The sequence below is a fragment of the Phocoena sinus genome, chromosome 15, assembly GCF_008692025.1.
Source record: "Phocoena sinus isolate mPhoSin1 chromosome 15, mPhoSin1.pri, whole genome shotgun sequence".
NCBI lineage: Eukaryota > Metazoa > Chordata > Mammalia > Artiodactyla > Phocoenidae > Phocoena > Phocoena sinus.
The window spans coordinates 48,951,254-49,007,206 of NC_045777.1; the positions used below are offsets into that span (position 1 = coordinate 48,951,254).

The window sequence follows — 55,953 nt, forward strand, 5'->3', positions numbered from 1 at the left end:
GAATTTTAAAAGTTGCAGAAAAGAAAATAATTGTCTTGTTGGAGATTTATAGGAACATTGTGACCAGACCTATCTGGACAGCTGCAAGAACAAATGATTCCGGCACCAGGAAGTGGGCAACAACCAGCCACATCCCCTCCCCTTTTAGTATAAAAGAAGGCTGAACTCTAACTGGGGTAGGTGGTTCTTTGGGACACGAGTCCACCATCTCCTCTGGCTGCTGGCTTTCTGAATAAAGTCACTATTCCTTGCCCTAACAGCTCATCTGTAAATTTATTGGCTGTTGTGTGGCAAGCAGGATGTGCTTGGACTCAGTAACACTATATGCCTTCCAAACAATGGCAATCTTCTGCAAACCAGCTATTATTAGAACTTTCATTAGAAAACTTTATGTGGAATTTATGTCTGAGAGTTGAAAGTTAGGGCTTAAAATGTACAGTCTTAGTATCCCTGAGTGCAGAATCTGAAAATAGATGATAAAATAGTTTGGGATATCATCTGTCCCAATTTCAGGTCAAAGCTGAGAAGTTGGTAAACTTCAGAAGATAGAACATCTTCTCTTGTGACATAGTTCAATTAGTTCCTCTTGATAGCAATAAGGAAGTAGATAAGGACCCGTAAAAACAGTGGGTATACCAGATGTAGGTTTAAATCTGTGACTGTGTAGTTCTATTAGAAATGCCTTCATGGATGTTTGTGCCTAATTCCTTGCGATCCATTTCCTACTGGTACAAATTGGGGTCTGGAACATCTTCCTTTTAGGGCAAAATGAGCATGCCAGTTGGCCCACTGTGGCTCGATGATACATCAAACCACTTGGCAATCTATTTCCAAAACAAAAGTGGGTGGTTGAGATGTAGGCTGACCCAACTTGAGCATGGCAGTAGGTCTGTTTAATGATGTCTTAAAGAGAAGCACAGAGCAGAAATATGAATAGCATGGCTAGAGTGAAAGCCACAAGAAATTATAACTGTGAAAGAGACTTCTCCAAACTTGGTCCTGAGGATGGCGCCTGCTGGGATCATGACTCATTGCTGCATCCCTGAGGTCACAGGCATGGCCACTTTTAATGCATAACCAGAGTGAGGATGAATGAGTAGGTGTGACCGTGTCTCAACGACATTCCAAGGCTGTGCCCCGTCGTCTGGTGCTCAGGGGAGGTGAGTCCAGATACATCTCAACACCCCTTCATCACTAGTGTGTTAAACTCCTGCCTTGCTCATCAGTGAAATCCTGGTTGCCGAGACCATGATACCATCTGGTGAGTCAAAGGAGCATTTTTGCATTTTCTTGCTATCATTAAGAAGCATCTACTCTCGGCAAAAATTTTCCAGAGGTGTTTGGGATTTTGGAGGGTAGCTTTTTCTTTTGTTATAATTTCAAACTTACAGAAAAGTTTCAGGAATAGTATAGGGTACTCCCATTATACCCTTTACCTACATCCACCAATTATTTGCAATTTTCTCTACTTGCTTTATTATTGCATGTTTTATTTATTATTCACATTGATTTATGTGTGTGTCTATTCCATATGCATATATGTTATTTATTTTCTGAACCACTGCAAGTAAGTTGGATATCGTGCTTAATCATCCCTTAAACCGTCATGTATTTCCTGAGAACAAGGTCATCTTCTCATATGCCATTGAACAGTTATCAAAATCAGGCATTTTAACACATAATATTGCTATCTATTCAAATTTCATCAGTCATCACAATAATGTTCCAGGATAGCTATTTTTGTTTGTTTTTTCTGGTCTAGAATCCTATTCAGGATCATGCAGTGCATTTAGTTGTTATGCCTTTTGTTGGTCCCATCAGTCAAAACCCACAAGGAATACGTCTGTCATCAAATTTGATAGTTGCTTCAGTTACTGTATTGGGCCCTGAGAAAAGCAGGTGGGTACTCAGTGCCCTCTGGCTTTGATAGTGAGTGAATCTATGGCTTCACTTTCCAGAAGGTCTTTAGCATCCACAACGTACGTGCAGTTGGAGAGAGAGCCTTGCTTTTGAGTGTGTTTCTTCCTTTGTGTCCACGCATCACTTACAGAGCAGCCAAGCCTGCTTTACAGCTGATGGGGAGGCCAGTCTAAGGGAGCCGGCATTGGGGGTGGTCAGAGGTTTGCCCTTTCACTCCGGGGTTGCTGGCCACCTTATTCAACACGAGCCTTTCCAGAGTGACTCACCTTTTGAGTTGATCCAGTTTGGTGGCAAGGCTTCGAGCTGTGCATCTGTGCACCCAGCTGCCCCCTCTGCTGTCTGCAGTGGCCCTGGGGGCCAGGAGGCACTCTTAGGGCAGCGTGGCCCTCTTGTGGCAGACATGTGTATGTCCTGGGAAAGGATGGACCATAATAGGAGACCGTCAGGATCAGAATGCTTGGGAAGTCTACTGGATTGCTAGGGCTGCCACAACGAAGTTCCACAGACTGGGTGGCTCAAGTGATAGAAGTCTATTTTCTCACAATTCTGGAGGCTGGAAGTCCGAGATCAAGGTGTCGTCAGGGTGGTTTCTTCTGAGGCCTCTCTCCTTGGCTTGTAGATGGCTGTCTTTTCCTTGTGTCTTCGCGTGGTTTTCCCTTCTGCTCCTATCTGTGTCCTAATCTCCTCTTCTTATAAGGACACCAGTCACATTTCATTAGGACCAAACCACATGACTTCATTTTATCTTAGTTACCTCTTCAAAGGCCCTGTCTCCAAAATACAGTCACATTCTGAGGAATTGGGGGTGAGGACTGCAACATATGAATTTTAGAGGACACAATTCAGCCCATAACAAGCAGCAAGATGGTAGAGATTCCTTAGCTCAATTCCATCTTTTCAGAAAATGGGTTAACTGAATTGTTCAAGGCCTCACAGCTAGTAGAAAGCAGGGACCCTTCCACTACCCTTTATGTCTATAAAAAGCCCAGAGCGAACTCAGAATGTATCTGAACTGAAAGGGAAGGCTTAAACCTCTAGAGTATGAAATTGACTAAAAGGTAAACCATCTATGCCTATTTTTTCAGTGGACAAAAGTGTTAATTAAAAAATTTTAAAATGTCATGTATTGAAACAACTTGAAATGGAAATAAAAAGATGTGATGAACATAAAACCTGGCATATTACACTAATTTCTAATTATATGTATGTTTTTATATGACTATAATCACTATGCATCTGGTTTTTTGTTTTATCTGCTCCCCTTCATGTTTGTTATAAACTTTTTCACTTATGTCATCACATATTCCACATGGTTAAAATTGGTCAATGGTTATAGACCATTTTCTCCTATTGTTTTTGCACAGTTGACTAAACCATTTCCCCTCTGTCCCTCTCCCTCTCTTTGTTTTTATGTAGCTAGTCGGCTATAAAGTAAAGCAAGGAATAGTTCTTAGATGTCTACACCGCAAAGTGCTTAATGTATAAGGTGATCACACTTTTCACAAATGTTTTTGAAAATAATCTCAAACTATGTAAGGATGGTACAAACAACACCTGCATACCTTTTACCCAGATTCACCTATTGTTATTATTATGCCCCATTTTCCTTCTCTTTCTCTTTCCATACATTTTAATGTTTATGTATATATTTATACATGTAATTTTACAAAATCATTTGAGGGTAAGTTACATACATCATGCATTTTACCCCTAAATAGTTCAGAGGATATTTTCTTTTCTTTATCTTTTTTAATATTTATTTATTTATTTGGCTGCATCAGGTCTTAGTTGCGGCACGCAGGATCTTTTGTTGCGGCATGCGGGCTTCTCTCTAGTTGTGGCACATGGGCTCCAGAGCGCACAGGCTCAGTAGTTGTGGCGCGCGGGGCTTAGCTGCCCTGTGGCACGTGGGATCTTAGTTTCCCAACCAGGGATCGAACCTGAGTCCCCTGCATTGGAAGGTAGATTCTTAACCACTGAACCACCAGGGAAGTCCCCAGAGGCTATTTTCTAAGAATAAAGATATTATTTTACTTAACAGTGGCGTAGTCATAAACTTCAGTAAATTTAACATTGATACAGGTGTAATCTATTGTCCATCTTCCGATTTTGCCGAAGGATCTAGTGATGATCCTACAGCATCTTGTCTCCTCCAGCACAGGATCCAGTCTAGGATCAGTACTGCATTTGGATGTCACATCTTTAATCTGGAATCTTTCTACATCTCTCTTTGTCTTTTATGATATTAACATTTTAAAGAACATTGTTCCCATCTATTTTTATTAATAATGTTCCTTATTTTGGGTTTGTCTGGATGTTTCCTTATATGGTTAGATTCAGGCTATGCATCCAGGGCCAGGATGAGATGTTTGTTGTATCCTTCTCAGACAAACCACGATACTCTTGAGAGTGGGTGCCACCTACACTTACACTGAGATAAAGGATGTAAACGTGGACGGTCTCAGGTAAACTGGGAGGTATGGTGACCCTCGTTCTGTAAGTGATTATCCCCCTTCTACCAGTGCCCATACTGGGACCAGATGGACTTGCTGGCCCACCTCCCACTGCCTGCAGCTGCCTCTCTTTCCCACCGGCTTCAACTGGCCATCATTCTACCCTTGGCTGTGCCTGGCAACTTGGTCTTGTTCAGTTTCGCTGGAGAATAACTTCCAGTCTCCTGTCATGATGGGGGTTGGGTGGTTGCCTGACTGTGCAGGGTGGGGTAGGAGATCTGAAATTCTAACTGGTCCTATGCAGACTCTCAGGCAACCCTCTTGTGTTTCAGCTCTACTGTAACAGAGAACAAACCTGACTCCATATTGAATCTATTCCTTTAGCTCTAACCTTTGTGCTCTGTTGCCGGGGCTTAGTCATGCAGGCTCTGCATCTTTTGTAAAAGAATGTTGCCTATAGCCTGAAATACACAGGAGAATCTATTCTCAAGGCTCTGACCTTTAAAGGCATAACACTTTTCCATTCATATAGAGATAAAAAGTTGCAGGTGGAGAATAATACTTCTTGAAGGTTTATAGGAGCATTGTGACCAGACCTACCTGGACAGCTGCAAGAACAAAGGATTCCTGCACCAACAGGATTGCAACAACCAGCCACCCTCCCTCCCCTCTTAGTATAAAAGAAGCCTGAATTCTACCTCGGGAAGATGGTTCTTTGGGACACGAGTCCACCATCTTCTCGGGCTGCTGGCTTTCTGAATAAAGTCGCTATGCATTCCCCCAACAACTCTCCTCTCCATTTATTGGCCTGTCGTGTGGCGAGCAGTACAAGCTTGGACTCGGTAGCGCTACCCTTCACCTCCATCTTCTGCCATATCTGGTACATCCAATTCCTAAGATTTCTGAGGTTCTCTTGCATGAACCAGCTGTTTTCCTCTCCCATCCCCCTGAGACACTTAGGTTTCTAGGTTTCTTAGCTTTCTCCACTGTGCTTAGTCAGTCTCCTGAAAATTTGTTCACATATCTTGTCCACTGTATTCTTTTCTTCCTTATTTTTGTGGAGTTTTAATCTAAAAACATTCTTTGCTGCCATTTTTGGTGGGGCTTGGGGGAGGGAGTAGAGATCATGCCCATGTTCAATCCACTACCGCTAATGGGAGGCCTTCGAACTTACCCTTGTGGGACCGTTCTTGCCATGCCTGCCTCGATTTGGCCTCACCACGTTCGGGGAGCACAGGGCTCACACCTCGTTCATGCTGTTCTGTTTGGAATTCCAACTTCCCTACCTGCCCACGCACCGCTCACTGCTGCTGCCTTGATACAACCACAGCGTTTTATTACCATCTCTATTTTAGAACTTATCCCAGATTTCCTTGTGTCTTCATTCGTTGAGTAGGAATTTGTCTCCTGCCCCGTAAAGGTAGGGACTTGACCTTGTTCAATATTTAACTCTTCCAGATGATGCTTTGTGAATAGATGTTTTCTAAGCGTTTGTTCCACTGGATTAAAAGGAAATAATATTTTTTCTTTTGTTATGTTCCTGGAAGTTTATATTTTTCTCAAACGGGATTTCTATGAGTGGTAGACTGGGTTGCTGGTCCCTCCCAATGCTTCACTCCATTGTGACAGAGTTCCACACCCACACCCTCGCCATGGCCTTCTGTGAACCATGCCTCTTGACTGAGGCTGTGGCTGTGGGCTTTGCTTTGACTAATGGGATGTTAGTGGTCGCGATGCCAACAAGGGCTTAGAACGATCTTGTGTGCCTGGGCTTGCTCTCATCCTTCTGTCACTGCTAGCTCTAGGAGGATGGCAGACATTTGGAGCAGAGATGCACCAGCTGATCAGAAGACCTGCAGCTTGCAGGAGAGCTATCCAGCTGAGCTGCAGACCTGGGACAGAGTGATAAAGACTTCTTGTCTGCTACTTAGTTTGGGGGTCATTTTGTTCTGTAGCAATAGCTGACTGATACATGATGTCAAAGGGAATGAATGATTTTTTAAATAAATTATTCTTGTCCTACGTTGGTTTTGCTCTCTAGGAAGCCTGAAACCAATTTACCATGCAATCAGCATCGTATATGTGTGCCATACCATAGAAAATACTCATTGGTGCTCCTTGATTTGATCATAAAATCTATTTTTAAATGGCTTAAGAGAGCAAAATAGAATAATAACCACACTGCCAGCACAACTTTGGCCCTTACATAGATTCATTCCAGACTGAATCTATTATCATAGTCCTTTTGGAGAAAAAATAAATTCTGAGAAACCAACAAAGATCTGTGTAATTTTCTTGACCTTTGATAACTATGACTTTACTTTGTAGTATACTATGTGCAATCCATAGAGTTAATTATATGGCACTGCTAATCCTTATTTTTATGAAAACAGGCTTTTGATAATGATTTTTCAAACTGGAGATAGGACAAAATATTTATATTTAGGAACATTCTGATCAGATGCTATTCATTTCTTTCAACACCCACAATTTACTTTTAAGTTTGTCAAAGCCTAGCTTTGTTATTTCCATAATACAAATTAAAATGAAACATAGTGGCAAAAAAAAAAATTCCTTCATATTATGTAATTGAGAATTGGCCAATTTATCAAATCTTTAAGAATTTTTTCTTTGGTTCAAATAATCTATTATGCCAACGTCCTGATGGAGCTCTGCTTGTATCTCCTACTCTGGAAAGGTTTTCAGAATCCATGAGAGTCAGGATAATATTATAATAAGGACAACTTTTCTGAGTTTTTGTACAAAGAAGAGATTGGTTACAAACATGCACAAGTATCAGTAAGAACTTACTTGAATACACCTCACAATTTACCCAGAGGTGCCATTTGATTTTGCATCCACCGTTAAGAACCCCTAATATAAGGAGGGGTCCTGAATGTCATGTTGCAATTACAAAAAAGAATTGCTTAAGTAATCAGAAAAGAAAATGGTATTGTTAAAAAGTTCTGGCATTGAGAGCTTGACTGAAAGAGAGAGAAGAGACAAAGCCAGGGGTCCTTGGGCTCTCCGACTAGTCCAAGTTTAACAAGCTCCCTTGGGCTTCCTTCACAATTCCCAGTGGAAGCAGTCAAAAGAAAGGCATGCCTCTCCTGTCCTCCTGACCCTCCATTTACTCACAAAACAACGGGCTTTAACAATCACAGAACAAAAACCACATTGCCCAATGTAACCTTCCAACCCCCAGAGCTGTATGGGCCGCTAATCCAGCGCACAAAAGCAGGCCGACCGCTCTTTTGTTCTGCCGGAGGCTGGGCGCGGCGCTGAGCAACAGCAGATCGGCTCTGGAACGTCCCAGCGGCGTGCCAGGGGCCTCTGATGTTTATTTAGCGCGCTGCTGTCTCGACGAGGGGCCTCTGGGAGCCGGCTGCACGCTCGCCCGCAGAGGAGTCATGTACCGGCGCAGCTACGTCTTCCAGGCCCGCAAGGAGCAGTACGAGCGCGCCGAGGAGGCGCCGCACCCCGCCGAGCCGGACAGCCTGGTGGAGAGCCGGGCGGCTGCGCCGAGCCTGGCGCATCTGCAGGGGCTCGGCGAGCGCGTGGCCGCCCACGTCCAGCGGGCCCGGGCGCTAGAGCAGCGCCACGCCGTCCTGCGGAGGCAGCTGGACGCCTTCCAGCGCCTGGACGAGCTGGCCGGCTCCGAGGATGCCCTCGCCCGCCACGTCGAGGGCAACCGCCAGCGCGCCCGGGATTTGGCCGCCGAGCGCACCCGGTTGGAGCGCCAGGGAGCAGAGGCGCAGCGCGCCCTCTGCGAGTTCCGAAGCAAGTAAGCGCAGCCGTGGGAGTAACGAGGCAGCGCGGGCCGGGAGAGCGCTGCCCCCGGAGGTGGGAGGGCCGTCTCCGGGCCCAGGCGACCGGTGACTTCATCCCAGCAGAGGCACGCACGTGCTGCATCTCCCTAAGATAGGGCTAGATTCCATTTTGGTGGCACGTCACGGTTTGCATGAAATCGTGTAATTTGCTGTTAATGTCTTTTAGAGTCTAGATCTAAGTTACATGCAATGAAATGCACAGATTTTAAGTGTGTAGCTCAGTGAGTTTGACGAATGTATTAATAGATACCCATGTAACTACTAAAACAAGCAAGATATTCCTCTACCCCAGAAAGTTACCTTCTGCCCTTTCCCAGCCTTTGGTTCCCTCTCCCCAGTCCCCCCAAGCAGAGGCACCCAGCGTTCTGATTTCTGTCACCATAGCTTACTATTGCCTGTTCTGGAATCTTCTAGACATATTCTTATGTGTCTGGCTCCTTCTGCTCAGCACAGTGTTTTTGAGATGTGTCGATGTTATTTAATCCTCACAGCCTCTCCTGTTATAGACGGTACTGCACCCAGTTTACAGATGAGGAGACTGAGGTTCAGACAATGTAGAGATTGGGGGCAAGGTCACTCAGCTGGTGGATCGCTGCACTGGGACCGGGATTCAAGTCTTGAGCATGCTAAGTCTAACGGCCTTCACTGCATCACAGCGGACACCTGGACATTGCTTCAGCGTGTGCCTGCTAGTGTCTGGCCCCTCAAAGTGTGATCCATGGACCAGCATTGCCATCAGCCAGGATCTTGTTAAAAATGGAGACTCTTGGGCCCACCCCAGAGCTCCTGAATCAGACTCTGAAAAAGACCCCCAGGTGATTCATCGTTTAAGTTAACGACCTTGAAGTTTCAGAGGTCCTGCTCCTGGGCAATGTCCCCCCTTTTGACAGACTGAATAATGTGTTAAAATCACCCAAAAAGCTATTCAAAGAAAAAAGATGCCAGCAATTTGTCAGCATCTTTCCAGGTGATAAATGGGTGTGCGCTTTGATTCAGCTGGGCACTTCAGGGAATTTACCCTCTGATACTCACTCCAGGAGGTGTCAAAGGGCACGTCCACCAGGATATTCACTGCAGCGTGATCTGCAATAGCAAAGGCCTGGGACCAACCTGAAGGCCTGTTAATAGGAGTCAGGTTATAAAATTGTGCTTCATTCATGCAATGGAATACTGTGCAATTGTGAAAAAAAGTAGTGTGTTATCATCTATTTTAAGAAGACAGGGGTCAGAGTAGAGATTTTTTGCTTGCGTAAGAAAAAAGACGACACAAGCACACACACAAAAACCTAATAACACTGGTTACCTATGGGAATAAGGAAGTAGGAGCAGAGGTGAGAGGGAGACTTTTACCTTTTTCTGTCATTTAAAAAAGTCTCTAACCATGTAAGAGATTTATCTGTTTAAAAATTATATAAATTAATTAAAAAATACAGATGTGCAGGCCCCATCCTGGACCTCAAGTGGGGCCCAGGTTTTTTATATTTAATGAGCTCCACTGGTGATTGCAGTGAACAGCCAGGTTTGAGGACCTCTGGTCTAGGGTAGCCAGAGGGTTTTCTTCAAAAGTGCGTTGTGTTTGAGTTCCACATTCTCAACCCCAGCCGTGGGCAGGGTATTCAGCATTGGGTACTGAGCACATTTATCAGATCATAAGCATCGATTCCATTCCCATCAGTCCTTCTGTTTCTGGTTTTCTTTTCTTTTTTTTTTTTTTTGGCCAAATTGCACATGTGGGATCTTATTTCCCCGACCAGGGATCGAACCCATGCCCCCTGCAGTGGAAGCATGGAGTCCTAACCACTGGACCGCCAGGGAAATCCCTGTTTCTGGTTTTGATCCACAGAAATAGGTTTGCAGCTGGAAGAATGCACCTGAAAATCCCTGTAGCCCTTCAAGGGAAAACTGAGGCTTGCAGAGGGCCTGTGGGTGGCAGGACTTGAACTTGGGTTTTTCACCCTAGGCCCAGACCCTTTCCAGAACACTGTGTCTTAGAGAGAAGCTGTTCTTGGACTCCTGTGGAGTGAGGCCCAAACGTAGGACTTCATTCATACTAAGCTATGTTCCCTAAAGAGAATGGAAGTGAATGCTGGTTGACACCAAGGGCAGTTCCATGGGTCATCAGAGTACCTCCGATCCCCAAATGGCCTTTACCTGGTCCTTGGGCCACAGTCAGCTGTGATCTGGCTGGGCCAGCATGACTCCCAGGAGCCTTCGTTGGAGGAGTGGCCATGATGAGTCCTCCTGACTTCACTTGGCTCTGAGTTGTATGTCCATCATGGAGCCGACCCTTCAGGCGCTGTGGTTTATTTGATAATTCTCTTTAATTGATTCCCTCCCATTGCCCCCTTGGAGAAGTTTTGATGTTTTAACTTGAGTAGTGGGACTTGAAAATCATTATAAAAATCATACCCGTCTACGTGCATGGGTACACACACCGAGTTTGGTTTAATTCCAGAGGTGAGGTGATGATTAGCCAGAACCAGGTGAAATTACTGCAGAAATAGGAAGGGGTATGCAGCCTTGTTAGGTATGTTCTTTACCTGGGTAGTTGAATGATTTCAAAATCAGGTCTTCAGGGTTTCCCTGGTGGCGCAGTGGTTGAGAATCTGCCTGCCAATGCACGGGACACGGGTTCGAGCCCTGGTCTGGGAAGATCCCACATGCCGCGGAGCAACTAGGCCCGTGAGCTACAACTACTGAGCCTGTGCATCTGGAGCCTGTGCTCCGCAACAAGAGAGGCCGCGATAGTGAGAGGCCCGCGCACCGCGATGAAGAGTGGCCCCCGCTTGCCACAACTAGAGAAAGCCCTCGCACAGAAACAAAGACCCAACACAGCCAAAAATAAATAAATAAATAAATAAATATTTAAAAAAAAAAAAAAAAAAATCAGGTCTTCAGCACATCAAACAAAGGCTAAATAAAATAAAAACTAAATAAAATAAAAACAAAACTACCAAAATGCAATGATGAATAGAGTCAATTATCCAAATTGCTGAAAACCAAAACTAATCCTGTAAAACAATCAGGTAATTGAAGCCAAAGTGGTTTTTTCCACTTTATGAATTCACTTTTATATTCACTTCTATGAATATATCATGAATTCTTACAATGAATTCTTTATAATGAAATCACTTGTCTGTAATAAAATATCTAGGCTTGTCTAAGCATGAAAATCACATTAATATGTTGTTTATTAAATATGTTTTTAAGCTACAGAAATTCTTGGATGTTTCTAGCAGGAAGAAGCAATGAGAAAATTAGATTTTGTTAACAGTTTTATTCTTAAATCTAATTAAACATTAAAAAACATCATTTCGGGCTCCATTAGAGGCACACAGAAAAGAAACTGTTAAATGTGACATCCTGGTGTGAAAGGTAAAACTGATGCAAATATATTTTGCTTACTGGTTATAGCTGAGCTGCTTAGGTGGCTCTAGAACTGGAAGCACTTAGAACAGTGTTCCTATACCTCATGTTCTTCCCTGAAGTCAAGACTTTTCATTCTGAGGCACGATTTCCCAGCACCTGTCACAGTATAAAGTCCTTGACTTGACCCATGGCATGGGTGTACAGGGACACAGAAAGCGATGCTTTGTGGGTTGGGCTGAGTGCTAATTAGGATGAGTTACAACTACAAGTAAACTCCAAATTGACATTGGCTTATCCAAACAGAAGTGTGTTTCTTTCTTGTGTAAGGTCTGGACTAACAGTTTAGTATGGCACCCTACAGTATTCAAAGCCCAGAAGGCTCTGTGTGGTCTTCAAGAAGGCGGCATCCCTGTTTCAGGTGCAGGAGGAAGGGATGCAGAAGAACACACCTACACCATCTCGTACCGCAGATACCTGGAAGGGGCCACAGACATGCTTACACCCCATTGGTCAGGACCACGCTGAGCTGCAAGGAAGGCTGGGAAATGCAGTCTCCCTTCTAGGCAGCCCTGTGGCCACCGAACATGATGGGCTGTAAGTCCTATTAGAATGGATATTGGGGGCAGCTTGCAGGGAACGAGGTCAGGGGTCATTTGGGAAGGGGCTTTCTCTTTTTCTTCAGGGGGTGAAATTCCCCCTAGAAGGAAACTCGTTCTGACCAGAATGATTTCTGGGGTCTCTCTGCTTCCTTGATCTTTACCATTTTTTTAGAAGTCCAGGGAAGAAGTCGACTAGGAGGAAAAAAATACACCTGCTCCTAGTATCTGCTGCTTTACTCATCTTGTGTATGTTTAACTTTGAGGCGTCCCTACTCTACCCAGGCAGCATGGTATGGCTGTCAGGACACAGTTTTGTTGTCAGACTCACATCTGAGTCCTGCACCCCTCTCTTAGTTTGGAGTCCTTGAAGCCGAGCCTGAGAAAGTCGCTTATTTGGGAGGTGGCATCAGGGAGCACCAGTTGCGGAGTGAGGAGGTTATAGGCAGGAAGGGAAAGGAGCCAACACTGAGTGCGTCACCCGGCAAGTTACCTGCATGGCCACTGGAGGCCACCTGTGGGGTGGAGAGCACACCTCAGTGATCCCAGCTGAGGGCCAGGGAGCCAGGGTGTGTACGTACCCACTCGCCCTGTCAGAGCTTGCAGGCTGCTCCCAGGGGCACTGACTCTCTGACCCGTCCAGCCTGCCCTGCCTGCCAGCCCACAGGAGGCCCCTGGTGTGCAGGGCAAGTCCGCACAGATGCGGGTGAAGTGCCAGGAGCACCTGCGGAGGCCTCGGGCCAGTTTCTCAACCTCGGTTTCCTCATCTTTCCCGAGGGGGTAACAGGAACTGCTGTATTCCAGGATTTTGTGAGGATTAAATGGCGTAATCCAGAAAAGCTGACACACGATGATAAATACAATAGTATAGGGTATCCGGACCAGGTCAGGTTAGTGCTGTTCGATGTAATAGATCGTTAGTACAGCCTCCCAGTCTCTGTGCTGCCGCCGCACTTGGGGTACAGGTGTGCTGGGATCTGATTCCTGCATCTTCGGGTGGCTGGGAGGCGGCACTGGGGGGTTGGGGCTGGGACTCCGGGCCGGGAGACTCCTGTGCATCTATGGTGCCACTGGCGGCGCTTCCTGCATGTGCAGGGATGTGCAGGAGGTTGGGAAGGAGTGGGCTCCAAAATGCAGCCTCAGCTCCTGCTTCCCTTAATGAGAGGGGGTGGGACTCGGGTTAATTGCATGCTGATCGTGTGTGACCACACGTACCGGATCACGGAAGCTGCCCAGCTCTCCCTTCTGTGTCCCACCTGCAGGTATGAAAATGAGTGTGAGTGTCAGCTGCTGCTGAGAGACATGCTCAAACGGCTAAACAAGGTGAGCTGAGCCCGTCCTTGCGTTTGAGTAGATCCACGACAAGATGGAGCTAAACGGCTGAATGGTTGTTTCGTGCGCTGCCTCTTTGTGTTCTTCCAGGATTCCCCTATTTCTTTTGCTGTCATTCTCCTTCTTTCTTAAAAAATTTATTTTAATGAGGTATAGTTGACTTACAATGTTGTGTTAATTTCTGCTGTACGGCAAAGTGATTCAGTTATGCACATATAGACATTCTTTTTCATATTCTTTTCCATTATGGTTTATCACAGGATACTGAATATAGTTCCCTGTGCTCTACAGTAGGACCTTGTTGTTTATCCATCCTATATACACTAGTTTGCATCTGCTGACCCCAAACTCCCAGTCCATCCCTCCCCCACCACCCCTCTCCCCCTTGGCAACCACAAGCGTGTTCTCTATGTCTGTGTGTCACTCTCCTTCTTGACTTTGTAATTTCAACTAAATCTTTGTGAGTGAATGCACACACCCACACACTCCTCTACCACAAGCTAAATGAGCTCGTGAGAGATCCCTAGACGGTTAAGCTCGTTGGTTTGCTGGCTATCAAAATGGGCCGGCGTTACAGGACTGGCTGTTGTTTGCACCTAACTTAGGAGGGAATCTTGCTCCGGGTGGTGGTTATCCGGATGCAATGCTACCTTATCCTGTTGGCTAAGAGTCTTGAGATTACTCCTCCCCAGGGAAAGTCTCAAGAGAATAGAAAACGAAATTTCCTTTTACCCCCAAGCTCCTCACCCTTGAAGCATGAACAGTCGCCATGTGCGAGGCACCAGGATTCTTAGCTTCTTGCTGGAGACCCTCCTGCAGAGGTTGGGTGGAGTTGTTCTTTGCAGGGGCAGTTTCCTTCTTTGGATCCTCCATCACCATCCTAACTGATTGGATTTTCTGCTGTAGCCAGGAGAACTTGACTACCAGATAGCAGAATAACTGTGGACCACAGAGGTTGGACGAAACCAGGGATGGCAAAGAGCTGTAAGCATTATCCTTTTCTGATTATTTCAGAGCTCAGATGTCAGAGGGGAAGGACCTATGGGAACTGGTTACTTGAAGGGTTGCTTGTTCAGGGTACCTGGCTGCCTTCCCCCTTCCCCGTTCCCCACCCCTAACCTCATTGCTGATAAAATCGATCACCCTTCCCTGCTGTGCCCAGATGTGGCCTTAAGATTCTTCTCCACCTGGTTGCCGTATGATCCAGCAATCCCACTCCTGGGCATACATCCGGACAAAACTCTAATTCAAAAAGATACATGCACCCCAGTGTTCATAGAAGCACTATTTACAATAACCAAGACATGGAAACAACCTAAGTGTCCATCAACAGATGAATGGATAAAGAAGATGTGGTGTTTATATACAACAGAATACTACTCAGCTATAAAAAGAATGAAATAATACCATTTGCAGCAACACGGATGGACCTAGAGATTATCATACTCAGTGAAGTAAGTCAGAAAGAGAAAGACAAATATCGTATGATATTGCTTCTATGTGGAATCTAAAGTATGACACAAATGAACCTATCTATGAAACAGAAACAGACTCACAGACATAGAGAACTGACTTGTGGTTGCCAAGGGGGAGGGGGGTGGTGGTGGAGGGATGGATTGGGAGTTTGGGATTAGCAGATGCAAACTAGTATATATAGGTTGGATAAACAACAAGGTCCTACTGTAGAGCACAGGGAACTGTATTCAATATCCTGGGATAAACCATGAAAGAATGTGAAAAAGAATGTATATATGTGTATAACCGAACCACTTTGCTGTACAGCAGAAATTAATGCAACATTGTAAATGAACTATATTTCAATAAGGTAAATGAAAAAAAAATAAGATTCTTCTCCACAGGAACCCCAGGCAACTTCAGACAGTCAGGGTTAGCTCAGGGTTAGCTCGGAGTGTTTGCCACTAATTTCCTGGCTTCGTCCAACGTCTGTTGTCTAGGATTATTCCGCTAGTCGGTGGGAAAGTCAGAACTACACTCTAGGGACACTGAATTTTGCTTTGTGTATGTTACTGACTGTATGATATTTCTGTGACCATCTCTGTGTGAGCATCTAATGTATTGTCCAACTCGGGACACTGTGTGAAGGAGATGCTGTCAGTAATTACGCAGGTCGACTTAGAAGCTGGACTGTCTCAGGCCAATGGAACAGATGGGCACACAGAAGTGAGCACAGAGATGGCGGGAAGGGTGTCCTGTAGCGGAGCCCTAAGCACACAGCTCATGACTGGCCGTGTGCTGAGCTGGGTTGCAAGGACCCAAGGCCTGCTGGAAGTCTGCGTGGATTGGGGCCTTATTAGCATTTGCCCTCACTCAGCTTTCAGCTGACACTTGTGGCTCACCCCCATTTGTGTTTTTGGTGGCGATTCCAGGCTGGCAGGTGGGGCTGCCATCTTGTCCATCGGCTGAGGCCTTCAGGAACAGGGGGACCTGACACCCTTCACCTTTAGGTGCCAGTTCAGCCCCTCCGCAGCACCACCTCGTTTTGCTTTGTGACTGTTTGTCCTCCCTGCAAGCAGGGCTCTCTCTGGACTGGGCCCTAAGGTTGTTGCTCACATGGTGCCATCCTGGGCATTCCTTGAAGAAGAGAGAGAAAGAACTTAGTCCTTCTTTTTACCTTTGGCGGCAAGTGACACTGGATTTAAAAACAAGCTCAAATATTGTTTTTTTTTCTCTCTCTCTTATTACAAAAGCAATGCCTATTCCCAGTAGAAAAATAAGACAGTAGAAAGAAAATGAAAAATAAGGGAAAGGCATTCCACCATTTCCCTCCGTCACACTGTGGTGTAGCGTGTGGACAATTGGGGTATGAGTCCTGTGAGAATGTTACGAAGGGTCTGGGGAAAGATGGGACCAAGCACGCGGGCGGGCGGGGGCAGCACATCGGCGTGGCTGTTCCCGGGTCCATGGAAAGATACTTCTCCCCACAAGAACTGTGCCATCCACAACAGGAGGGTAGCCTGCTAGCAAGACCCTTCACGCTGTCGCTCAGTAACCCTCTCTGAGGCTCAGCTTCTTCGTCTGGAAAATGGGAGCAATGCTAGTTCCCACCACCATAGGAGCAGGTGTCCGTCTGCATGCCTGGTGAGAGTTAAATAACATAATAATGCACGTGACCTGCCTGTTACAGTTGTTATTACAGGTCATGTGATGTGATGGACGCCAGCTTAGTTTTCTCGGGAAGTGGCTGCATACCCCTGGTGGAGTGGGAGTGCGTGGAGGAACAGCTTTTTTTTTCTTTTTTTCAGTACGCGGGCCTTTCACCGCTGCGGCCTCCCCTGTCGCAAAGCACAGGCCCCGGATGCGCAGGCCCAGCAGCCATGGCGCACGGGCCCAGCAGCTCTGCAGCACGTGGGATCCTCCCAGACTGGGGCACGACCCCACGTCCCCTGCATCGGCAGGCGGACTCTCAACCACCGTGCCACCAGGGAAGCCCATGGAACAGCTTTTTAATAGCTGTGAATTAATTTTTATGACTACCTTTTCTCTATAACAGGTGACATTAAAAAAAAAAGTTTCTTTTTAAATGCATGTCAATAAACATGAATCAATTTGAAAAAAATACGGGGTGAGTAATAGTAGAAGATTTTGGATGTAGCAGAAATCACAGGCACAGGATGCAAATACAGTGAATCGGGAGGTCCCTGCACTAGCTCACGGGAGCCTCGGAACAGCCTTTTGGATTTTGTTTATTTTACCCTCAGATAACCCGGTCCGATTGCCCCTCTGTCAGGGGGGGAACTCACCCTTGCTGAGGGTAAACGACTTCAGAGACCCGCAGCGCACCCGCGGTAGATGTGGGCAAGAGCCAGGTGCTCTGTGTCCAAGGCTCATTCTTTCCCTCCCAAGGACAGTCAGGGAACCGCTGTCTCTCGGGAGACAGACGCAGAGCCGGAGTCTCTGGGTGAAGGTGGCCACTTCCCATTAGATGTCGGTGCCCTGTCCATCCCCCCAGGCCGTCCTCAATGTCACATAGAGATGCTGAGCCTGGCAGCTTCCTGCATCTATCTGGCTTGGGAACATCTGCAGTGGCAGAAGTGTGGGCGTTAGCACCCCAGGGGCGACCCTCAGCCACTGGGGGACAGGAGGGGGTGGCTGAGTCCCTGGCTGGCCCACCCCTCGTCCCAACAGTTCAGAGGTGAGTTTCCCAGTCTCCTGGGGGGTCCCCAGCAGGACTGAGCCCATTGCCCACAGTGGGAACCCGCTCATTCCACATCTTTATTGGCTTTGTTCTTTTTCCTGCGTCACTACCCCACCCCTTCCAGTGCTCCTGGGATTACCTCTCAGATAAGGGACCCTTTCCCAGTCCTTGCCTCGGGGTCTGTTTCTGCAAACTCAAATTAAGACAGCCGCTCAAGGGTCAGCCAGCTGGACCTTCAGGTTCTCTGTCCACTGAGATGGTCACTGGAGAAGAAGGAGGTGAAATGGTACAGTAGAATTCACATCTTGTTGGCTGTCGGTCATATCACTGATTTTAGTTGACAAAGCTTTGAATATCTACAGACATCACATCATCTGGGTTTTGACTGTCAACGCAGCCTAATGTCCGTTTCCTTTGGTCCCTTTGGAAGGGATTGATCCCTGGGTGTGGCCGTGTGAAATGGGGTAACTAGGAATCTCTGACCCAGTCTTTGAGTCTGGCTTGGAAAATATCACAATGTATGGACAGGACTGGTTGCCACCATGTTCATAAAGCTGCCATCTATGTATACTGCCCAGGTAATTAAGCCTCCAGAGCAGAGGGTCTGTATTAACAGCCACATAGGTTAAGGCAAGGCGCTCCTTGCTATGCACTTGGAAATGAAATAACTTCCTCAACGTACTACTTACATACTCGGGCCAAAGCTATTCAGATTTTCAGCCTTTGGATGTGGTAAGCATTCCTGGTGACTTATATTTCATCTTTGTCTATTGACATTTTTTTGGTTTTTTATTCTTAATTTTTTATTGAAGTATAGTTGGTTCCCACTATTAGTTTTAGGTGTACAACATAGTGATTCAGTATTTTTACAGATTATACTCCATTAAAAGTTATTAGAACTGCTGACTTTTTTTTAAAAAAAGTATTTATTTTGGCTGAGCCAGGTCTTTAGTTGCGGCACGCAGGATCTTTAGTTGCAGCATGCGGGATCTAGTTCCCTGACCAGGGATTGAACCCAGGTCCCCTTGCATCGGGAGCACAGAATCTTAACCACTGGACCACCAGGGAAGTCCCTAGAACTGATGACTTTAAAATATTTGGGTTTGGCTAATCTCTAGGACTCATTATGTATATTGCCAATTTGAAAATAATGTAGGTGCTAGTCGGATGCTTTCACCGGAAAACAATTTTAGAAAATACCTAAAGCTGCCGTATGTGCTTTTCCATGTAAGTCGTGTATCTTAAACGTGTCTGGAAAGGAGCAAGAGGCAGGGGAGTTCAGGGGGGTGAAAGGATGGGGCACGAAGCTTTTGATTTCAGGGCTACAAGCCTTCATACGTCCAGGAATTCCTCTGAGGCTGGAAATGAACTTCTGGAGAAGAGGAGAGCCATCTGGGGAAGAAGAGTTTAGGAGGAGGCTGGCGGTGGGCGGCTGGAAGAACAGAAGGCAGAGGAAGCGTGAGGAAGGATGCAGAGGGTGAGAGTGGAGTCGAGGAAGGCGAGGTGGTGGGAAGAGGGAAGGTGGGGAGTGGAGGGATGTGCCCAGCTCCTCCAGGTCAGCGTGAGCCCTGGAAGGAAAGCAGCTCTAACATTTTTGGAAAGGTTTTTGACGTCCAGGATTGAAGTAGGTGTTTTTTTATTTTTATTTTTTTTTGCGGTACGCGGGCCTCTCACTGTTGTGGCCTCTCCTGTTGTGGAGCACAGGCTCCAGACGCGCAGGCTCAGCATCCATGGCTCACGGGCCCAGCCGCTCCGCGACATGTGGGATCTTCCCGGACCGGGGCACAAACCCGTGTCCCCTGCATCGGCAGGCAGACTCTCAACCACTGTGCCACCAGGGAAGCCCAGTAGGTCTTTTTTTTAATCAAACCCTAATTAACTAGAAATCTTAATGAATTTGAATACCCATTCTTTAGCAGTTGGTTTTTTTGGTTTTTATTTTTTTAGTTGGGCTGGATTTGGGGCTGCGTGTGGATACAGACAGTTGGGTTTTTAATGGATTTCCAGCATCTCTGTGACAGGGTTGGCAAGGCTGATTTTTCAAGGGTATATAGGACTCTAGTTATTTCTTCAGTTACTTTCTCAAAAATCGTCTAGGCTAGCGGTTCTGAAACTTCCTGTGCATCAGAATCACCTGGAGGGCATGTTAAAACACAGGTTCCTGGGCCTCCACCCCAGAAACTCTCATCCGGTAGGTCTGGGATCCACCAGATTTTATACATTTCTAATCATTTCCAGATGGTGTGGTCCAGGGACCACACTTTGAGAACCACTGGCCTAGATGAAACCATACACAGTATCAGGGCTGGAGTGTTTTCTAAAATTAGAATATTGGCCCAGAGTCTCGATTTGGAAAAATCTAGACGCTTCGGCTGGTGGAGCTTTGGAAAATGCAGCTGACATCATCCAAAAGCATAATAAAAACACAAGCGTCTACACATTTCTGAGTTCTGGTGCAAACAAAAGAAAACACTTCCAAACGAATTCTCCCCGTATCAGCAACTGTACATTCCAGCGGCAGCAACTCATCTTTGGGAGTGTCACTCTTTTAAAGGTTGGCTGATGGGACCCAAGAGTGGTTGTTTGCCTTGACCCTGAGAGGGAGGTGGGGGACGGACAGCAAGCACCTTGCAGGACAGGGTCAGGACTCAGCCCTCAACTCCTGACTAGTAGAGGGAAGATCGCATTCCCATTATCTCCAGTTAACCTCTGTTAACTAGCTGAACGGCCCACTGGTGCGCTATCTCCCCGTCCGTAAGGTGAGACTCCAGTTTCTGAGCTGCGTTTGTCAGAGTCCTCGGGTTCCATGGATTTGCTGAAGGGCCTCTGAGGGAGGAGGGTTGCCAGCCGATCGGGGTTCCTGTCCCCCCATCATGTCCTTCAAGAAGCACATCTCTGCTTTCCTTCTGTATGTTGGCTTCCCTGGGATAGTTTGTTTGAAGGATGACACATGTGGCTTTAAAAAGTGTGAGGACCAATGACCTTTAGGGTCCCTTCTATTTTTTTTTTAATTAATTAATTTGGTTGCACCGGGTCTTAGTTGCGGCTCGAGGGCTCCTTAGTTGTGGCATGTGAACTCTTAGTTGCGGCATGCATGTGGGATCTAGTTCCCCGACCACGGATCGAACCCGGGCCTCCTGCATTGGGAGCTTGGAGTCTTAACCACTGTGCAACCAGGGAAGTCCCAGGGTCCCTTCTATTTCTAAGATCTTGAGTGTTCGATCCCTTTATAAGTAATAACACAAAAGGTCCTTGAACCCTCATTTTCAGTTCTTCAGCTCCAGTAATTGTGTATCAATTGTGGGTGAATTTTTGGTAAAAATTAAGATGTTTGAGAATTCCCTGCCCCATTCCATCCTCAGCAGTCTTGAGGGGCCAAGGGTGGGGAGAGTAGAAAAGCGTCCCGAAAGTGAAGGTGAAGCTCAGGTCTCCACCCCGCACTGCCTCGTCTCTGACCCGGATTTAGCCACGCCCACTCAGCAGTGTCCCATCCCCAGAGCTGAGAATCACTTTCACAAGGAACCACCGTGCCTCAAGGGGGTGGGGCTGATTTTCCTTCCCGTCAGTGTAGTCCTAGTAGGATTGTCCGCAAGACGACAGTCATGTGACCATGTGGGCCAATCGCAGCTCTCTCTCAGAGATGTGACTCCCGGGGGCAGAGATGAATGCCTTTGGAGCTGGGTCATCCCAAGGGCTGTGCCGCGGACCCCAGCTGCTTGGATTGCTGGGACTGCCCTGGTTTCTGTCCTTCCCAAGGCCTGTAAATTACCCAGGATCTATCTGGTTCCTCAGCCCTTTCCCACTGCTGGAAAGACACCCAGGCTTTCTTTCCTTCACCATGTCTGTCACGAAGGGGCTTCCCCAGGCTTATGTGACAGTCCTGAGTAATTCAGAAAGCCATTCACCAGGACCTCCAAGGGGCATCCCACCTTCCCTGGGGCTCTGCTCTCCCCGGGGGCTGGGGGGGTGGGGACAGTCGGGCAGCACAGGTCTTGAAACAAGGGCAATACTGTTGTGTTTTCATTGTACTCTGTGTGACCATCCCTGTGACACAGGATTTGAGGACCCATCATTAAGCCCCCGGGATGGTAAACTCCTGAAGGCAGAGCGTATCAAAAGTCAGTGACTGGTTGACGCATTTATCAAAAGAATGAGCCCAGAAGCTAAAACACCCAAAGACGGATTTCACATTATTTTAGTTCAGAGCCCCGTACCTGGTGACATGCATCCCTTTTAATAATTTGGTTCATTCTTTTACTGCTGATTTAAAAATAATACTTCAGACCGTGGGTGGGTCCCTTAAAGGGTGTGATTTTCGCACATGCTGTTGCTTCTCTCGATGGACAGCGGAGCTTGGACAGCGGAGGCCCAGCTCCAGGGCTGAGAAGTGGGTGGCACCTCGGGGAAGGCATGCAGGAGAGTCCAGGGGCTGCGGGTGAGGAACCGGCTCTGGGTCTTGGGGTCCTTCCCTTCTTCCCTCCCCACCTGTTTGCCCAGCGTTGGCATCCCTGGTATCCATGAAGGGATTTCAGAGTCTTCAGGGGAAAGGATTTGGTAACTGGAAATTAGAGGCTGAAAGGGCTGTGGGATTCACCCTAGAGCAGGAGACACTGAGGAAGACAAGATGGTCCACGTGTCTAAAATCAGTCCTCTAGACCTTCCATGTCCAGCGCAGGGGCCACTAGCCATGTGAGGCTGGGGAGGGGTCAAAATGCAGAGAGTTCAAATCGATGTGATGTGTTGTGAGTGTGAAATACACACCAGGTTTCAAAGACCTAGCCTGGGAAAAAGGAAAATATCTCATCAATAGCTTTTAAAATGTTGATGACATGATAAAATGATAAGATTTTGGGTATATTGGGTGAAATAAAATATATTGTTAAAATTAATTTCACCCGTTTCTTTTATTTGATGGGGCTACTAAGAAATTTAAAATTATGCCTGAGGGTTGGACAACCCTGTATTAGAATAACATTTAATTTAAAAATTTTATTATTATCATTATTATTTTGGCTGCATTGGGTCTTCGTTGCTGTGCACGGGCTTTCTCTAGTTGCGACGAGCGGGAGCTACTCTTCATTGTAGTGCACAGGCTTCTCATTGCGGTGGCTTCTCCTGTTGTGGAGCATGGGCTCTAGGTGCGCGGGCTTCAGTAGTTGTGGCGCATGGGCTCAGTAGTTTGGCTCGCGGGCTTAGTTGCTCTGCAGCATATGGGATCTTCCCAGACCAGGGATTGAACCTGTGTCCCCTGCGTTGTCAGGTGGATTTTTAACCACTGCACCACCAGGGAAGTCCCAACTTATTTAATTTTGGCTTGCATAAACCTACACAAAAGGCATGTGTGAAGGTACATTCCTAACGATTGCAAATTGACCAATCTGATCTAGCACAACTCTTAAGTTCTTTAAGATAAACTCTGAAGTTCTCTTGGGTAAATAAAATAGTTTCAGAGGTTTGAGTTGGGTGAGGGTTAGCCGATCCCTGACAATCTTGCTGAAGTTTCAGACCAAATTCACGTGAATGGATATTTATTAAATAAGCCTTTTTTTCTGATGCAGTCCCTAAGGTTCATACAGCCTCTTCTCCAGGCTCCACGAAGTCCCAGACCTCTGCTGTTTTAGGTGCTAAGGCAACACTTTGCATGAAAAGCTCATTCAAGGCAGGTGATACAATAGGGTCAGGATTCTGGTATCCTTGCTGTCAGCATCAGACAATCATATCTCCCTACACCAGCGGTCTTTTACAGGAACGATTATAAGGAATCAAGTGCCTTTCCTAAGAGTGCAGGCCTAATGCCTCCCTGGAACCTAAACGCTATTGGTACCAGGATGGCGCGTGTCTCAAAATATCTTGGCCTGTCCACGTGCCTTGACTGTCTTAACTCTGTTCACGCAGTGGTAGGGAGTATCTTAAATATTTTAGCAAACCACATTTCTACCTTTGTCAGTGAGAGCGCTTTGCTAACGTTCATCATGCTTTTTAACAAGTCATTAGGAAGTCAGTAAAAATTCACTTAGCAAGCCCTCAGGTATTGGCAGGTGGGCGTGGCAGAGGGGGCAAGGAACTTGGACCTGTAACATTTCGCTGAATTGTTGAAGTATTTAAGTCAGTTCCAGACATCACAGCACTATCTTATGAAGAGCACAAATACTTACTCATACCTACTTGGTTGATCCAAACAAGATCAATGAGATATGGGCTTCCCTGGTGGCGCAGTGGTTAAGAATCTACCTGCCAATGCAGGGGACACGGGTTTGAGCCCTGGTCCGGGAAGATCCCACATGCTGCGGAGCAACTAAGCCCGTGCACCACAACTACTGAGCCTGCGCTCTAGAGCCCAAGAGCCACAACTACTGAAGCCCGTGCGCCTAGAGCCCGTGCTCCGCAATAAGAGAAGCCCGCACGCAGCAACGAAGACCCAGCGCAGCCAAAAATAATAAATAAATAAAATAAATTTATTGAAAAAAAAAGATCAATGAGATAAAAGTTGGTGAATTATCAAAAGTTTGCTGAGAACATTCAATCTTCTGTCCCAAGTGTTATTTCCAACTTGAAAGGAACAAACACTCTGCACCACAGCAGTCATGCTAAAACATGAATTTTATGTTGAAGATACACGGCCTCAAGGTGTCAACAGTCCTTGGGAGAAAACTATTAAAATTAAGGTTTCCTATCCCATAGGTTGTCTTTTCACTTCGTTGATGGTTTCTGTGCACAGGTGTTTTGAGTTTGATGTAGTCTCACTTGTTAATTTTTGAGTTCATTGCCTGTGCTTTAGGTGTCATGTCCAAAAAAATCATTGCCAACACCCATGTCAGGGAGCTTTTTCCTGTTTTCTTCTTGGAGTTTTTGTTTCAGTATTAAATTATTTAAATCTTTCATCCATTTAGAGTTCATTTTTGTGAATGGTAAGATAGGGGTCTAGCTTCATTCTATTGTATTTGTTTATTTTTAATTTTTATTGGAGTATGGTTGATTTACAGTGTTGTGTTAGTCTAGCTTCATTCTAAAATAAAGGTTTCAGTGTTAAAGGAAAACTGTTCCTTAGTCTTAGAAACTCAACTCACTGATGATAGGATATGGAACAAATACAGATGTAACTTAAATTTTAAGGTTACCGGTATATAAATGTACTCTTTCTCCCTGATCTTTCTAGATCAAGGCTTCTCAACTCTGGCACTATTGACACTTCGGGCTGGAGAATTCTTTCTTGTGTGGGGTTGTCCTAAGTATTGTAGGATATTTAGCAGCATCGGTGGCTGCTACCCGCTAGATGCCGGTAGTAACACCGCCCCCCTCCCCCGCCATCCCCTCACAACCTCCCCCCCCACCAAGTGGTGACAATTAAAATAGCCTCGAGATTGTGCCAAATGTCCCCTTGGGGGCAAAATCACTCTCAGCTGAGAACTACTATTCTAGACCAGGTCCAATGGGCTAACCCAGTGCTTGGCTAGAAATGCAGAATCTCAGACACCCTCCCAGACCCACCAAACAAGTCTGCATTCTGGTAAGACCCGCCGATGTCACACCCACGCCCGTGCTCTCCGCCCCCGCCCCCGCGGCCCCTCAGAGTCGATGCCTCTCATTGCAGGAGGCAGATGAAGCCCTGCTGAGCAACCTGCGCCTTCAGATCGAAGCCCAGTTTCTGCAGGATGACATCAGTGCCAACAAGGACAGGTACAAAAAGGTAACCATGACCCTTCTGTAGCCCTTCCCGCCAGAAAACCAGTTCAGGGCACTCGTGGCTGAAAAAATGGGGTGGCTGGAGTGGGCTGCCCTGTGTGCGGTGCCCTGAACCAAGCGGGGCTGGGCTGGTCACTGGACGGCACCTAGTGAGCCAGACCTGCGGGGCTGTGGGAGGGGTGGCAGCGTGTGTGTGTGTGTGTGTGTGTGTGTGTGTGTATGTGTGTGCGTGGGGGAGCGGTGTGTGTGTGTGTGTATGTGTGTGTGTGGGGGTGGTGTGTGTGTGTGTGTGTGTGTAGGGGGGGTTATGGGTCGAGGGGAGCCAGTATCTGTGCAGGACATCTCAGTCCACAGAGTAATTGCGCACAGATCCGTCTTGATTAAGCTGTAGCCTGTGGACTGGTTCAGCTCAGAAAATGGAGAAAATGCAAAAATCGTAATTTTTTAGCGCTGTCTCTGAGGGAACACATGGCATGCAGGGGCCTCCTCGCATGTAGCGCTGTGCTGTGCCCCCACCCCCGCCAGCTTCTCACAGGCCTCACGTTGGGGGGGGCCTTGGTGTTCTGGAAAAGTCCAGTCCTGGAGCTGTGTAACCAAGGGCCAGTGGCCTAACCTCTCTGAGCTTCTTCATCTTCGAAATGCAAACGCCAGACTCTCCTTCCTGCACAGCCGTGTTATCTGAGCATAGACACCTGTGGGCCTGGCCACGACCCTCAGCCCTCGGGGCTGACCTCTCCAGGGTGCCTGGCCTCCCTCCAGCTGCAGTATCTGCGTCTCTGCCTCAGGACGGATGTGCGCCAGGCAGCAGAGGGCAGGTCTGCCTCACAGGAAATGTTGGGGAGTTAATGCCCCGGGAGCAGCCTCAGCCAGGGACGGATGGAGTTGGTGGACACGTACCCCAGCTCCCTCTGCACCGGCTCCCAGAGAGCCCGCTAGGACTGGTGCCCACAGGGGTAATTCACCTGAAAACACAGTGTCTCACCTCCCCGCTCCACTGCTCATGTTTCCTGACATCTTTGCCCAAGCAAACTATTTGCACCCAGATCCTTCCCCCAGGGTCTGTATCTTACTCAGCTGGGGCTGCTATGACAAAGTACCACAGACTGGGTGGCTTATGAGCAACAGAAATTCATTCCTCTCAGTTCTGGAGCCTGGAGCACCGAGATCAGTGTGCCGGCAGGGTTGGGTTCTGGTGAGGACCCTCTTCCTGGCTTGCAGACGGCTGCCTTTTTGCCATGCACTCACCTGGCCTTTCCTAGATCCGTATCCATAGAGAGAGTGACTGCCTTTCTTATCAGGGCACTAATTCCACCCTGGGGGCCCCACCTTCATGCCCTCATCTAAATCTAATTGTTCCCCAAAGGTCCCACCTCCAAATACCATCCTGCTGGGGGTTAGGGTTTCAGCACATGAATTTCGGAGGGATACAACTTTTGATCTATAACTGTCTGCTTCTGGGGAAACCCACAATGAGGCACCGTGAAGTAATATGGGTGAAGCACCTGGTACAACCTGGAACTTGGCAAGTGCTCAGGCAGCATCAGAGTCCCTTCCTGCCTCTGTGGGTGCCTGCTGCATTGTCTCACTGAATCCCAAAAAACAGCCTCAAGAGACAGTGTCCTAGGTTCCCTGTCAGCAGAGCCTGAGGTGCCTAAAGGTGGGGTGGGGGTTAGGAAGGCGCAGGGGAAGGGGCTGAGCTGGAGTCCAGGCTCAGCCTGATCCCATGGCGGCTCTGGAGTGTGAATCACACCACAAGCTTGGTCCCACCTTGAGGCAAGAGGGTTGGTCTTGTGTCCTGAGCCAGGGGTCATTGGTCCGGGTGGGGGATGGTGTGGCATTGGGGGCAGTTGCATAGCTTCCTGGCAGGATGACCACCGTGTGGCCGAGGGCAGTTCTGCGGAGGGGGCAGCTGTGCTACGTCGTCAGCTCTCTTGCACAGAGCAGGCCCAGGTGATCTGCTGGTGAAAGGGACCAGGCATTGCCTTCAGGTTGTTAATCCCTCTTTTGTGGAAGAACCCGAGGTTTAGGAGGTTTGAATACCTTGCCTGAGGCCACGTGCAGCTAGTGAGTGAGGCAGTCCCCGCCTGTGCTGCAGTCAGCAAGGTCCTCTGTGCCCTCCGGGATCTCTTTGTCCCCCATCCCTGCTTTTCTGATAACCCTGCATCCAGGGCGCTATGGAGACAGCCGCAAGGCAGCCACGGGACTGAAGGGGAGGTGACCTGAACTAAGCCTCGGTTTATTCATCGAGCCCAGTGTTCTCATGCAGATTAAAGGAGGCATAAAGCGTCCTCCGCACCCATCACGGTCTGTCCTATTTGTGGGGGTGGGACACGTGAAGGCATTCATCCTGCAGGTCACCTGGTACTGGAGGGGAAAATGTGGGGAGCTCAAGTTCTCATGAGAACGCTTTCCTCCCCCAACAGAACCTTCTGGAGATTCAGACCTATGTCAGCATCCTGCAGCAGATCATCCAGACCACCCCGCAAGCAGCCGCCATAACCAGTGGCATGAGGGAGGTAAGAACGGGAGCCCAGGCGGCTGCGAAACCGCACGTGGGGATTTGTTCTGCAGCCCCGGGAGCCCAGAGACCCAGGGAGAAGCGTCAGGTCACCCCCACTGCGGGTTCACATTCGAAGTTCACTCTTCTGCTCTTTCACTCAGATGGTGAACGTGGGTATTTAGACATCTAAGGACATAAACTGTGCCCCTGACCATCTTCTTAGATATTTCCTCTTGAGGATTACGGGCTGTCCTTCCTTGTCTAGTTTATAAGAAACTTCCAGACTGTTTCCCAAGCACTGTAGCACTGCTGCATCCCCACTGGCAACGGATGGGTGTTTCCGTTGCTTTGCTTCCTTGTCAACGCTGGGTATGTCGGGTTTTTACTTTGGTTTTGCCCTTTGCTACTCTAATAGGTATGTTGTGTATCTCTCTGTGCTTTTAACTTGCATCCCCTCACGCCTTAACGATGTTGAGCATCTTTTCATGTGCTTATTTGCCATTTGTATAGCTTCTTTGTTGGACTATCTACCCAAGACTTTTGCCCATACTTTTTTATTGGGTTGTTTGTTTTCTTATTCCCCTTATCAATTTGACCATAATTTTGAATACAGAGAACCTCAGACAATTAGTGACTCTATTTTCAAGGTCAGGCTCTGCTAGTCTGGGGCATGAAAACTCTTGGGAAAGGATAGAGGTGATTGAAGCCGATTTAAAAAAAAAACTGGGATTTGGATGTAAAACCTTCTTCCCAATATAACGTTCCAAATCCCTTCCTCACTTAGCTCGCTAGCAGGGCAACAGGCTATTGATGCATTTTTTCCCCTAATGTGGTTTATGGGATTTTGTGATGTGTGATATGATATTGTAAAAATAAACTGAAAAGGATGCAGATTAAAACAAAAATGTCATGTGTCCTTTCTTCAGAGGAGTGTTACGCTGGGACAGGGTTTTGTAGACTGTTCAACCTAGAAGACTCTGGGTTTTTCTGCAAGGGTGACTTAGGACAGAAGTCTACCCAGGCCCACACCCTGGAGAACCAGTGGGCTAAAGAAATCCCCAAATTTGCTTTCAGAGACACTTTTGAACCCTGCCAAGTAACATCTAAGAGGCAGGAGAGTTCCTTTTTTTGGCCTTGACGGGGATATTCTTGTCCACATTGCCCACCAATGACCCCAACTGAACTGGGGTTGCCACTAAGGCCTAAAAGACAGCTTCTCCTAAAGCATAATTTTCTTTGTCAGAGACTTCTTTCCAGACACTTTAGTTCTGTTTTGCAGACATTTTTCCTTTAATTCATAGGTGTTTTACATCGGAGCACACTTTTAAAATCACGTCATCTGTTCCCCTGTAACCCTGTTCTTCTGAGTTGTGCTAATGTAGAGCCGTCTAGACCTAGTTTGATAGTGTCAGTGATCGTCAGAGACCCTCAGCATCGTTGCCCGGGAGCTTGAGACAAATGCCACATCTGCAGCCCGACCCCCAGCAGACCCACTGTGTCGGAATCTGCATTTTAGCAAGATGCTCGGGGATCCGTGTGCACGTTAAAAAGCAGGTTTAGAAAGAATCTCATTCTTTATTAACCTCAGCTGGAAAAGTCTACATACGAGCTAGGTGGTTGCTTTCAGGTTTGCTCCTTTGACTCTTGTTACTGTCCTAGAAAATGCCAGTTGAGTTTGCACAAAGGATATAATTAGCATTGCTTCCTAGGAGCCTGGGGTTAATGTGTCCATAAAGCATAAAGTCAGTGTCCTGTAGCCAGGAGTCCCTAGGGCCACCCCTGTGGTCAAATCAAGCTGGGTTTATTACTCCCCACAGGAGGGGAGGGTATACGCCGTGGATGGGGACCTGCGCTGGTCTGGGAACCGTTGGGGGGTGGGGGGCTGGTCTTATGGCTGAATATCCCCCTATTTTGTACCTTGGAGGCCAAGGTATGGGGTGAGGCTAAGGCCGTGCTTGGTAACTAAGCACCGTCACTTGAGTTAGTGGTCATTTCTGTGGTTACACGGTGATTGCTTGGTCTGAGTTCAGACACAGTTGCAGAGCCGGTCTTGTTTCTGTCTTGTTCCCCTGGGATCCCAGAGTGACATCTTTAGGTGTTGAGGTGGCATCATCTGTAAATTTATAAGGAGGGAGCATCGTGCTGGGGGGTGTTGGTTAGTGCTGGCTTCCAGCTGACGTCTCCCTTCCTCTACAGTAAGTATCCAAGGGCCTCCTGTGCGCGAGGCACTGTGGGAGCACCTGTGGGTGGACATGGGGAGGCTGTAGTATAAGTAGGAGCTGGGCGGTGAGGAGAGGCGGGGCCAGACAAGCAGGCCTGGCCCTGGCGGGGAGGTGGGTGAGGGATTTGCACCGTGTCTGTGTCCATGCTGAGGCTGCAGGTCTCGGCCGGCATGTTTGCACATCCTCCACGTAGTGGTACCCAGAATGTGAGTCCCGTCTGCTCCCAGCTGTCCCCACGTCTGTGTCTTTGGGGCAGGGAGGCGGGAGCCGAGGCACAGAGAAGCAGGGAGGACAGAGAGAGAGAGAAACAGACTGACAGACAGGGAGAGAGACACACACAGAGAGACTGAGAACGCACGTCTCCACTGGGAGACTCAGAAATAAACACACCATCCTTAGGCAGCTCTGTCCCCAGGCCCACTCCTCCTTCCTCGCTCTCACCTTCTCTGTGTCTCGTTGCTCTGGCCACTTTGCAGGCGGCTGCAGAGCAGGGGCACCTTCAGTGGGTGGCCGTGAACGTGCTGGGCTGTGACTCTGCCCGGCAGGGGGCGGGGGGTGTGTGTGTCTCTGTGTCAGAAGGTGCTGCTCTAGAGAGGCCAGGCTCTCAGGAAGGGGTTTAGATGTTTCTGAATAATGTGGAGAGGCTGGTGGGAAAAGGGCAGCTGCTCTGCAGAGTGTGGAGAGGTTGAGGGTGGACCTCCTTCCAGAACATTCAGGGAGCACCGACAGGGCTTCCACTGTCGCCATGGCCCCTGCTGTGTGCCGTGGGGACGGCTCAGCACAGTTGGTGGCTCTGGCTCAGGGCTCAGACTTAGAAAACAAAGTGAAAAGGCGGTGAGTGGCCATGGTGGGCCTGCCTGAGTCAGCTTGGCTGCTGTGACAAAATACCGTAGACCAGGTGGCTCAACCAACAGACACTTATTGCTTACAGTTCTGGAGGCTGGAAGTCCAAGGTCAGGGGGCTGGCAGATTTGGCCCCTGGGGAGAACCCCATCCCGGCTGGTAGATGCCACCCCTCTCTCTGTCCTTTCCTTCCTGCCCACATGGAAGAGGGGGCCCTGGTGTCTCATCCTCTTCTAATAAGGACACTAATCCCATCGTGGGGGCCCCACCCTCATGACCTCATCTAAACCAACCCTCCTGCCAAAGGTCCCACCTCCAGATGCCATGCATTGGGGGTTAGGGCCTCAGCCTGTGAACTTGGGGGGATGTAAACATGCAGAACACAGCGGCCCCTCTCCTCCGAGTGTGAGCGTGCTGAGTCTGGCTTCTTTGTGCAGGCGAAGCTCTTGACGGAAAGGGAGGTGGCCACCCTGCAGAGCCAGCTGGAGGACAGCCAAGAGGTGCTCTGCCTCCTGCAGGCCCAGAGAGCCGAGCTGCAGGCCCAGGTATGCCCGCCCCTCCTGTCTGCTCCTCTCATTCAGGTGTCACGGGCCTGCACAGGTGAGCACTCATGCATCTAGTGCTGTGAATTCTACAGACTCAACACACCTGTGTCCTCAACCCTCAGAGCCGCAAACAGCATCCCCAGTGGGGTGACCAGCCGTCCACTTCCCAGGACGCCTTCCTGCCCAGACTGGAAAAGCCCTGGGCCAACGGGGGCAGTGGGTCCCACAAATTCGTGGTCCCCGGAGGTCCCCCGCAGGCCCCGTTTGAGTCGCTGCCCCTCCCCCACCTAGGGTAAGCTATCCCCACTTCTGCATAACCGATCTGTTTTGCCCAGTTTAGCCTTCTTTTTGAAAATAAGAAATGGACATACGTTGGGGGTTTTTACCCTACGCTCGCACGAGTCTGTGCTTCCTGTTTCTCTTCTCATGACCTAAACTATCTCCTTTGGAATTTGACTGCAGCCCTGGAGAGAGGGGTTGTGCTGGGATTTGCTTCTGCTCAGAATTTGTCAGCGGAAACTTTGCATTTGCACCCCACCCCTTTTCTTTTTTCGGTGAAGCTTAGTTTGCAAAGGAGCAGAAAAGCTTTTTGCAAACTTTGCAGGAAAGCGCAGTCCTGTCTCTGTGGCCTTCCTTTGCGGTTAATGAGCTTCATGGGTCACCCCACCCCCGCCAACCCTGTGATTCCTCCAGTTTTCTTCCTCTCATTACTGTACACCGGGCCATTCTGATGGGGACGTTGGGTTAGAATACGCTTCTTACGCTGTGTAACCACATTTCCCAAATCCAAAAGTAAGTTGACGTTCGGTTTGACAAGTACACATACGGGACAAGGGAACAAAAATTTAAAAATCTGCCCCTCTAGAAAACCTAGACCATTAAAGGCTATATGTTACTTTGTCTCTATCCCACCAATGCCTGACAAGATCAAACCCTGCTGAAGCCACATGAGATGTGGTGCTTTTGGTGGGTACATGGTGTCCTCCAGATCTCAGGACTTGAGTCCAGAATCCTGATTCCTGCCCCACCCGCCACCCGGCCCCTCCCTGTGCAGCAATTCAGGGGCCACGGAGAGCAAACGGGGGCCTGGGGATGGTCCCCCAAGGCAAAGACCCCAGCTCAGGAAGGCGAGTACTGCCCTTAAAACGCGTCCTGCTCTTGTTGACAAACCACGGCTTGGGAACCAGATGCACCGTTTTGGTGACTTGGTGAGTGTGTGGTTTCCTCTGAGGCCCTGAGAGGATGGAGGGAGGGTCAGGGTGTGTGTGTGTGTGATGTGTGCGCACGTTTTTATATGTGTGCATGTGTGCACGTGTGTATATGTAAGTGTATATGTGTGTGTATGCGTGTATGTGTGTGTATATATTTGTGTTTGTGTATGTAAGTGTATGCGTGTGTGTAAGTAACCGTATGTGTGTACGTGTGTAATGTGTGTGCATGTAAGTATATGTGTGTACGTGTGTGTGTGTGAATGAGTGTTTGGAGAAGTGGATGCACACCCAATCACGGTTCTAGACACCAGTGTTTTCCAAACCACCAGTTACAACTCATTACTGGGTTGTAAAATGAACTCAGCCGAATCGACTGTCTTGAGAAAAGAAGGAATTCACAGCACTAGCCTGAGACCGAAGAGGAAATGACAGGGTGCGTGGCGAGTAGAGGCAGGATTTATTTTGTGAAACCTTTGTTTTAAATATATCTGTATGTGTGTTTAAGTGTATAGATTTGTGCAAATACACACATGTACTTATATCTTTGCATGATGTCTATGGTTTGTGATGTAAAATGTAGCTCTTCCAGTGGCCACGGTGATGAGGTTGAAAACCTCTGCCCGAGAGACTGAGAAGGACCCCAGTCTCCTCAGGAGATGAGGGAGCCCAGCCTGATGTGGTGGGCACATCCGGTGAAGTCCGGTTCCAGGGCGAAAAGAATGCTTGTCTCTCTGTGAACTCATATGCATTTATTGACTATAAAAGTAAGACATTTCATAAAGGATTAGCCTAGTTTCTGAGAATATGAGATAAAGCTCTCTGCTTGGGCGCCTGTCCCCACCCGTAGCTGCTGCAGAAAGACTGGCTTGTCTAACTCTGAGGTCGTTGTCTCTCTAACTGGGGGGGGCTTCACTGTCTCTTCTGTGCCATCCCCCCGCCAATCCCCTGCCCAGCAGTCTGGTGAAGCCCCTGGACCCTTTCTGAGAAAAATGTTAAAGGCATATAGCTTCTGTCAGAGGTTTAGGACTACGGGAGGCTTAAGCTAAAGAGGCTTCTTTATTGTACTTTGGTTCTGCCCTTGGTTTTTGAAGGTTCTCATTTATACCTGGGGTATCAGAAGAAACATTTCAACAAAGTGTCTTATTGGCAATTAATAGCCCCAGCCGTCATCTGATGACTTTATTTCTTATCCCATTCATAATTAAAAGTTACTAATTTGAAATTTTATATGTTTATTTTACATTCAAAGTCTTTGGTAAAGTCACATATTAAGGATGACTGAAATAATTCCAGAGGAGCTCTGTTGGAGTAGTTGTAGAGAGATGCATTTGAACTAATGTGGTATAAAACTGTAATAAAACAGAAATTTCATGTATTTGCCAAATTTCTGAGTTTGTAAAATTACCTTCATTTCTTTGGCATCACATACTTACGTTAATAATAGTAAAATAAGATATTGACATTTTCCATTAAAAAAAAGAAAAATGTCAAAGGCATAAAGTACATAGAATTAAAAGGAAACCAATTATATTGAAACAAAATATTATCTGCCGAATTAGTTATCAAAATTTTGCCAAAGCATTTTCTCTATGATAATATATGTGCTTGTAGTAAATAAAACCTAGCAGGGGGTCTGATGAAACATGAGTCATATTAGTTTTCTCTTGCGGCCATAATAAATTTTCACAAAGGTCAGGGCCTAAAACAGTACTTCCTTGTGATCTTACGGTTCTGCAGGTTAGAAGTCGGGGCAGGCTTGGCTGGTTTCTCTGCTCTGGGGCTCACAGCCCTGAAATGAAGGTGTCGGCCGGCCTGGGTCCCCCGTATCTGGAGGTTCTTGTTGGGTGGTGGGCCGAATCTGCTTCCTGTCCCGTTCCTGTCATTGGCAGAATTCCCTTCTGTGTGCCGCTGGGACCAAGGACCCTATTTCTTTGCTAGCTGTCGGCCAGGATTTACTCCAGACACCGTCCGCCTTCCTTGGCATGTGGCCCCTCCATCTTCAAGGACAGCAATGGTGCTTCAAATCTTTCTCGTGCATCTAATCTCCCTGATTTCTGTTCTTAAGGGCCCGTGGAATTAGGAATAATCTAGAATAATCTCCCTGTTTTTTAAGGTCAGCTGAGTAAGAAGTCCCTTTGCCAAGTAACATAATATATTCATGGGCCTAGAGCTAAGGGGCAAAGGTCATGGGGCCGAAAGTCTGCCTCATTAGCTTGAATCAAAACACGCACGTGGCAGGACCCACCTGAGAGCGTCTGACTCAGTGGGTCTGGGGTGTGGCCCAAGAATTTTTATTTCTGAATTCCAGATGCTGTTGCTGGTCGAGGAACCACACTTTGAGAACATTGATGTAGGGGTGGGTTCCATGTTGGGCCCGCATATTCTACATCTCGGGCACCCGGGTTCCTGGCTCGGGCCCTCCATAGCCTTATTCGTGAGATGTTCACGGCTGGCTTTTTGTTGATTTTAAAAGGCTGTTGTGGGCTTCCCTGGTGGCGCAGTGGTTGGGAGTCCGCCTGCCGATGCAGGGGACACGGGTTCGTGCCCCGGTCTGAGAAGATCCCACATGCCGCGGAGCGGCTGGGCCCGTGAGCCATGGCCGCTGAGCCTGCGCGTCCGGAGCCTGTCCTCCGCAACGGGAGAGGCCACAACAGTGAGAGGCCCGCGTAACGCATAAAAAAAAAAAAAAAAAAAAAAAAAAAAAAAAAAAAAAGGCTGTTGTGACTTCCCAGTGGAGTAGCTGAGCTGAGCCTTCCAGGGGAGACTCGTCAGCCTAGCCCCTCAGCAGGGCCAGGGCCATGACTGGGGACATGATGGGGGTCAGGGGAGGGGGAGCTCCTTGCAGCCTGAGGGCTCCAGCCGGCAGGGCTGTGGCAGCTGGTTCTGCCTATGGTTAGGGCATCTGATGCTTCTGGAACCCTCCGTCGCAGGGTCCTCAGGGGGAGGTCCCTGAACCAGCAGCATCAGTGTCAGCATCACCTGGGGCTTGTCAGAAGTGCTCGTTCACGGGCCCGTCCCAGATCTACGGAACCAGGAACTCCGGAGGGCCCAGCATCTCGTTTAACAAGCCCTCCAGGTGGCTCTGCAGGCTCGAGTTTGAGAACGTTGGTCCACAGGTTGCCCAGGACCGCACCCACGATTGGAGCTGAATGTGGACCACACACGAGACCCCTGGGGATGGCACTTCTTCCAGGCGGATGAGAAGGGACAGGCGTTCTGGTTCTCTAAATTGCATCTGCTGAGAGTTTCTGTGACAGGAAAGTGAAAAAAGTCAGATTATTGGGAAAGTATACTCCTCCCAGGTGTCATTTCTCAGTAAAGTCCCTTAGCACCACCTGGTGGTACGTTTTGGTAAGACAGCGTGTAATGGGCGAAGGACACTTGATTTCTTTTTCCTTTTTGAAATGACCTTGGATCCAAAGGAGTCTGGGTGCCTAAAGGGACTGAGGCAGGAGGTCACCTCTCCAGATGCGCTCACTGTGAGGCTCTGGGCCGGGTCCCTGAGGACCATGCTGTGCAGAGGCAAGCCCTGCAGCTGTGCTGAAACACATCTTTCAGCCGTTTCTGGCCAGCCCCACGCGAGGTCCAGGGAGCACTGAGCAGAGCCTGGCCTGGCTCCTGCTCCGGCCGCCCAAGCCTGGTGGGGAGACAGCTATCAGCCGGATCTAAGCGGTCCAAGCGGAAACACACGGTCACCTAGCTCAAGATGAAGTTCCGGCTGCCTAGAGGCCCACACCTTCCACCTGCCTCTTTCCACCCGCCAGGGCTGTCTGTGGGCTGCTCTCTCCCCCTCTCCTCTCTGGACCCCTCCTGTGGATCCTGGCACCGGCGCCTCTGCTCCCCACTTCTCTCTCTGCGAGTGGCTTTGCTTCTGCAGCACCTGGACCGGCCCCACCTCCTCCTGGAAGACTTCCGTGATGTCCCCAGCACCCTGGGCCTCTCCGTGGGCTCTGTGACACTTTGGGCTTTGTTCCTGTGACCGAGCCGCCTCCCTCTCTGGGCTGTGGCTCCTGGAACGAGGGTTTCTTTCTCCCAGTCAGGCTGGGGCTGGACGGCCTCTGAAGCCCGTGCCGAGATCACTCCCATCAGAGACGTTGCATTAGCCCCCTTTGAGCTGCTGCAAGTGGGGCTTTTATTGGTTTTCCTGAACACCCCGCCCTCTGATGAATGGTTTAAATTATTGACACCAGGTGCTGCGGGCACAGCCCTTTCCTGCTCATGTGGGAGAAAGCTAAGCTTTGATGAAAGGCAGCTGTGATCAGCTTTCATGCCTTCCTGCTGCCCGGTTGACACTGGGATCGCTGGACCCCAGCCATGCCAGCCTGTGACCCGCAGGCTTCGTTCTCAGGACTGCTCCGTGGAAATGGAGAGTCTTACGTGGGGATTCATCCACTCCGGATGGCTTCTTGTCTCTGAGATTTGAGCCTCAAAGGGGTCCTTTAAATTCCTTACTTCATGGAAGCATCTCCTAGAGTGTGTGAACACCGGTGTGGGTAAGCATGTGGCCACACCAAGAATCAGAGGCTGTGCCTCAGTATTTGACATCCCAGGAGACTGTATGAACGGAGATAATTTTTAATGAGGAACAGAAACCTGGTCAAACTCGCTTGGTTTATTTTGAAATAATTTTAGACTTCTAAGAAGCTGCAAAAATAGCTCAGAGGTTTCCCGTACTCTCCACCCAGTTCCCTCAAAGTCAACCTCTTAATAGCACAGCACCAAGGTTGGAACCAGGACATTGTCGAGCACACAATCCTGGTAACAGATTCGCCTGAGATCTCACCTGTTACCCTGCTCACGTGTTTTCTGGTCCTGGATCCTGCTTGCATTCAGCTGTCCTGTCTCCTCAGCCTCCTCCAATCTGGGACAGTTCCTGCCCATCTCTGTTTCTCGTGACCTTGATGGCCAGTCCTCCTGTGGGACTCCCCCCCATCTGGACTTCCTTGATGCTTTCTCGGGGCTGAGCTGAGGCTCTGCGTTTGCGGCAGGAACACGACAGAAGTGACGGGTCCTCGGTGCCTCTCACCAGGAGCACCATATGGCTGTGTCTTTGTACTGGGGGTGAGACTTGGGTCACCTGGGGTGGTGTCTCCAGCTTTCTCGACTGTGAAGATATTTTCCCCCAAAGGAGCGAGATATAAAGGGGCTGATGACCTTTGGGAACAGGGCGGGCGGCGGGAGCTTCTCACTCTCCCCGATTCCCTCTTTTCTCTCTTTTGCCAGCTCTCTCACCTCTGTTGCCTTTGCCTTTTGGCTTCATGTCTCTGTCCTTCCGAAGAATTGCCTTTCTCAGTTTCTCCACGCACTTTATGAAAGATTGTTTCTCCAGGGTGGTGGCTTCAGACCCCGGGCTTACGTGTCCCAGTGAGTCTAGAACCTACCACCAAGTCACTGCTATTCCTGAGATCCCTTCCCAGATGCCCAGAGAGGAAGCACGTGACAGGCCAGCCTGAGTCCTGGTTCTGTGGCTCTGGTCAGGGGAGTGTGGTCACACTGCTGCCCGGACACTTCCAACGTGTGAGGTGGGACAGTCTTCAGACATGGGGACGACACAGGCCAGTGGACGGCTTCCCAGAGTGTCTAGTGCATGTACCTCTCCCTCTGTTCCTTCCTTCCTTCCTCCCTTCCTCCCTCCTTCCCATCCTCCCCTGCTTCCTGATGCAACAGATCCATTCCTGACAACCTTTGTCGGCTGAGTCTGCCGGTGTCCTCACTAGGGACGTCACTGTTCCACGGCCACATCTGTACATAAAGTGAGGAATCAGGCTGTCGCAGGAATAATCACCCTCTACATGTCCAATGTGCTCATTTAGCTGCATGTGTGAGGCATCTTGTGGTGGACATACGTGAGGTTGGATTCAGATACCTGTCTAGTCCCCCGTGACTCAAAAAGTGTGACCCGGAGACCAGAGCCATGGGCATCGAGTGGGAGCCGCTTAGAAATGCAGCCCTCCCGGGCTTCCCTGGTGGTGCAGTGGTTAAGAATCCGCCTGTCAATGCAGGGGACACGGGTTCGAGCCCTGGTCCGGGAAGATCCCACATGCCACAGAGCAACTAAGCCCGTGTGCTTACAACCACTGAGCCTGCGCTCTAGAGCCCGCAAGCCACAACTACTGAGCCCGTGAGCCACAACTACTGAAGCCCAGGTGCCTAGAACCTGTGCTCTGCAACAAGAGAAGCCACCGCAATGAGAAGCCTGCGCACCGCAAGGAAGAGTAGCCCCCGCTCGCCGCAATTAGAGAAAGTCCGCGCGCAGCAACAAAGACCCAACGCAGCCAAAATAAAGAAAAAGAAAAAGAAGTAACTATCCTTTAAGAAAAAAAGAAAAGAAAAGAAATGCAGCCCCTCCGGCCCCACCGGACCTGCTGAGTCAGAATCTGAGCTTAACAGTATCCTTGGGGGGTTCAGATGCACGATGAAGTTTGAGAACTCTTCCAGGAGAAGTGGGTTTGGTTTGCTTGTTCTATTTTGCTTTTGAGAACTGGCCATGCCTGTTAGATCTCTTCTCTTTGGGAAAATGAGGTTGTACTAAGCTTGTAAATCAGTACGCTGTGGTTTAGGGGTTGCCACAGCTCTTACAGTGAATATGAGGCCACCTCTTTTTATTTTCCTACCTTAATTTTGATTTGTCCTGCATTTGTAGGTAATTAATGTTTCCCTGAAGTAGTATCTTATCTATTTAGTGTATGTTCTTCTTTTGACTAATTTTTCAGCTGTCGGATTTATGCTGACTCAGTAAATTATGAAGAATGTACTTTGTTTGAGTTGCACGTGTTATTCCATGGACGGCAGTTTTCGTTTCAGTTTCTGGGGTTGTCATCTTCCCACTGCCTTTGCGGGGTGGAGACTCTGCTAGGGCAGATTTCCAAGGGTGCTGATGCAAGCGTAAGGAGAAGGGGTTCACATCCCTCTGTGGCTTAAGGATTCCCTGCCGACAGAGAAACAGAGAAACAAACCCACAGAACAAATAAAACTGGATATGCCGCGTCCAGGGTATCCCTGCCAGGTCTGTGTCTTAAGCGAGAGGGTGGGCTGGGTTTCCTTACAGCTGTGTCTTTGCCCACAGACGGCGGCCCTAGAACAGGCCATCAGAGATGCCCACGAGTGCTACGATGAAGAGATTCAGCTCTACAACGAGCAGATTGACACCCTGCGGAAGGAGATTGAGGAGGCTGAGAGGAGCCTGGAGAGGTCATCCTACGACTGCCGGCAGCTGGTGGTCGCCCAGCAGACCCTGAGGAATGAGCTGGACCGGTATCACCGGATCATCGAGAACGAAGGCAACAGGTGGGATCAGGGGTGGGCAGAGCCCATGGGCACAGCGCCAACCTCTCTGGCCTCTTACTTGTTCCACAGATCTTTGCTGAGTGTCTCCTGTGTTACTGTTCTAGGCAGTGGGGATGTGGCCAGGAAGGGAACCCCCAAATCTGTGACCTCACAGAGCTTGAATATTAGTCGGGGAGACAGGATGAGTGGGTTTGTAGCAGAGGGCGTGTGGCCTGTGACTCTGGAGTGAATCGCAGCAGGGAGAGGGGAGAGGAGGCAAGGGTGACGGGGGAAGTGTTTGAATGTCAAGCAGGGGGTCAGAAAGCCCCCACGGAGAAGGCTCCCTTCAGCTCACAGGCCTCTGGGGACATGAGTGTCTTAACAGAGGGGATGATCAGGCGTGGTTATTGAGGTGCTGCCGGTGAGGGGCCTGCACGGTACCTGGAGCTCAACCAGCGCTCAGTGTAGGTGTTATTACTGCTGCTGCCGTCGTGACTCTGACCACCTGGTTGGGTCAGTAATGTGGCTGTCGACAGGCCGTGTGGTCTCCTCCACGTAATGGAACTTTGACTTGAACGCCACTGGGAAGTAGATCTCTGTCTCCATCTCATCATTCACAGCTGCACTGGCATCGTCTACTGTCCATTTTCTAGATGTATTAATACATCTATAGAGGGGCTTCCCTGGTGGCACAGCAGTTAAGAATCCGCCTGCCAAAGCAGGGGACATGGGTTCGATCCCTGGTCTGGGAAGATCCCACACGCTGCAGAGCAACTAAGCCCATGAGCCACAACTACTGAGCCCGCGTGCCACAACTGCTGAAGCCCGCGTGCCTAGAGCCTGTGCTCCACAGCAAGAGAAGCCACCACAATGAGAAGCCCGCACACTGCAACGAAGAGTAGCCCCCGCTAGCCGCAACTAGAGAAAGGCCACACGCAGCAGCAAAGACCCAACGCAGCCAAAAATAAATAAATGTATTAAAAAAATACATCTACATCAACTATGTCTACACCTATACCTACCTACACGTGCATCTACATCTATGTCCTCATCATCTGTATGTGTGTACATCTACACTGCATCTACATTATCTACCTCATCTGTAGCTACACCTACATCTTCATCTAGACCTACACCTACACCTACCTCTACATCACCTACATTTATATGTACATCACCTACACCTACATCTACATTATCTGTACCCATACTACATCATTTACATCTGTGTCACCTACACATACACTTATATCTACATCATCTATAGCTACACCTACATCTTTATCACCTAAATCTACACCTACACCTATACTTCAACTATACCTAAGTCATCTGTATCTACATCATCACGTACATGCACATCTACAACGATGTCTCCATTATTTATAGCCACACCTACACCTACATCTATGGCTACGTCAATGTCTGTATCTGTAGATATTCAGAGAACAGATTGAGGCCAGCCCCCTCCTATATGGATGCTGAATCTCTATTAAGTTGAGGTTCTTCAATTCAGTCTTGCTGATTTTGGGGGGTTTAGACTGGGTTAAAAGAGAAGCACCCATACACAAGAGCACTTCCTTCCCTCTCGCTGGGGCTCTGTCTTGGCTGTGAGTGCTCTAACGTGTAGGAGGAAAAGCAAGACTTTCTTTTGTTTTCTCTAGTTCTGGTCAACGTATTGTGCTGAACTCTGTATTTATGTCACAGTGAATGCTTCACGCACACATACAAAAATAAGTCTTGAACGGGTATTTAAGCGTCCTTGTGAAAATTTTTGTTTTGGAGGCAGGGCTTCATCAAAAGGTAACTGGATACCCCTTTTGTTGGTTCATATATAACTGTTAATTTTGATATAATTTCAAATTGATAGAAATGTTGCAGGCACAGAACAAGGAAATTCTGAATCGTCTTAGATTCACCCACTATTTATGTTTTGTCTCAATTGCTTTATCTTTCCACTGTCTCTGATTATATAGAACTATTTTTTTAAAAACACCAGTTGGGGCTTCCCTGGTGGCGCAGTGGTTGAGAGTCCGCCTGCCGATGCAGGGGACATGGGTTTGCGCCCTAGTCCGGGAAGATCCCACATGCCACGGAGCGGCTGGGCCCGTGAGCCATGGCCGCTGAGCCTGCGCGTCCGGAGCCTGTGTTCCGCAACGGGAGAGGCCACAACAGTGAGAGGCCCGCGTACCGCCAAAAAAAAAAAAAAAAAAAAAGACCAGTTGGACATATTATACCCTGGTTGCCCTAAATACTTCAGCCTGGGCTGGCCATTCTCTTATTTAAAAAAACCTCCAAAACAAAAGAATTACAATTTTTTTTATAAGTGTGTTTCAGAGCTTTGACTTGAGCTCAAAGAGGTGATTATTCCTTTCCGTTGTCCTCCAGTGTGTACGTGTGTTTGTGGTTCATGAGCAGTCGGATCTGGAGAAAGCCTTTTTCATTTTTGCTGGACATTAGAGCATCCCTCTTGCCCGCCCCCCATCTGTTTGGCTCAGTGAATTAAAGCTGGAGATCACCCTCTTTCTGGTTCTTTTTGCCAGGCTGAGCTCCGCCTTCATTGAAACTCCGATCACTCTGTACACCGTGAGCCACGGAGCCTCCCTCAGCCCTCGACACGGTGTGAAAGGTGAGTCCCCAACCCTGGCTTCTGCGACTTTCTGTCCTGGGAGAAAGGAAAAATCAAGCGGCTTTCTCCCTAAACTTAGCATTCATACTCCCCGTCCATCTGGAAATTCAGTGCTTTTATGTGAGGTCCGTTCTCTCCCTCACTGATGTCCTCCAACAGGTGCTGAGTGACTGAGTCAAAAAGTTTACAAGGAGAAAATCAGATGGGGGTTAGGCCCCCTCAGGAACGCCGTCCGTGAACATGAGGCATTTAACTGGGGAGAAAAAATGCAGCTCAACATTTACTTGGGCAAGAAGTGAATACTGAATTGTATCTATTCACCGCGCCCCCGCCCACCGCCCCGACCCAGTGAAATGAACTCTTTTATGCAGAGGTGCTTGATCTAGTGTCAGGAGCAGAGTAGATGCTCAATTTTTGTTCGTTCTCTCTCCCATTCAAAACTGAGCAGAAATAGCTTGGTGGGCAAGCGCAGCTTCTGCCTTCAACATGTGGTCCTTTGAGGATGGTTTCATGCGCCTGTGAGATGTCAGCTCACAGCTCAGTCTCCCCAGTCCTGAAGGAACAGAACAGCGCCTGGGAGAAGAGAAGCCTGTGCTTACGGTGCCTTCAAATCCAGGGGTCTCAGAAAGCTCAGAGGGCTTTGCAGAGATGGGGTTCCAGAGTCAGAACGTTGCTGCCAGGGGCAGGGGTCCCCAGACACCCAGGGCCAGCTCCAGGGGCGGGTGGCTGTGTGCAGGGTGCTGGGCTTGATGCTGTGCGGTCGCTGTCTGGACATTCTTCACAGTTTTGATTAGCGGGCCCTGAAATTTGGCAGCTGGTCCTGCAAGTAAGCCCTTCTCCACGCCTGCTCCCAGCCACCTGCTTTGTGGTGTCCCCGCTGCGTCCCCCCCATCATGGCTTCACGGCCTGCTCACTCTGCCCTGTCACTGAGGGTCAGCCCCACGGGAGGCCCTTGCTCTGTGCGACTGAGTCCTCTGGTTAGCGAAGGGAGGGAGGGGCTGGAGAAGACTTCAGGATGAAAAAGTTTAAAAATCACTGTGAGTGAAGCTGGAAAGCCTCCTGGGTGAGGCAGGGTGAGATTTTGTGTTACACTTTCAGTTTTTCCTCTTAGCTGATCTGAGGAAATGAATATGGCCTCGGGCGCAAGCGATTCCTGTTCCGAGTTTGAGAGCATCACTTCCTCTTATTGCCCAGGAGGAAGGGGACGCTGAGCAAGGGGTGTCTATGTTCATCTGGCCTGGGTTGCGAGCGGGACAAGGGAGCTACTCCCCATGGCCGAGGCCATTCCGAACCCGTCAGAGGCCCAGGTAGCTCTGCCTTGCTCCTTTGGGGAAGCCTGAGGTGAGAGTGCCCTGTGGACTGGGTTTCCACTGTCTGCTCTGTGGATCCCAGTGTCCCCTGTGAACTCGGGGAGCAGGGGGCTTGGTGGGCACTGGAGCCCTGCTCCCACAGAGTGTTACTGCAGGAGGATCACGGATCTCAGTCGGTTGTACCCAGTGTGATGGGAACTGTGGGCACCTCCCTCCCCTCTGCAAGCCCAGAGGGGCCGAGTGACTTGTCCAAAGTCACACAGTGGCCAGCAGAGCTGGGTCCTCAGTGTGGGCCGTGGATGCTTCAGACCCAGGGATCTTTCCCCGTTGTTTTTGATCATACGTAGTAAACCCCACCCCAGCGCTAGACAGGGGGCTCCAAGATAATTAGTGTATTTTTCAACAAATATATTTTCTTCCTCTTTCATTGGTGATGATATTGCCTCATTGTCCTTTTTTGTTTTTTCTTAAAGATCTCGCCAGGGCTGTGCAGGATATAACAATAGCAAAACCAAGACAAAAAGGCCTCCCCAAGAACGTTCCAAGGAAAAAGGAGATTATAGCGAAAGACAAAGCAGATGCAAGTCTGGAAGAGGCACCACTGAGAGGTCCTGAAGACCCGAAGCCAGGGCAGGTGGTACTTAAAGGAGAGGGTGAATCTAAGCTTGAATCAGGGGATGGAGAAGCAAGTCCCCCGACCATGGACGGGGCTCCGGAGGATGTCCCAGACGGAGGGAAGATAAGCAAAGCCTTTGAAAAACTAGGCAAGATGGTCAAGGAGAGGGTGAAAGGCCCCAAAGAACCCGAGCCCCCCGCTGACCTGTACACCAAGGGGCGGTATGTGCTGGTCTCCGGAGATGCCAATTTCGTGGACCCAGGCTTCTGTTCCTTCTCCGTCCCGGCCAAAGGGGGCGTGGTGGTTTCCAAGGGGGACGACTCTGTGCCACCTGACAGCCACGTGGAGCCCTCTCCCCAGCAGCCGGAGCCCCCTCTGGAGGACGGAGAGGAGCCTCCCCAGGGGAAAGATGGTCTGGAGGATGGACAGGGGCCTCCCCAGGGGAAAGAAGATGGTCTGGAGGATGGAGAGGGGCCTCCCCAGGGGAAAGAAGATGGTCTGGAGGACGGACAAGGGCCTCCCCAGGGGAAAGAAGACAGACACCCCCCTACCCCGCACACTGTAGACAAGGGGGATGAGATGAATGCCGAAGAACTGAAGGGGCCCCAGGGGAAACAGGATGGCCAGAAGGAGGAGGAGGGGGCCAGGGAGCCCTGTGTCACAGTCTCTCCTGGTCCAGAGGGGCCGTCTACACCCCAGTCTCAAGGGCCTCAGGTCACTCAGGGTGGGTCCGACGGGCCTGGAGCTTGGAGCAGCAGCCTGCCGGCGAGAAGCCCTCCCAGGACGCTGGCCTATGAGAAGGTAGAGGTGATGGAATCTATTGAGAAGTTTTCCACCGACAGCATCCAGACATACGAAGAGACTGCTGTAATCGTGGAGACCGTGATCGAAAACACGAAGGCAAACAAGGAGAAGCTGGAGGAGAAGTGCTCTTCCAATGCCTAGGCTCGAGGGGAGAAAGCGCCTTTGGGCCACTGTTGGGAAGTGCTTGGATATTTTAGGACAAACCATACAAGACTGAGGGTTCTTGTTTGGATTAGACCATAGTTGGCCTGTCTGGCTTGCCAGTGAAGCCTTAATTAAAGCGTTTTCTTTGCTTGCACATCCTTTGTCTAATTAACAGGGGCTTTGGGCTTTTAGGTGGGTTAGCCTCGCTCAGGGGTGCTCTGTTAACAGCCACCAAGCCATGCTCGTTTAGGAAAGAGACAAGCCCTTCATATGGGTCATTGAGAGACTTGTCAGAGGCTCAGAGTCTGGATTTCACAGAGAAACGTGTTAGATGATGGGTTGGCTGGTTTTCTCTGCATTTCAAGCACAAACATTTGATCACATGAGGAGTGTTTTGTTAGAAGTAAAACAATTAAAGGTGTCTGTCTTGGTTTGGGTTCCCCCAGAAACTGATCTCACAGCAAGGATTTGATGTAGTTTCTGGGGGGAGGGGTGGTCTCAGGAAGTGCCAGGAGGACAGGGAGATGGCGGCAGGGACAGCAAGGAGATGGGCTACCAGATGGGTCAGTCCTGTGGGCGGCTGGCGCTTGGCCCCCAGGGGCTCTGGGAGATGGGGTAGAACATGTGCCTCCGATTTACCCTGCCCAAGGGTGAGGGAGCTGGTGTATTGACCCACCAACGCCGGTCAGTCAGAAGGGAGCGCTGCTCCCAGGGCGTTGACTTTGGGGACCAGGAAAGCCCTCGACCGAGAAGTACAGGTGCAGGTGTTTGGACGTCAGGCATGGAAATACATGGAGATGGTAAGGGTCACGGGATGTAAGTGGGGGACCATTGCCACCTGCTACAGAGTATGTGCTGAATGTCCTTTTGTCTGAGTCACTTCGAATTTGTCACTCAGAGATTGTAATCCTGGGTCAGGCTTCAGAAAGCAAAATCAAATGTCATCACGTAGTTCCTCGTTTAGCAGTTAGTTAATTAACTAGTCCAACGTTTATTAAACATGCTCTGTGGGCCAGACAGTGTGGCATGCTGGTAAGGGGAGAGTTTTCAAGTTTATTAATGATCTCAATTACCGTAATATAATATACCATACTACACATTTGTGCATGTTCTCCGGTGCATGCACATTTACTCAGGTACTTACAGTATCACATCCTAGGAAGTAGGAATTACTTGAAGCCAGAATCTTTACAAAAATTTTTATCTTGCCTGTAGATATCTCTTTTTTTTCTACTAACAGTCCAAAAATAATCTTTTTACTTATCCAATTAAGAAATTACTCCTTCCCCATGTAGATGCTCCAAAATACATTAAGCACAGTGAATAAATGTGCTGAAACGGATTATTGCATTTGCCTAAACAAAAGTACCTGGCGAGACAACTACACATTATTAGGGAAAACTGATGGTGTCATAAATTACATCCTATTATTTCTTTGTTAGAAATAATACAAAGAATACTAAATGGAGTCTCCTTTCCTTTCTGTGTAGAGCTTAAAAAAATCTTTCTCTGAATTCATTTGAGGTTTCAATTTCAAGAAAGAAATATGCCTTTGTTGTTCTTTCCAAAAGATGAGTGGAGAACCGGCTCCATGGCACAGTTTTGAGGTACATACCATTTAAAAGCTTAAGAGAGAATAATGAAAACCATTAGTGGAGCGCAGAATGTGCTCGGAATTTGGACCAGCGTGTATATTATATCCAATAACAGTCACGGCAAACCTTTTCTTTTCCCCATTAAGTCTTTTTATGTTTTTGGACCGTGTGTTCTGTTAATATTCCTATTTAAAAAGGCGGGAGTTATCTTTTTGGAAAGAAAGGTCATTTTTATATTTTATTCAATCAATGATCAAGAATGGATCGGGGCCCTGTTCTGTGCCACGCATGGCTCTGGGGAGACAGCAGGGTACACTGGACGTGCTTCTGCTCTCAAAGTCACGACTTTCTGGAGGGAGAGGAAGGAATTGCACAAGCAGGCAGATAACTAAATAGGAGAAAACAACCTAGAGACAATACTACAGGGAGATGTGCTAGAGTGTCAGGGGTCTCCTTTGAGTTGGATGGTCAAGCGAAGACCCCATGGACGAGGTGACGTGTGATCTGATGACAAAATGGGCCCATCATGTGTAGATCGGAGAGAAGAGCATTCCCGGCAGCGGGAACTGCCAGTGCAAAGGTCCTGGGGCAGGAATGGACTGACCTGTTCAAGCAGGGGAAATAAAGGGGACTGGGGGGGACGATGGAAAGAGGTGGGGACGATGGAAGGAGGGGAGGTTGAGGCGGGAGGCAGGGGCCAGGTGAGCAGCGTTTCCGGGAGGTTCACCTGAGCCTGCAAGCCGGGCTTGCAGTGTGAAATGCAGGGCTGCCTGCAGTGGACACCTTGGCGTCGAGTCAGGATCTTTGTCTGCCCCCTGCTCCCCCAACCCCAGAGCCCCACTTGCTCATTTTCTTGGCACTCCTCTCCACTTTTCCTTCTTGGTTCTCTTTTTCCCCAGGAGAGCTGCAGAATGGGTTCATTTCCTGGCTTCTCCTCTCCCTGAGGTCTCTGAAAACAAGCAAGTTTTTATAAAAAGTAAACCCGGGGGCTCAGAGCAGGCCTCCCAGTAGCATCAAAGACAAGAAAACACCAGAGCTTTGCCACTGCTATATCAGGGGTCCTGGCCTCTTCCCCGACTCAGCCTCAAGCCCAGGACCGAGACTCTCCCAAGCAGCCTTCCCCATAAAGAAGCTGTGACCCAGCCCCCCAGCCCCCCATTCTCCAAGCGTCTGAGTCGGTGACCAGTAACTGCTGTCGTATCAGCCGTCCTGGTGCTGACCCCACAGACCCTCCAACCCTTGCTGCTCTGGTTCAGGCCCGCGCCCCAGGCAAGCATGGCAGGCAAGTGTGACTCTGCCTCAGGGGCTCCTGTGGCCCCAGGAGTGAGCTCGGTCCACACACTGGGCAGGTGGGCAGTGCAGGGCCTCCTGGAAGCAGCACTCATCCAAGACCGGGGGGCCCAGGTGCATAAACACCCCAGCCCTCGCGCTTCTCTGTTGGGGTAACTCCAAGACATGTTGTACAGTCCCCGGTGGGTGTCAGCCCCAGATGCCCATGGAGAAACCCACTCATCTATGTGCCCTGAGTGGGACTCCTCCCTTCCGTGTCCCACTGTCCTGCTTCCCTACAAAAAGATGCTTCCTTTCAAGTAAATGACTTGACCTCGACTCCTTGTGTCAGAGTCAGCTTCTGGGAGGAACCAACCTAAGACGGCTGGTGGGCATCTTCCCAGCCACCTCTCCCACCGCTCAGGAGGCCCTCAGCCCTGATTTCGTCTTGAGGAGCTGCTTCTCCCACACAGGTTACAGCCCTGATGGGACCATCAAGACATCCTGCCTTCCTCTGCCTGTGGGTGGTCAAGTGTCCAAACCAGACCCATTGTCGGAATAGGAGATCTGAGTCTAGCGAAGCCAAGACTGGATGTGCTGGAGCTGCCCCGTGAGGGAGGAGTTCTGACGTGGTCCCCCTGCTTCCCGCTGTGCAGCCCTGTCCCCAGTCTTACTGCAGCCCCTGTCCCTTTTCCAGGCTGGTTTGTGCCGTCTCTTCAGGCTTCCCTTCAGTTCGCTGCATGCTTCGCACGTGCTGCTTGTTTGTTTTCACTAGTCAGAATTGGTTTCTGTTGTTGCAACCCCAGAGATCCCAAAGATAACTGCTAGTGAAGGAGGTTTGGTATCAAGGGGGAGCTTGTGGAAGTTTGGATTACGTTGGGTTGCCCCCAAAGCAGACCCTAAACAAGGTCTCAGGTGCAGGCGGTTCATCAGAGCGGTGATCACAGGAGCTCAGCGTGCCATTGGTAAGCACCAGTCTCAGCTCCAAGCTGGCCTTTCTACACTCCAGTGCTGGGGCTGGAAGCTGCGACCTCGTTCTTTCTCTGCCAGCATCTCCCTGATAGGAGAAGAGAGAAAGGCTGGAGGAGGGAGAAGGGCCCTGCTCCTTGTTTGTTCTCATCTCCTGGCAGTGCTACCTCACCCTGGCAGCGGCAGCTCCTTCCCAGAGCAGCTGAAGCCAGTTCTCAGTTTTTCCAACATTTGCAGAAGCAGCCTCGCTACGGTCTCCTCAGGAGTCTGGGTCTTCCAGGGCGGGCCTGCCTACCAGGGACACTCCTGCTCCACCTCTGGGCAGGCGGGAGAGTTGGGTGGGTGGTGCCCCCTCCCCGGGACCCCACCACCATTCGACAAGCCGCCTTCACCTGCATGCAGGTGTTAGACTCCTTGGTCCACGTGGTGCTTTAATGTTCTCTTTTGCTTTTCTAATTAAGAAGGCATTACGTCTTTATACTCAGTTTTAGTGCTTTATATTCAGTTCTCTCTGTTAACATCATGAGTGGGGTTTCTGTCCCCTGACTGGTGAAGGAGAGAGAGTGAGACTGGGAAGAGAGGTGCCTGCACAGGCACCCATGGGGAAGAGACCAGGTGTAACATCTTCAAATTGTCCTGACAGGAGGTGAAGAAGCTGGGGTATCTGTAGACCAGCTCCCACCCTTCCTCAGGTGAGGGCGGCCATGGGGCGCTGATTCCCTGGCCCTTCTGCTTGTGGTACACGAGGTCTTGTGTGCAGCCAGAGAACATCCCTGGCAGAGAGAACATCCTTGGCATGTATAGCAACTCTCTACAGGTGACCTCTGGGGCCACCCAAGGAGATAGATACAGGACAGAGGTTGGCAGACGTTTTCTATAAAGAATTATAGGTTGTACAGCCTCTGTTATAACTACACAACTCCATTGTATTAGCATGAAAACAGCCACAGACAATATAAAAGGAAATAGGCATGACTGCTTCCAATAAAACTGTATTTACAAAACAGGCAGTGGGCTGGATCAGGTCCCTGGGCTGTAGTTTGCTGATCCCTGCTGTAGGGCAGGCACCAACAAGGTCTAATACAAAATCCAATTTGCATAGCAGAGGACACGTCTTACCTGGCATCGCTGCTTGTTTTTTCCTTCCCTTTTCATGTTGGAAAATTCCATTTAGGTCTCTCCTTGACTTGAAACTTATATTTTGAGAAAGGATCTTCAAGCAACCACCATAATCAAGTTTATCCTGAAACGGTTGTATCCTGGGTTTGCAGATGGGATGTTGCTGGTGAGAGAAGTCACCTCAAAACTCACACAGCATTTAGCACATTGATGATGAAGAACATTATTCAAACCCCACAATTAGTGCAAATGCTCGACTCCCATCTCTCGTGCTTGGATAAGAGCAAATAAATGCCACAAGAAAGCCACGCTGACTTATGTTCAGAGACAGGGGGGTTTTGAGTTGAGATGTGTATTCTATCTATCAGGAGATTATATCCCTGGTCAATAGCTCACCTGTCACACCTGCCCCTTCACCTGTGTGCTTGTGACCAGGAGTTACCTGGTGGCTTACCTGTCACCTGTGGCCAGTGGCTCCAAGATATGGGATCAAAAGAGAAAAAGATAAGTTGCAGCCTCTGCCTTCCATCCAGCTGGGAGTAGACCAACGGCGTCCTCTTGGGTGCAGGGGAACATCTTTCAGGGCACTGTGATGTGGGACCCCTCCACACTGGGAAGGTGAGGGTGGGGTGGCCTGAAGCCTCCATGGTAGGAACTGGTGACAGTTCACATTATAACTAAGGGATCCCCAGCTTCATTTGGCTCTTCGGGCATCTGAAACCCTGTGGGCTGAGATTTCTAATTGCCCCCATCCTACTCCACTCAGCGCAGGGCTGAATATTAGGAATTTAGCAACGCAGAGTCTGCATCTCCTGGGCCGAGCACATTTCTCATGGTCAAGTTCATTCTCTCCTCAGGTTCACAGTGAGTCTCCTCTAAGTCCTGAGAGAAAAATGAAGCTGGCAGGCTGGCTTGGAGAATTTGCCTCGGGTCAGATTTTGATTCTTGGTGCCTTATAAACTCAAAACCAAATTCAACCCATGTTTTTTAAACCCAAGGAAAGGGACAATTAAATGCACAAGAGATTAGTGGACCAACTCAAATATGAGTTTATTAATTTGCAAAGCAAAGAGGGAGACTCCTTTCCTAGAGCTCCAGGAGCTGGCCACCCCCTCTCCTGGTGTCAATGTCCTTGGGAAGCTGATGAAGGCGTCAGGAGGCTGTGTGTGGGCTTAGAATCCCCCCTGGCAGGTGGATGGGGTTTCAGGACGCTCATCTGGGGATGGCCTCCCCGTGCACAGGTCTCTGTCCTCAGCTGACTTCAGCTCTTCAGAGGATGGAATCCCCCTTTATACCAGTGTCTGCGTTTCCCTACGCTGAGCACTGCCAGACACTGTTCCTGACTTCCGTCCCCCACTGTCCATTTCCTAAGCTCCCACGTGCTGAGTGCCGGCCCCCCTTTCCCCACAGCTGGTTCCTTCTTTGGAGACAGGGAACCACCTGGCAGCTACAACCAACCCCCTTCACTGATGCCAGACACATCCTGTGTTCATGTTACTTCAAACTCCCCGTGTTTTTCAAACCCCTTATTCTCCTAGTGCCTCTAATCTTGGCATTCTGATTTTTAGAAATTTCTATCAAATTAGACTCTGCCTCCAAAACTGACTCTGGCTACGCGTTCACCAATTCTCTTAATGCATTCAGCATTTTTTCTCTCTAAATACGAAATGCTTGGCTACGTTTCCTAAAGGTTTTTGTAGCGTGTGGTTTTCGACTCCAACCAGTGAAGGCATTGATCCCATGAAAACCACTCATTATTTTGTAAGTGACAATAAAAATGACACATAGTAGTAACTCTATAAGAATGATCAGTTTTTTAACTTAATCTTTGGGAAATCATTCTTTGAACTTAAGTATTGAAAAGAAGCCTTCAGTCTGTCACAAGATCAGACTGGACTTTACACCCTCAGTATGTGTTTTCAGCCTTTGGCTCTCTTAAGGTTTTACAGTAGTGTATCATAGGATAAAACTGAAAATGTTTTTACAGTGAACTATGATAAATATAATATATTTGTATTTTATTAATAATTATCAAGATTTGCTAGAACTGCATGTGGTCTCATGGGTAGAGCTGGTTTTTCATACTCTTCATGGTACTGTCCTATGAGGAGAGGCTGCCATGTGAATCAGTACCTAACAATACGTTTTTTCTTTCTTTCTTTTTTTTTTTTTTTTGCAATACGCGGGCCTCTCACTGTTGTGGCCTCTCCCGTTGCGGAGCACAGGCTCTGGACGCGCAGGTTCAGTGGCCGTGGCTCACGGGCCCAGCCGCTCCGCGGCATGTGGGATCCTCCCAGACCGGGGCACAAACCCATGTCCCCTGCATCTGCAGGCGGACTCTCAACCACTGCGCCACCAGGGAAGCCCTGTTTTTTCTTTTTTGAAAGAGATCATATCAGTTCTTTTAAATAAACTCCTCCACAAGTCACAGGATTTGCAAAGTTGGTAAAATACCATTTTCCATTTCACCTGGAAGCTTGCTTAATTTTGTGACTACTAAATCCAGTTCTGGATCAGGAAAGTTATAGCAAAATAAGTACCCTCTTGACACTGAACAGACCCTGAAGTCAAGCTGTGGTGTTGATGCCGGGGTATGCTGTCATTACATAGTTTATGTTATAAATACATCCCCAGTTACGCTTCCCTTATATTTTCCACTCAGTTTACTTTCTTTACATAAGAATATGTTTTAAAGTGGCATCAAGTTATCTCTGTGGTAGAGACCCCAGGGCTCATCAAGTATTCCACTAGTTGTCCTATAATCCCTCAGTTGCTTCCCGTGCAGGCAGGGTCATTGACCAGTACTGGCCAGTGCACGGTGGGTCAAGTGACATGTGTGTCTCCTTCAGGGTGAACGTAGAAGAGTGAACAAATCTTCATGGGTTCTTTTCTCCTGCCTGCTGTCGCAGCCTCGCGTTGTGACGATAAACCTATGGTTTAAGGTTGAAGCAGCTTGAATCCCTGGGCCACTGAATGGAGATCTCTGGCCTTGGGGAGTCACCCAGATCCTCCGTGAAATTTGTGTAAATCATAAATAAACCTTTGTTGTGTTAAACCTCTGAGATCTGGGGGCTGTTCATTACTGCAGTATAACTTAGTCTAGCCTGGTGAATATATTTTAGAATAGTGTTTCTGAAAGATCTTTGACTGTGACCCCAGTAAGAAATGTACTTTACATTGTGAGCCAATACACACACTCAGACACACACACACACACACACACATTTCTGAAAAAAAAATCTCAGAAAACAATAGTTATCATTAATATGCATGATCTATTCTATTCTATTCCAAAATTGCTGGTTTTAACTCCCTAAATTTATTTTACAACTACTAATGGGGTGTAACCTGAGTTTGAAAAATGCTGCTATAGATCATAATTTGGGTATGATTTATTTGCTAATTATAAATCTTTCATGAATATTTATGAAAGCAAGATTTTTGGCAACTTTTAATTATCTGCTCCCAGAATGGATGGAAGTGTTTTTATGTAATACATATCACATCCCACGTAATTTCTGGAAGGTAATGTTTTATTGTTGAATCTTCTAATTTACATCATGTACTTTTAAATTTACTTATAAAATTTTGTCACAGGGAATAGCAATGTTAACTTGATTAATTATTATTCACTTATTTTCATTTTTAAAATAAATGACTATAAATAAGTATCTCTTGCATTAGAATCAGGATGTCATAAAAACCTCACTAGGTAGACATATTTTAGTGTTAATACTTGTGTAAAACATGAAATAGAGACCAAATAGTTTTAAATAGCACTATATATATTTTTATGTACTGTATACTCATATCAAAACTTGCCATTTCTATTAAGAAGCTGATAAGTTACTCTCTAATTTCACAAATTATACCGTAACTGTGAAAATATGGACAACTATTTTATATCTGTGCTGCTATATAAGACACTTAATGTTTATACAGAGAAGCAAGATTACAGAGGTGAAGTAATGGGAGCGGACGAACATTTCACCTGAATTTCCACCAGCCTTTTCCTTCAGCCAGAATCATCTTGATATCCTCTGAATATTCTTTTAGAGATGAATGTGGTGTCTGTTTCTTCAATAAATACACATACACACATTTTATGTATATGTGTGTATATACAGTTACACAAGTGTATATAAAGATATATACACATATATACACACGTGTATATAGTCTACATATGTATATATATTTCCGTGTGCACTTGTACACACATGCACACATAACGTCCTTTGGTTTATTTTCAGACTGTTAATGTGAAACGAAAATTTGATGATTTCCATTTATTTTTTCTTTAAGTCTAAACTGGTTTAAAAAGACCTTTGCAACATGTAATAAATTTCTTTTAAAAATCATAAATAGTATTACATTGTAAAGCATTCTATAGAGAAGGTCATATGGTGTTAGAGAAGACAGAAATTCATGCCAACATGGGGGGAAAAAGAAAGAAAACAGGTTTTCCAGACTTTTCCCTTCAAGTTGCCACCTTCAGGGGATGGAACCTCCTGCTCTTGTGTTGCTGGCTTTAAGGAAAGGAACTCCAGGCTGAGCTACCCGCTTCCATGGGAAGAGAGAAGTGTGAACAGAAGTGGTTGATCAGTTCTTTGGAATCAAATCAAACGAGCACATCGTTTCTCGGGAGCGGGTGGGCATTGGGATTGGTGATGAAGAGCCAGTCCTCGAACAGGAAAACGAAGTGACAGCTGCTCAGAAAGCATTTCTATTTGCTGATGAGACGGGGTGTTCGGGGGTTGACTGGGGAAGAGGGTGTGTTACCTTTAGATTACATGTAAAACCCCCTCCTGACGGCTTAGCTGCCGAGATGGTAACTGAGTGCTTCCGTACAGAGGCCTCCCTCCTCCTGCTTCCTTCGGGCCTCAGGTTACTAGGGGATGAGCTGGCTTTTCCCCTCTTCAGCAGAGGGGGCTTCATACAAAGGGAGGGTCCACGTGAGATGGCTGCCCCCTCGCCCTGCACACATCTCTTCTGGAACAGAGGCCGTTTCCCCAACTCATCAGAGAAGTCACAACGCGCAGAAGGTGTTTCCCTCTAGTCATGTGCTTTGGAAACCAAAGCCCAAGCAGAAAGCTCTCGAAAACACTCAGCTCACCTCTCACTTCCATCAGATTAGGAAGCCCCAGAGTGACTGCAGAAAAGGAACATTCCTGTATTAAAAACCACTAAGCGACCCTTTCCCAGAAGTGTTGCCATCCTGCCCTGCCTTTCTTCTTTTGGATAACTATGGGAGGAACCCCAGAAAATTGGGGCTGGGATGAAGGCTACACACACAGGGTAATTTGGGCATCTCTAGCAGAGTTTACCGTCACCCAGAGCAGCAGCTGGTAAAGGGCAGCCAGGCTACTGAGTTTTTACATGCATCACGCTGGCCGAGTGAGACTAGCTACGATGTGGGCATTGGTGGCAAGATTTCCAAACCTTCATGCTTTCTGACTCTCTCTTCCCCATCTGGTAATTAGGGCACCTTTCCATTCACGCCACCTTCATTTACATCCCTGAAAAATCTTGCTAAAAGTCAAAAACATCTTTCCCCAAAGGATTTACAGCA

General features: G+C 48.4%; 1 protein-coding gene across 3 annotated transcripts; it reads left to right on the plus strand.

Annotated features, from left to right (window-relative positions):
• The first annotated feature begins 1,145 nt into the window (after positions 1-1,145).
• Positions 1,146-45,583, plus strand: BFSP1 (beaded filament structural protein 1). Of its 3 annotated transcripts, none has more exons than XM_032605715.1 (8): positions 1,146-1,160; positions 13,431-13,491; positions 25,248-25,343; positions 27,763-27,855; positions 31,342-31,449; positions 39,727-39,947; positions 42,470-42,555; positions 44,339-45,583. In XM_032605715.1, exons 2-8 carry the CDS (start codon positions 13,471-13,473, stop codon positions 45,424-45,426), a joined length of 1,713 nt encoding a protein of 570 aa, XP_032461606.1. In that variant the 5' UTR covers positions 1,146-1,160; positions 13,431-13,470; the 3' UTR covers positions 45,427-45,583. The 3 variants fall into 3 exon arrangements, with proteins under 3 accessions (XP_032461606.1, XP_032461605.1, XP_032461607.1); XM_032605714.1 differs by lacking the exon at positions 1,146-1,160 and adding an exon at positions 7,784-8,157; XM_032605716.1 differs by lacking the exon at positions 1,146-1,160 and adding an exon at positions 12,086-12,166.
• The last annotated feature ends 10,370 nt before the right edge of the window (positions 45,584-55,953 follow it).

Coding starts and splice junctions, on each gene's coding strand:
- BFSP1 (XM_032605714.1), top strand. CDS start 7,784: ATGTACCGGCGCAGCTACGTCTTCCAGGCCCGCAAGGAGCAGTACGAG. Junction 13,492..25,247: donor TGCTCAAACGGCTAAACAAG/GTGAGCTGAGCC, acceptor CTCTCATTGCAG/GAGGCAGATGAAGCCCTGCT. Junction 42,556..44,338: donor CCCTCGACACGGTGTGAAAG/GTGAGTCCCCAA, acceptor TTTTTCTTAAAG/ATCTCGCCAGGGCTGTGCAG.